We start from the raw sequence: 70,748 nt of genomic DNA, 5'->3' as shown, positions 1-70,748 counted from the left end.
AATTCACTTTACATGTAGGGTGTCATGATTTCAGTTTACATGTAGGGAAAGGACTGTAGAGATGTGACTGAGTAGGCCTACAGGTATGAAGGTTTGTTTGTTGAGGTGACTATAGAGGTCATCTGTCCCTCCCTCATTCCCAGGTGCACCATGGAGACGGGGCAATGTCGTTGCCGTAGCCACATGATTGCCCGCCAGTGTAACCAGGTGGAGCCTGGCTACTTCTTCATGGCTCTGGACTACTACACCTACGAAGCTGAGCTAGCCAGACTGGGACAGGTGAGGCTTTTGGAGATGGGATTGATGGATACAAGGAGGATTTTTCTTTTTCTTTTTTTCTTTTTCTTTTTTGTGTTAAATGCTCTAAATGCCGAGCTGCATTCTGTGTATGAAAGGTGCTATACAGATAGAAATGATTATACAGCTGATGGGACAAATCAATTTAAGTGTACAGGCCTGGCTCGTTTAAGAAATATCTTCTCCCTGATGAAAGGAGACACTCTGATTGGAGTGGGTGATAAGTGTTTGCCAAAATGGCCATTGCTCTTTGCATGGCTCTGATCTCATATACTCAAATACTTTCATGCACTGTAATAAGATCATCCAGGACTGGACCATGGCCTGTCTTATGGTCCTGCAGGAGACTGAAAATCAGTGACTCATCAGCATACTTGATGATATGCCTTCATTGAAATTTACTCTGCCTTAGTGTGTCAGATCAAATTTAGTACTAAGCTTTGAGGGTGACATGACAAATTGATTCCAGGTGAGTTTATCTAGTGAGATGTGATATTTGGCATAGCTATGTAATACTTTGTATAATTACAATCCAGCTCAATGAAATCTTTCATCTCATCTTTATTTCACAATCCAAATGCTTCAGACAGAATGCCCAGTAAATGAGATGTGTTTGTGTATGTGTGTTTCTAGGGGTGCGGTGTGGAGGAGCGAGATATCCAGCAGGGTCGCTCAGCCTCCTGGACCGGTACCGGTTTCGCCCGTGTACCTGAGGGTAGCAACCTGGAGTTCACCATCAATAACATCCCCTACTCAATGGAATACGACCTGCTCATCCGCTACGAGCTCCAGGTGAAATAGCATCCGTAATCAGCTTGTTGCCCGTTCTTTAGGCCTTCAATTTGAAATGGCATGAAACAGCTCTGCTCTGTAGTCCTTAATCTGCGGGGGTCTTGGGGTCATGGGTCATCATTATGTTCTACTTGACTCATTTCTCTCGAGCACTGAGGTAAAACAATGGAGCGAGAGAGGGAGGAAAAAGTGAGTGTGACAGAGGAAGAGAGAGACAAACGGAGAGGAAATGAAAGCTTGAAAGAGAATAGACTTCGTGTGAGGGGGAGAGAGAGAAAGACAAAGATTGAAAGACATAGGGCACTTGAGAGGGAGAGAGTGACAGAAAAGAAAGTTGGTAAGTACTGTACTGTATGTGTGTAACTGTGTTCTTACTCCACCCAGCTGCCCAGGGACTGGGAGGAGGTCCGTGTAACAGTGGTGCGCCCCGGGCCCATCCCCACCAGCAGCCCGTGTGGAAACACCATCCCTGCAGACGACCTGCTCACTGCATCACTGCCTGCTGGATCCAGGTCTGAACACACGCACACACACACACACACACACACACACACACACACATACTCACACATTAACACATACATGTAAAATATGCCCAGTCATTCACAAACATCATTTTCCTTTCCTTCCATGGTATTGGCATGGTAACGTTATGGGATTTTGGATCCCTGCCTGATTTTTGTGTCCCATTTTGGCTTCCTGCCTGTTCCTCAGATATTTGGTCCTGTCCCAGCCCATTTGCCTTGAGAAAGGAGTGACCTACACCCTGCGTCTGGAGTTCAGCCGCTACGCTGACCGCAACAGCATCTCCAGCGTGGTCAGCCCCAGCATACTGGTGGACTCTGTGAGTAGCACCCCATGTCCTGTAGACATCTGCCTTCATAACTGTACCCCATGTCCTGTAGACATCTGCCTTCATAACTGCACCCCATGTCCTGTAGACATCTGCCTTCATAACTGTACCCCATGTCCTGTAGACATCTGCCTTCATAACTGCACCCCATGTCCTGTAGACATCTGCCTTCATAACTGCACCCCATGTCCTGTAGACATCTGCCTTCATAACTGTACCCCATGCCCTGTAGACATCTGCCTTCATAACTGTACCCCATGTCTTGTAGACATCTGCCTTCATATCTGCTCATACAGTAGATCTGCTCTCATAGACATCTGCCTTCATACAGTATCTGCTCATACTGTAGATCGGTCATCTCAACCGTACAGCAGATGAGTTTTTATATTGAAATGAAACATGCCAGTCCAGAGGGAAAAAACCTCCACCTCAGTGTTTATTTTTCTAGTTTGATTGTTAGGGCAGGAAGTCTGGCAATTGAAACAGAAAGTGGAATTCATGAATGCAAACAGGAAGATCACCAGTGACTAATCCTCTCTCCATGAGTCTTTTCCTCATCACTCTCCCTTCTTCTCTGATTTCTTCTCCTCTCCTCCCCAGATCGTGCTGCTCCCTCGCTACTCCTCCTTGGAGATGTTCATCGGAGGCGACCCTGCCTCCATCGCCAGGAAGCAGAGCTATGAGCGCTATCGTTGCCATGACACCGCCAAAGGTGTATCACGACCACAGATCAGTGACGTGTGTGCCAAACTCATCACCAGCATGTCAGCCATCATCAACGACGGAGCTCTATGTAAGTGGAGGAAGGAGACGCTGAGGGAAGAGAGAGGGGGATAGAGAGAGGGCATAGGAGAGAAGGAGAGAGGGGGATATAGAGAGGGCATAGGAGAGGATTAGAGAGGGGGATAGAGAGAGGGCATAGGAGAGAAGGAGAGAGGGGGATAGAGAGAGGGCATAGGAGAGGAGGAGAGAGGAGGATAGAGAGAGGGCATAGGAGAGAAGGAGAGAGGGGGGTAGAGAGAGGGCATAGGAGAGGAGGAGAGAGGGGGGTAGAGAGAGGGCATAGGAGAGGAGGAGAGAGGGGGATAGAGAGAGGGCATAGGAGAGGATTAGAGAGGGGGATAGAGAGAGGGCATAGGAGAGGAGGAGAGAGGGGGATAGAGAGAGGGCATAGGAGAGAAGGAGAGATGGGGATAGAGAGAGGGCATAGGAGAGGAGGAGAGAGGGGGATAGAGAGAGGGCATAGGAGAGAATGAGGGATGGAAAGGATGCATAGGAGAGAAAGAAAGAGGGATAGAAGGAGGGGGTAGGAGAGAAAGAGAGAGAGGGGGATAGAGAGGAGGCATAGGAGAGAAAGAGAGAGAGGAGGATGGGGATATGCTGTGGATGTGAGCGATATGAAGGACAGAGGAGAAAGTTGAGAGAGGCAGTTGAGAGAGACCTGAGGTGCTGGCATAGCTCTGCAAGTAGCTCTGTGCAGGTGAAGCACAGGCAACAGGTCTCAGTCATGATGTACACTTGTTACCTACAAATGTTACTATCTCATACGACATATGATCTAGAAATTATAACATTATATTTATTTGTTTTTTTGTTTTTGTTTTGTCTGTAGCATGCCAGTGTGATCTTCAGGGGTCAGTGAACTTTGAATGTGACTCCCGTGGAGGTCAGTGTCGCTGCAGGCCCAACGTGATTGGCCGCCGCTGTGACCAATGTGCTCCAGGCACCTACGGATTCGGGCCCTCTGGGTGCAAAGGTGTGTATGAAAGACAACTGAAACAGATTGGGCAGAGGTTGTCGGTCGGTCTGGGTTGAATTCCTGAATCCACTTTGGATAGTATTTTATTTCCATACTAAATAAACTTCTAATTTCACTTTACTAATTCACTTTAATAATCGCTTTTTATTTTACTCACCTTTCTCTTGATTATGATTGTGATTAGGATGATCATTTCACTTGTTCCCTGTTCATCTTGTCGTCCCCTCTTTTGCCTGTCTCAATCTGTGTCTTCCCATTCCCTGTTCCTGCTGTCCACACTGTCCAGTGTGTGAGTGCAGTGCCGAGGGCTCTCAGACGCGCTTCTGTGACCGGATCACGGGCAAGTGCTCGTGCCGACCCGGCGCCTTCGGGCCCAGGTGTGACGGCTGCCAGCCCGGGCACTGGGGCTTCCCCAACTGCAAGCAGTGCCAGTGCAACGGGCTGGCCGAGGAGTGCCACCAGAGGACGGGCGCCTGCCTCAACTGCAGGGGCAACGCCGCCGGAAACAACTGTGACAGGTGAGGGGAGGGGTCACTGGGGTCGGACTAGAGCTGTGACAGGTGAGGGGAGGGGTCACCGGGGTCGGACTAGAGCTGTGACAGGTGAGGGGAGGGGTCACCGGGGTCGGACTAGAGCTGTGACAGGTGAGGGGAGGGGTCACCGGGGTCGGACTAGAGCTGTGCCAGGTGAGGGGAGGGGTCACCGGGGTCGGACTAGAGCTGTGACAGGTGAGGGGAGGGGTCACTGGGGTCGGACTAGAGCTGTGCCACTGACCTGCAGCAGCTTCTTCTTTCAGCTGTTTTTTTTGTATTTTCCCTTTTCCCTTGTAGATCTGCAACGGCAATATCTAGTCAGTTATAACCAGACCCAAATTCACTCAGTGAAGAAGAGTTTGGCTTTGTACCTTTGGATTTTTCTAGTCATTGCATCCTGGGTGGGTGTAAACTTTCGGTTAATGTTGAAAGCATTCGACCAGCTTTTAACACATCGTCATTGACTACTATGGGAGTTAATCACTTAGTCACTTCCGATGCAAGCTGGCATATTGGGCTTTTCTAATTTGGCAGTAAGGCAACAATGATTTTTCCTGTTTGTCCTCAGTGAAGAACATTACACAATCTGCATCGCTTCATATTCCGTATTTCTTTCAGATGTGCCAATGGGTTCTACGGCAACCCGGAGCTCGGCTCTGGGACTCAGTGCCGCCCCTGTCCGTGCCCAGAGGGACCCAGCAGCAGGCGCCACTTCGCCGCGTCCTGCCACCAGGACCCCCGCAGCAGACAGGTGGTCTGCAACTGCAATCAAGGCTATACGGGTGAGTCTGTCCAAACGTCCAGTGATCTACTGTGGGTAGAACTGCCAATGACTGATTGGTGAGAAGCTGATGTGTATGTATCATGTACCTGTTTGACACTTGTATGCCATTATCTAGGTTAAGGTGTTGGATGAAATCATGAACACTCGCTGCCTAGTTTTGTATGTCCTCATTCTTCCTACAGCATTCCCCACAGTACATGGTTCTGAAGTTCACCAGTCAACAGCTACATTGGAGCTGAACTTAAATCTCATGACATTAGCAGTCAGCCCCATTTTACTGAATGGTTATGAAGTGATGATTGTTGTTGTCTCCCCCCTCCCTGCGACTGGATATAGGTATTGTTAAGCGCTCTGAAGGCACCAACCTTAAGCGTGAGTAACGGTGAACTACTGTAAACCCCCAACCCTATACCCTATACCCTATACTCCCCTCCCATCCTAGCTCTCGCATGGCTTCGGAACCCCACCACCCTCCTCCTATGGTGCTGCGCCACCCTCCAACTTACTGTCCTGATGTCCACAACACAACACCCAACCACTGGATACAGCCATGTCCAAAATGACACACTTGTCTTTGCTAGGGCACTACACAGACCACTAGCTCAACACATCCAGATCACTTTTGAACCAGACAGTTTGATTGTGAGTCTTTACATAAGGCCACTGTTTGTGTATGCCACTATCCACTCTGAGCACCTGTTGGTCACTTAGCTAAGTAATCATGTGTCACCTGGCCATAGAAATAGAGTGGATATACTGGACATTTGGTGGTATTTTGCTGCAACATCTTGCAATTCTGTGGCAAGCCAAAAATCCTATGTTACGTGCACAGGCGGGTCAGTTGACACCACCTTGAAAAAACTCCTTTTGCGACTCCTGCTGGAATCCAACAGCGATGCCAGTTCTCCTCAAGTCTGATGCTGTTCACTGGAGGCGAGCGGGCATCACACTGCTTCTCTCCAGGAGGCTACTCAGCTTTCCTTTGATGGTCAGCCATCTCAGGATTGCATTTGGTCCACCAGGCTGCCCAGTGCCCACCATTTCAGCCAAGTCCTCAGGTCAGAGGAGCACCCCCCACCTCCTGGAGAGCGGCTGGTCATGACCCTGTGCGGCCAGAGGGTTCACATACTAGATACCGTTAGATGGGAAAAGGACAAATGGGAGTAAGGGCGCTTAATTTTTTCCAGTGACTACATTAAAGCAACATTAGGCAACTATTAGACACTTTTTTGAGGTGCACTTTTATCAGACAACTATTGGTATCATCTTCAAATTCATTTTGATGGTATATGTTCATGTGAGGGACAGATAAATGTGTCATTTCATTTCCACCAGCTATCCAGGATGGACTATGCAGTCCCGCCTAATGCTGGCTAGATTGCCAAAAAGCAGTAGTTTGCATGTCAGCAAGCCTCTCTCAGTGCCAATTATGCTGTAGGTGGCGTGTGCAAGGTTTTGCATGCCTTTTAGGTAGCTGGCTTGCTAGTTTTAGACCAAAATACCATTGTCCTGCTTTAAGACATGAAGTGAAATGGCCAGTCTCAGTTTGATACAAGAACATTAACAGTATTTTACCTCTCTGCAAAAGAGCACTTTACTGTAACAATTTGTGTGATGCATTGTAGGATTGCAGTATACACTGAGAATGTTGGCCTTGCATTGTGGAGATTCACCAGGGAGCAAGTGATTGAGTGATTTATATAAACGAATAAATAAAATACATAAATAAGAATTAAGTAAAATAAATTAATCAAAGAATTAAGAAAATCGTATTGTCACTGAAATTGACATTCCACATAAGAATCACTCAAACACATAACAACAAAATCTGAAGTAAGTGGAATTCTCTCCCCACCCCTGAGCTCAGCGCAGCGGTCCCTCTCCTCTCTGACGTTTCTCTCTGCTCTGCAGCAAGTGAGGAATGCAGTTAAGAAGACCAGAAGCTTTCAAAACAGCAGCTGCAGGGTCTCTTCCAAACCCCGAACCTCAACACCCTTCATCCCTCTTCTACCTCCACTATTACCCTTCTAGTCCCCCCCCCCCTTCCCCCCGCACCCCATCCTATGCCACTACGACCTGCGCTTCAGCAACCCTCAGCAGTGGGAGAGCAGGCCAAGAATGTCCTCCTTGTTTCTCTCTTCCAAAATGTCTCAGGAGTACGTCGCTCATCTGTGAGAAAGCCAAGACTTCACTTTCACTGCCAAGTCCCACGATGAGTCTAATCCGTCCCGGGGAGTGTTCCGCTAATAACCTGGGACTCAGCCTTCGCTTAATCATAATCTGGCCGCATTCCTCTGTTTTTTTAACTCCAGATGTCAGAAGCCAGGATTATGTTTGGTCTGACTGGCGTAATTTGGAATAATGCAATTTGACAGATGCATTCCTACTTTTGCCTTCACCGCATTGTCCATATTTGTGTCTTACCTTTATGGTACAAGATTCATCTCAGGAATGTCGGAATCTTTTTTTTTTCAGACACTGCTAGTGAGCTGCAAGAACAATTCTGATGAGCAACAATCAAAGAAATGCCTGTATGGCAGACATTTTAAATGTATCAACAAGCTTACAGCGAGTTTCTTAGCTGGTTGAGATTTATCACGCTGACCTTTTGCTGGAAATGTCTCACATGGTTTTACCTTCTGTGCAAAACATCCAGCAGACATGTGTTTAGTGAAGTGGAACAGAGTCATCACCTGAGTTATGTTGTCCGTAAAGGCATACATCATATGATGTACTCTCCAGACGCTGCAGAGCTGCCAAGGGATTTGAGCTTTACAGTTAGGGGAGAGGTAGACTACTGCTGTTACTGTCGTTTTTGTCTGGTGTAAACCCAGTGTTCCTAAGATCCCTTCTAATCGCTAATCACTGTCTGTCCCTCTCAATGTACAACTACCCACAATCCTCCACAGTTACGTCCGTTGTGTTCTCACCTGTGCTTGACCTGTTGCTCTCCTCTGCCCGCCAGGTGCGCGCTGTGACGAGTGTGCCCCCGGTTACTATGGCAACCCCTCTCAGCCAGGGGGGCGGTGCCAGGCATGTCGCTGTAACAACAACATTGACCTGTCAGACCCGGCCTCCTGTGACCCACGCACGGGAGACTGCAGGAAGTGCCTCTACAACACGGAGGGGCCCGACTGCGGCGTGTGCAAGAGTGGTTACTATGGTGATGCCTCTCGCCGTAATTGCAGAAGTAAGTTCAAATGATTTCACTTTGATTTGAAGAAGTCTTAAGCAGGGATAGGAAGTATCAATGCACACATCGTGTACTCTGAATGTTTGACTTCATTAAGCTCTTAGCAGGTACTTTGATCCAAACATATTTGTTGGTTAGTACAGTTAAGTCCCGTTTTATTCATCAGAATTACAGGTTGAATAGTTCATTTAAATAATATATTACTTCATCGTCATCTCCACAGAGTGTACTTGTAACTTCCTGGGCACGGCACGTGACCAGTGCATAGCGAAGGAGGACTGTGTGTGCCAACGCTCCTCTGGCCAGTGCCAGTGTCTGCCCAACGTGAGCGGCCTCACCTGTGACCACTGTGCCCCCAACTACTGGAACCTGGCCAGCGGGCGAGGCTGCGACGCATGCGGCTGTGATCCCAACAACGCCTACACCCCAGCTTGCAATGAGGTGTGTGTGTGTGTGTGTGTGTGTGTGTGTGTGTGTTGGCCTCCGTATGAGGGCACAGTACAGTACAGTACACCATTGTTATGCTCTGCAACCCATTGTAACCTGTGTCTCTGTGTGTGTGTGTGTGTGTTTATGAGTATGAGTGTATGAATGTATGTACTATTAAGGGTGTGCAAAAGCATTCACTTGTTTGAGTGTTTTTGACTCCCATCCTCTAGTCTACTGCACCCATTTGATGACTGATACTGTCGCTCCGTGTCTTAGTTCACAGGCCAGTGTCAGTGCCGTCAGGGCTTTGGTGGAAAGACCTGCCGCGACTGCCAGGAGAACTTCTGGGGCGATCCCCGGGTCCAGTGCCGAGGTGAGCCTCTCAATGATGCTGATGCATACTCCTCAGTACACTATGGTCCACTAGCATCTTATACTGTTAAGGCCCATCCACACCATTTATGATAACTGTAAAGGCAACCTTATGTATAACAGCAGGGATATTTTCTTATATTCCTCATAGATAAAACACTCTCCTTGAAAGTTTCATGAAAGTGACATCTAAAATTCAACAGATTCACAGTTGCTGTCGGCGCTTGTAGCGTTCTCAAAATCCCTCTGAAAGTGATGCCCAATCAGTATCACTACTCCAGTGAGGATTTGTAGTTACGCTGCTATTACCATTGACCAGTAATGAGCCCTCTCTCTACCCCTGCAGGTTGTGACTGTGACCCTCGGGGCATTGAGACGTCTCAGTGCAACCGGGTGACGGGCCACTGCGTGTGCCAGCAGGGGGTGTCGGGGGTGCGCTGTGACCAGTGTGCCCGCGGCTTCTCTGGCACCTTCCCCGACTGCCAGCCATGCCACCAGTGCTTCGGCGACTGGGACCGCATTGTTCAGGACCTGGCGACCAGAACTAAATCCCTGACGGACCGGGCCAAAGAAATCCAGACGACTGGCTTGACTGGGCCATACGAGAAGAGATTCAAGGAGCTCGAGGACAAGCTGGCGCAGGCCAGGGGTATTGTCAATGCCCGGAATGCCACCGCAGAGGCCGTCACCACCCTGATGGGCATGATTGAGGACCTGAGGTAGGATGGTCAGAGGATGAGAAGGTGTACTTATTGAAAATACGCATAAAAAGCCCAAACTAATGTAATACACTTCAATGTATTAATTCACTTTAATACACTTAAAATGAAACATTTGCACATTAACTGAAAACTTCTTGGATGCTTCCTACATGTCCACACACAGAAATACACATTAACACAGTCAGAGCCACATACAGCACATACAGTAAACACCTACAAACACAGATACTGACTCGCATCTGAAATCATGCCCATTTTTACCACATTTTTGTGGTACTAATTTTTCCTGGAAAAAATGGAATTAATACAGTAAAAAGAAGTACACTATATTTTACTGTAAAGTACCATAGTTTTATTTGGCCCTGGGCTCAATTTGTCTGGTGATTCACATAGGTCTCGTATCGGAGAGACCACAGACACGCTGAATCGCCTGGAGGGAGACCTCACCAACGTGCAGGACAACAACTATGAAGCCAGTAATGAGCTCAGCAGTCTGGAGAGGGAAGCCAAGGAGCTGAACCTGACCTGCGATGGCCTCAACCGTCAGCTGGATATCCTCAAGAACTCCAACTTCCTCGGTTAGAATGCATAACATTTAACTATAACATAGTAATAGCAATCATTTAGACTTACATAATTAAGAATACTGTAGGCTTATTATGAAATAAGAATATCATAATCCAAATGTATGAAAATGGTGTGTTATATCTTGCAGGTTTTGATAAAAAATAAATGTAGCATTAACGAAGGGTGGTACTGAAGAAATCAACATGTGTTCTTCCTCAGGTGCATATGATAGCATCCGCAGCTCCCACAACAAGTCTCGAGATGCAGAGCGTCGTGCCAACCAGGCGACCACAGACATCCCGAGTACCGTTAGCCAGTCAGCTGCAACTCGCCGCAAGACTGAGCGGCTCATCGCCGACAAGAAAGATGACTTCAACCGCAAGAATGCTGCCAATAAGCGTGCCTTGCAAGATCTCAATGGCAAGGCCCAGAACCTGGACATGAAGAAACTGAATGAGAAGGTCAGTCCATCTCTCCACTGGTTTATTTTGCTAAGATAAAAGTCATGGACGTTTCTCTCTTGTTGACAAACTGCTTCATAATGTCTGCATCGGCCCTCACCTGTCTTCCTCCGTTGACCAGGTCTGTGGTGCCCCTGGTGACGCTCCTTGTGAAGAGAGTCCGTGTGGAGGAGCTGGTTGCCGTGACGACAACGGCAACCGCCTCTGCGGTGGCTTGAACTGCAATGGTGCCGTGGCCAAGGCTGACAGTGCCCTCGACAAATCCAAACATGCTGAGAAAGAGCTGAACCGAGCTATGGCTGAGGTGGAGGAACTCTTCCAGAAGGTGAGCTAGGGGACTAGCCATAGCACTGGGAAGGCCTACTGTACACTTTCACCCTCTTTTGGAACCACTGTGTTAGACACTATTGGCCTTTCACCTTTCCCAAAGTGAACAAGAAAAACAACCTGCAGACTCACACTGTACACTAAAGTGTTATTCCTTAACTTTTCCTTAAGTACAGTAGCTCTCCTCTGACCCTGCAGTCCTCCTCTTTATTTGGTGTGGTTTTCAGGTGGCAGATGCCAAGTCCAAGGCTGAAGAGGCGAAGGACAAAGCCCAGGCAGCACTGGAGAAAGCCAACGACACCAAGAACAAGGTGGAGCGTTCCAACAATGACCTCCGCGACCTCATCAAGCAAATTCGTGACTTCCTTACACGTGAGTCCAAGCCAACTATCCAATGTAGCAGAACTTAAAGAGACCCTATGCAACTTTCTGCAGGAGACGATCGCTCCTTGTTTACATCTGGAAGTCTGAGACGAAGAACCACGCTTGCAATTTATATATTTAAATATAGCCTATACATGTATAAATATACACGCTAAAGCTGTCGGGGAAGCTCTGCAGAGAAAATGCAAGCATAAAACGAGCGAAAACGAAAAACGAAACCGAAACCAGAGATGAAATCGGAACTTGAACGGAAACCAAATGCATTGCCCATCAGTTGATAGAATAAAATAGAATATATACTATACTTTTTTGATCCCGTGATGGGGTCTTTGTGCACAGTGGTAATGGGACCGTGTGTGCCTTTCACAGAGGAGGGTGCTGACCCAGACAGCATTGAGATGGTGGCCAATCGGGTCTTGGAGCTGTCCATCCCAGCCTCCCCTCAGCAGATCCGGCATCTGGCCGAGGAGATCAAGGACCGCGTCAGGAGCCTGGCCAACGTGGACGCCATTCTGGAACAAACGCAGGACGACGTGCGCAAGGCTGAGCAGCTGCTTCACAACGCCAAGAGAGTCAGGTACCTCACGGCTGGCCTCAGGCCCTCCTGTAGGGTGCATCCTCTTGAGTTTTCGATTCCTTTTTGTAGAGTTTTGGGAGTTTTTCTCCTCTCTTTTCGAAATCCTTTGGTAGTCTATTTTGCCCTATGTAGCATCTTTTTTGTAGAGTTGTTGTTTTTCTCCCCTCTTTTCGAAATCCTTTGGTAGTCTATTTTGCCCTATGTAGCAGACTAGCAGCCAATTCTGTTCCACAGATTGTACTCGTCACTCTTCATGTATACTCCCCTGACACTCGTTCATACCTTTACACAACTTAGAAACAGAGCAGAGGGGGCAAAGAACGCTGCCGAGACGGTGCAGAAAGCACTGGACGATACCCGCAAGGCCCAGGCTGCTGCAGAGAAGGCCATTAGAAGAGCCAAGGATGACATTGGACTCACTGAAACCCGGCTGGCTCAGGTAACCCTTCACAGCCACAGATGTTTAAGGTCGTGGGAGGACAGGATAGAAATGTTTGTGAAAAGTGAAAGGACAATTCCAGTATTATTACAGTTATTATGTATGTATTTATGACATTTTGGCCAAAACAAGGAAACATTTGATGGACTTAAGTAGTGATATCCCTGCACATTCCTCCAACTTTGCATCTTTAGATCGAGTCTGAGACGGCTGCCAGTGAGGAGGATTTGAAGGAAGCCATGGACCGGCTGGGTATCTTGGGCCAGGAGATTGACGCCCTGAAGGCCAAACGAGCCACCAACAGCATGGAAGCAGCTCGAGCAGAAGAGACAGCCACTATGGCACGAGACAAAGCCAATGAGGCCAAACAGGTGAATGAGACTGTTACAGGCACACAAGAAATGTTAGCTTTTAAATTAAAAATTAAAAATTATAGCTTTAAAAAGCTATTTGTCAAAAAATTGGTTTGTCATGATAGTGAACTCTGGTGCAACTGCTAAACTCGTCATGACTGGAGTGAAACTAATAAAGATGCTACCATTGTTGGCTTTAAGTATGGAAATTGTAGTTTCTCAATTTCATATAGGATTTGAGTTGAGAAACAGTTTGGTGTTAGCCAGACTAGGGGAATTGCATTCACGCTGCTTCACATCAGCAGAACAGCATATGCAGATGGGAACAACACAAAAACTCTTGAGACATATGGTGGTGCCATACATGCGTCTGCCTATGTAACAGTTAGCTGGCTGGTAGCTGGCTACCATTACGTATACACTGTTGATATTCTCTGATTGTGATAAGCCATTGCCATTCCTGTTGCTAGATGTCCCTAATCTATGTGTTTTGCAGATTCTGGACGGCGAGCTGACTGATAAGTACCGCACAGTGCAGGAGTTGGTGGGCACAAAAGCCAAAAAAGTTCACGACGCCAAGAAGAAGGCCGAGCGCCTGAGAGATGAGGCCAAAGACCTCCTAAAGGATGCTCAGAACAAACTTCAGAGACTAGCAGGTGAGTGGAGGGGTGAAAGGTCATGGTAGGCCCAGATAGCAAGTGGGTTAGAGGGCTAAAGGCTGCATAAATCCATCTGGTGAAGTTCTGAAATTGTTTAGATTAGTGTATTGGAGGGATTTTACTGATTTCCTGTCCGTTCATCAATCAAAAGCAAGACTTACTAACTGACACTAGCCATCTTACATTTTGTCAGGATGCTATTTCCCCCTTGTGGTAGGAAGGTGGTATTACAATGACATGAGCCATGTATTTTTTTGCTCGTAAGCAATACTGATTCTTTGGTTATTTTTGTCAGCAATAACAATGTTTCCACACAGAAATACAGTTAAACATAATTCAATTCAATTCAATACAATGTTTGTCTGTATTTTCAGAGCTTGAGAAAGACTATGAAGAAAATCAGAAAACTTTAGAGGGCAAAGCCCAGCAGCTGGATGGACTGGAGGACAAAATGAAGGCCATTCTTGACGACATCAACAAGCAGATTCAGATCTACAACACCTGCCAATAAACAGCTTGATCTCTGCACAGCCTTGTGTGCAGTTTGAAACACTCCAGAACTACTGAATCATCTCTTAGTAAAGGTGCCTTACTGACCATGTGTTAAGTTCAGATGACCAATGTTAACTGCCTCAAACCAAGCGATCCCACATATACATGGCGTCAGAACTGCTGTCTCTTCTCAAACCAAAGGATGAAAGTGTTCTAATGCAAAATATGATTAATTATACAGTATAATATGCTTTCATGATAGAAGTCAATGTATACATACTTGTACATGTTTGTGAAATTAGTGTAAATATATTATGTGTGATTTTTATTTAATGAATTGGAGATGAGAGAGTTATCAAATACTGTAATTCATATCTGTTTATTAACAGACTTTTTACCTCCATAAACATGCCATTTTGTTCTTTGGAAATAAATACCTTTTGAGAGCAAAATAATTAAAAAATACAGTCTGTTACATTAAGAACATCAGTTATAGACACATGGAATATTTTTGTTTGAATGTGTAGGCTATTCATTAAAAGAGAGACATTGGTGAGTGTACAATGATGTGTAGCCTATTTCTTAGTATTGTAGGTCTCCTTTCCTGACTGTTGTAGTAGTATATACAGTACCCTCCAGAATTACTGGCACCCTTGGTAAAGTTGACTAAAAATAGGTATAACAAATGATCTTTTGGTGATTTATTGTACTCTCACAATGAAAACAATTAGGAAAAATACACCCTGGAAGGGAAGCAAATTTATTCTGAGAAAAAGGAAAATCTTATAAAGAAATAAATATTTTTAACAAAAACACATTGCTCATAATTATTGGCACCCCTGTCACTCAGCGGCTAAATCCTCTAGTTATTTTTCAGCATTGGAGTGACAAGAGAATACACTAAATTGAAATAAAAAGAAAGTGTTTTCACATTTGTGAGTAAGAGAATGTCTATGGAAACTACGTATTTTGTTAAAAATGTCTATATTTCCAGTTAAAATGATGATTAAAAGGTTCTAATCAGGGTTAAATTGGGATTGGTTATGTGGGGGGGCTCTGCCTCGTACCCGCCTCCGGCCTGCCCAAATATACTTTGTAAAAGTAGGCTACTTAAATGGGCGAATGTTTAGTGTCTCAGCTCATGTAGACATGTAGGCCTACATTTTGACATTTGACATTTTTAAACTGTTAATGATCAAGCAGTTTTGTGTATATGACAATCAAGTTCAAGTTCAAGTTTATTGTCCTGTACTCATAAAAATATTTTTTATAAGTAATGAAATTCCTTGGGCTCAAGTGTCCCTTCAACTACAGAAATACATTTATAAATAAACAAATACATCAATAAATAAATACATACACACACACACACATACATACATACACACATACAGAGGTGGGCACAAATACATCAAAAACTATTTTGTTACAAAATACAAATACTGGCGTAGAAAATGTAACAAAATAAAATACAAAATACGGATGTGAAAAATGTATTTAATTAAAATACAAGTAATTAGTAATTAGAAAATACAAAAATACCCCCGCAATAAACATGGTATACCAACTTTAAAGAGACCCTATGCAACTTTTTCATAGTCATAAAATCGCTCAGAAATCGTTGCTTTGCTTGACTGACCAGTTTTATCGAACACTAATATTTCCTCCCGCCCCCAGTGTCCCTATCCGCTATTGCAACCTTGCAGTTTCTGCAGGAGACGATCGTTCCTTGTTTACATCTGGAAGTCAGGGACAAGAAGAACCACGCTTGCAATTTATATATTTATATATAGCCTATATATGTATAAATATACACGCTAAAGCTGTCGGGGAAGCTCTGCAGAGAAATATGCAAGCATAAAACGAGCGAAAAAGAAAAACGAAACCGAAACTAGAGATGAAATCGCCAATCCTGCATAGTTCCTCTTTAAAAATAAACTACAAGAAATACTAGTTTTTTATTGGCGGACAGAGGCCTAAATTCTTTACTTTGGGCTGAAGTAGCCTGGTCCTACCATACTCTCGTACATTCATAATGTACAGAGAGTCTGGACACTTTCCATTGCCAAGCATGAATTTCCTTGAATGCGGATACTCTGCCCAGAGCCTCTCAGATCTGCCATAACCAATCGATAAACGTTTGATCGTGAGGTGACATGCTCAAACTAGCGACCTCAACGTCATCGTTCTCAGCTACTCCCTCTGTTTGCTGATTGGACCTGCACATTTTTGTCTTGAGAAAACCTGTGAATATACCGCAGACCCAGACTACGTAGTGGAGTGAAATGAAAACTGAACGGAAGTACGTAGGAAGGCGGAGCCAGGCTACCCATGAAGTAGATCTAGTAAAAAAATGTAATCAGCATCCTACTGTATATCAATATACACGATGATTGAACTGACAACAAGCAGGCTTTTCAACAGTGGAATCAACTCTGACGAAGCAAACTACCCACCATCATTTTCCGTATTCAATGAAAGTAGTACGACAGATTGAACAGGTTAGCCTTTTTAAATTGAAATGCATTTCCTTTTTGTGCTATAAATGCATGCCTTTGGCCTTCATACAATACATGACTGGCAACACGGGGGACAAATAAAGTGACATCCTGTAAGGTGTCTCAATATACAGAATTAATTAACTGGGAGATGAAAACTCGAGACTGTTTCGCATTGGGGAGGTTTTTGCCTCAGTCTCCTCCATTATTTCTGCAGATCAGGACACCTTGGTTGATACCTTACATAAATCCTCATGTCATGGGGTTCATGTCCCAAAGATTCTGACCTTTGGCTCCCAGACTATGATAAGCATAGCATATTGTCATGGTTATACTAGGTAAGAGGCTATATTTAACTGTGTGATGAATTTTTGGCTAATTTGAGGGGGGAAATTATGAGATTTTTGTTAAGTATTTAAGTATTTTAAATACTCTAAATACAACACCTCAAAGTATTTTGTTACAAAGTACATTTGATTTTTTCCAATCCTGCAAAATACAAACTACAAAATACACTAAAGTAATTAAATACGTATTTAAAATACATATAATTGAAATACTGCCCATGTCTGCACACATACACACACACATACACACATACTACACACATATATACACACATACATACTATACAGGGGTTGGGGAGCACTAAGGGACACCCAGGAGCAACAGGGGTAGGCTACAGTGTACAGGGGTGTTGTATTCTGATGATGATCAGCCAACTGATTTGGCTACATGCCCTAGTACAAGTTCCTGTGACTTTTACAAAACAGTCAGCTTTTGATTTATGTGGGTCTGCTGTGGCTCAGTTACAGACCAGACCAGGCAGGTGTGGGTCAATGTGTTGTAAATTCATTTATCAATATAATGGACGAAGCTGTCCATGAAATTCAAGCGCAAGTAATGGAGGTTGCTTTTAAATGTCTTTAAATGTCTTTCTTCTTCACTAGCTCAGGCCACAGCAACCACCACCTGCTAATTCTCACATTGTCACTCAAACTGAGTGTTTCAATAGAGCAAGGAAATTAACGTCAATTAATATCTGTCAGAGGCCAATTTAAGGTGCCTAATCAGGATATTTGAGTTGTCAAAAGTAGAGCCACAAACATAGCACAACATCTTTTTTGTATTGTTCCTCAGTTGAGTAACCTTGCCCTTAGTTCTGCTACCCTAGGTGTTTCCTTTACTTGGCCGACATCTATTTCGCAGATTGTTGTTTGGGTAAAGGTGTACATATTGTGAAGTACTTTGTTGTAGGACGTACCGAACACAAAATGACTCTTGAGCAGTTCATCAAAGGCGCCAACTGCACTGGCTGACATGCATGGGATGGCATACTTGTCGAGAACAATGTACCCGTAATTTCCGGACTATAAGACGCAGCTTTTTCCCCATGCTTTGAACCCTGCGGCTTATACAACAGTGCAGCTAATCTGTGCGTTTTTACAGCTAACGACCACTAGGGGGGCTTCTCAACCTATGGATATTACAGGTTATGGTCCAACACCTGCGGCTTATAGCCCAGTGCGGCTTGAATATGTACATATTTGTTTTTTTCCCTAAATTTAGCTGGTGCGGCTTATATTCACCTTATAGTCCGGAAATTACGGTAGTATGCATGGATAGTGTTCTTCTTGGGTCCAGCTGCAAGGAGGTATGGCTGCTTGCTCTCAGCCTGTACGGCATCCAGATGTTCTTGAACACTGTTTCCAGTCTGTGAATGATTTGTTTCACATTAATGATTTCTGAATGTTAAAAGTTGCATTTTGTGCATAAACTCTATTAGGAGGTGTATATTTCTATTTCTGAAATTTGAGAAGCGTTTACTTAAATGACAAATAATGCGTCGGCATTACTTTGAGAACATCTCAAGCACCATACACTGGTAGGCAAGTGGAGAAAATATTTTGACCAACACCGATTTTGTTCAATTACATTGTTTGAATGCTAGAAAGAAACAACTCAGCAGAGGGCAACACTCTGACGTGGGCCTAATCTAAAAGGCGGCACATATGCATAACTGATGCCGACAAGAATCATTCACCAACCTTTAATAAGTACATGACAACATGATTCTCTGCCATGGATGCAGACATCTTCCCGGGTCTTTTGCGGCCTTGTGCAACCGGTGGAATCAGGTGGAGTAAGAGAAGTATCCCTGCAGGTTCATGATCCCGTGCTCTATGAAAAAGAGGCACAAGGATGTGATTAGCAGCTTAGTCAAACTTCATAAATTTTCCAACTGAGAGAAAATCTTTCAATTGTTTTAAAATATCTCACCTGTGTCATTTTCTTTATCATCGTTCCCCATACTCTCTGCTGCATCAATCAGCTCCTGGACATAGCCCTGGACATCGCCCTGGACCTCACCACGCCCAACTCTGGACAAGCACCCTTAACCACGGGTCACCGTGCTCACCTCGAGCTAACCTGTGTTCACCAGCTTTCACAGTCCGTATCCATACTGAAATTCAAGATCAAGCGAGCTTTTGCCCTTCTGCTCCATGGGAGGTTTCTGCCCTCACGAGCTTGCCTTAGGACACCTGCGTTACAGTTTGACAGGTATACTGCACCAGTCAAACTTCCCACCTGCCACTGTCCCCGAAGCGGGGCGCGGCGGCTCGCGCACCGCGTGACACCAGAAGCGAGAGCCCGTCGGGTGCTCGCCTTCCCACCTCACTGAATAAGAGTAGTGATATTTCACCGACTATCCACAAGAGCCTCACACTCATTCTACAGCCCTCCTTAATGTTTTTTTTTTGGATCTGATAAATGCACGCATCCGCAGGCCCCCTCAGTTTCCTTCCATAGGCCATGCGCGTTGAGACGCTGCGGGTGTGTACGCTCCATGCTAGCGACACTGGCAGGGGACTCACTGTGGAACAAACAGGTTTATTCGGGGCTTTCCACAATTTGGCCCTTAAACACCGTCTACAGGTGCTAGATGGTGGTGGACACCATTTTTCTCCACTTTGCTCAGACCGATATTGAGGCTTATATTTGAAGGGCTAGCACCTCTGGGCACACCTACCAAGCCCTGTTTCTTGGGCCACTCAGGCATACGAGGCAAAACCGTTACAGGGACCCATTCCTCATTCTGGTGCTGTAGTATAAGCAATCACCGCACCGAACCTTCACACTAGACACCTCACACGTTAGACTTCGCATCGCGGGCAGAGGAATTGCTTTTAACTGCAGCAACTTTAATATACGCTAATGGAGCTGGAATTACCACGGCTGCTGGCTCCAGACTTGCCCTGCAATGGGTCCTCACCCATGGGTTTAGGATACGCTCATTCCAATTACAGGGGCTCGAAAGAGACCTGTATTGTTATTTTTCGTCACTACCTCACTGTGTCGGAAATGGGTAATTTGCGCGCCTGCTGCCTTCCTTGGATGTGATAGCCATTTCTCAGGCTCCCTCTCCGGAATCGAACCCTGATACCTCGTTACCCGTGGTCACCATGGTAGGCGCCGAAAGTACCATTGAAAGTTGATAGGGCAGATATTCGAAAGACAAATCGTCACCACCGAGGGCGCGCGAGCGGCCCGGGGTTATCTAGAGTCACCAAAGCACGAGGCCCCCGGATGGGTTTTTGGATCTGATAAATGCACGCATCCGCAGGCCCCCGTGAAGGGGCCCAGTCAGCGCTCGTTTGCATGTATTAGCTCTGGAATTGCCACAGTTATCCAAGTACGGTTGGGAGCGATCAAAGGAACCATATCTGATTTAATGAGCCATTCGCAGTTTCACTGTACCGGCCTTGTGCACTTAGACCGGCATGTCTTAATCTTTGAGACAAGCATATGTTACTGGCAGGATCAACCAGGCAGCTGCTGGATAGCTGGCCCGTCCCCAGCGCGCGCTGGGGCCTTCGTTGCCTTTCGTTGCCTTTGGGTTGGCTCGCAGCGTGGGTAGCTGGCGTCACACGTCAGTGTGTGTGGACCTTGTGGACCGGGGGATGCGTTTCTAGGCTGCCGCTGGGGGTTGAGTCCGGCCGCCCGCCAGCCGACGGCCTCCTGTATCGGGCCGCTGAGTCAGACGGGTCGGCTGTGTCTCGCAACAGAACGTTTCGGCGCTGGGGGCGGAGGCTCCGTACACTGTGTAGTGACTTACTATAGTAATTTTCCAAACATTGTAGTGACTATGGTAAATACTATAGTATTTACAACAGTACACTACAATGCCTGGAAAATTACTATAGTAAATCCCACACTATATTGTAGTATATTATAGTATCCCACACTATATTGTAGTATATCATAGTAATGTATAGTATACTACACTGTGTAGTGACTTACTATAGTAATTTTCCAAACATTGTCGTGTACTATGGCCTAGTATTTACTACAGTACACTACAATGTCTGGAAAATTACTATAGTAAATCCCACACTATATTGTAGTATATTATAGTATCCCACACTATATTGTAGTATATTATAGTAATGTATAGTATACTACACTGTGTAGTGACTTACTATAGTAATTTTCCAAACATTGTAGTGTACTATGGTAAATACTATAGTATTTACTACAGTACACTACAATGTCTGGAAAATTACTATAGTAAATCCCACACTATATTGTAGTATATTATAGTATCCCACACTATATTGTAGTATGTTATAGTAATGTATAGTATACTACACTGTGTAGTGACTTACTATAGTAATTTCCCAAAAGTGTACTAGCCTGATTGCCATCGACTTAAAAGGCTCTGCAAGACTTTAGTCTGACCAAGAGTCTGTGCTAACACGGTTTCTCCAAGCGCTGGTTGACCCGCCTCCTTTAAGTGCCTCGATTTGCTACTGGTCGATGTCAGAAAGCGGTTTGCCGAGTTTAAACCAATAACAACACTCTTTCCTCTGCCTTGAACACGCCTCTACCCAGAGCCATTGGAGCTGCTCAAAGTTGATTGGTTCTCGACCAAAAGGGGCAGTTCTGCAGATTTGGGGAATTCAGAAATCCTTCCCGATTAGCAGTTGACCAGACCAGCGACAGCAACGCCGAAGGTGTTACGTCACTGGGAGGGCGTGCCAGGCTAGTAGTGTACTATGGTAAATACTATAGTAAATCCCACACTATATTGTAGTATATTATAGTAATGTATAGTATACTACACTGTGTAGTGACTTACTATAGTAATTTTCCAAACATTGTAGTGACTATGGTAAATACTATAGTATTTACTACAGTACACTACAATGTCTGGAAAATTACTATAGTAAATCCCACACTATATTGTAGTATATTATAGTATCCCACACTATATTGTAGTATATTATAGTAATGTATAGTATACTACACTGTGTAGTGACTTACTATAGTAATTTTCCAAACATTGTAGTGACTATGGTAAATACTATAGTATTTACTACAGTACACTACAATGTCTGGAAAATTACTATAGTAAATCCCACACTATATTGTAGTATATTATAGTATCCCACACTATATTGTAGTATATTATAGTAATGTATAGTATACTACACTGTGTAGTGACTTACTATAGTAATTTTCCAAACATTGTAGTGTACTAGCCTGATTGCCATCGACTTAAAAGGCTCTGCGAGACTTTAGTCTGACCAAGAGTCTGTGCTAACACGGTTTCTCCAAGCGCTGGTTGACCTGCCTCCTTTAAGTGCCTCGATTTGCTACTGGTTGATGTCAGAAAGCGGTTTGCCGAGTTTAAACCAATAACAACACTCTTTCCTCTGCCTTGAACACGCCTCTACCCAGAGCCATTGGAGCTGCTCAAAGTTGATTGGTTCTCGACCAAAAGGGGAAGTTCCGCAGATTTGGGGAATTCAGAAATCCTTCCCGATTAGCAGTTGACCAGACCAGCGACAGCAACGCCGAAGGTGTTACGTCACTGGGAGGGCGTGCCAGGCTAGTAGTGTACTATGGTAAATACTATAGTAAATCCCACACTATATTGTAGTATATTATAGTAATGTATAGTATACTACACTGTGTAGTGACTTACTATAGTAATTTTCCAAACATTGTAGTGTACTATGGTAAATACTATAGTATTTACTACAGTACACTACAATGTCTGGAAAATTACTATAGTAAATCCCACACTATATTGTAGTATATTATAGTATCCCGACCCACACTATATTGTAGTATATTATAGTAATGTATAGTATACTACACTGTGTAGTGACTTACTATAGTAATTTTCCAAACATTGTAGTGTACTAGCCTGATTGCCATCGACTTAAAAGGCTCTGCGAGACTTTAGTCTGACCAAGAGTCTGTGCTAACACGGTTTCTCCAAGCGCTGGTTGACCCGCCTCCTTTAAGTGCCTCGATTTGCTACTGGTCGATGTCAGAAAGCGGTTTGCCGAGTTTAAACCAATAACAACACTCTTTCCTCTGCCTTGAACACGCCTCTACCCAGAGCCATTGGAGCTGCTCAAAGTTGATTGGTTCTCGACCAAAAGGGGCAGTTCCGCAGATTTGGGGAATTCAGAAATCCTTCCCGATTAGCAGTTGACCAGACCAGCGACAGCAACGCCGAAGGTGTTACGTCACTGGGAGGGCGTGCCAGGCTAGTAGTGTACTATGGTAAATACTATAGTAAATCCCACACTATATTGTAGTATATTATAGTAATGTATAGTATACTAGTAGGTTCACTGTTTTGATTCCCAAAGGCCTTGGGAACCTAATTAAGGTGCATGGTATCATGAACACCAAGAAAAACCTGAACATTTTCAAAGGAAATCAAACAATCTCTGCCAAGGCCCTAAAAGTTGGTCATGATTGGATCATTCATCAGGTCAATGAACCAAAACAAATGTCCAGATCAAAACAAATATGGTTTACTGAACACAAAATCAAGCTTTAGACATTACCATTGCAGTCCCCTGATCTAAACTCTGAGAAAAACAGTGGGATGAGTCAAAGAGGAGAATGCACAAGTGTAGACCCAGCAATCTGGACGATCTGGGGAGATTTCGTATGAATGGTCTTAAATCCCTTACTTTGTATTCTCAACTTTTATGGGGTGTCAGAGAAGAATATTACAAGCTGTTTTATTGACAAAGGGAGGTTTAAGAAGGTATTACAAGTAGGGGTGCCAATTGTGAGTGACGTGTTTTTGTTAGAAAAATTCATTTATTTTATGAGATTTTCTTTTTTCTCAAAATAATTTGCTTCCTTTCAATGTTGGCTTTTTCCTCATTTTGTTTCGTTGAAAAATTACAATAAATCACCAGCAGCAGATTATTTTTTATGCCTGTTTTAGTCAACTTTACTCAAGGGTGCCAATAATTCTGGAGGGTATATGGCTACAATCATGAAATAGTAAAATGTAAATGGATGGTTAAATTATGGTCCAGTGTATAGGGCGGCCTATGAGCAACTAGTAAGATCCACAGACTTGCAATGAATTGACTGATCCAAGGGAGGACGCTCTAAATCTGCAAATTGTGACAATCTCTCTGTAATCTTATATTTGGATAAAGAAAGAGCCCGCATTAGCCCACTTTTTCTGGTAGGCCTATCTGTGCAGCTCTTTGATAATTCTGGTACAACATTTTACATTAACTACACATAGCCTAACAGTGGCGCAACTGATAACGAGATGAGATAGCCTATGCGCCTGCTGTGGAGAGCTTGGTTGAAGACCTATGTCATATGATTGGGAAGTCATGCGGCGCTGTCTTCAGGAAGTAGCCTGCGCGGTGTGGATTTCGATCTTGTCTGTTTTTGTTCCCAAACAAAGTGCGAGTCATCGCCGGTGAATCCATAGGAGGACGTGGAGGAGCACCAAGCCAACGTCTATGGGAATTATTCGCTTGAAGTCATAAGACCTCTTCTACATTGACACAAAATGGGACCAGGTTAGAATTTTCTAGAAAATCCGTATAGCGACGATTATATGGTTTCCGCGCAGGACATTCAGCGGCCCGTTGCCGTATCAAGAAGCCTCGGGCTGAATTGATTCGGACTCGCTGGCCATTGTTGGCAAACGAGTAACGAAGAAAACGGACACCATCCAGCTAACCGCTAACGAAATGTGAGTGTCAGTTTCTGAACGCATGTCTTTGTGTGATAGCAGTAACTTATGTTGTTTATAAACGTTGTTGTCTTATGCGACTGCAAACCCTCGTGTTTCAAAATAACGAAAGCAAACACACACCGGCTGAGTTCCATGATAACATACCAAGTGAGCTAGGAAGGAAGCTAACATTGTAGCTAGCTTCTTTATGTTGCTGCTGTATGTTGCTAGCTAACATTAGCTTAGTTGACGCTAGCTAGCGTGTGTCGACCTTCGCATTAACGTAACTGTTTGACAAGCTCATGTTGATGTTAATCGTTGTGATTTGATATCATTTTTAACGTTTAATAACAGTTTATTTAACTTTATTAATTAGAAAGAGCTGTCTATCTCTGAAATTGTGATCTCTCCAGCAAGGTGTCTACGACATGTTCTCTCGAAGCCGGTCTATGAGCTATTAATGTTATCGTCCATTCTGGTGTCTTTTTAAAGCCTTGCTAGGTCGCCTGTGTGAGTGTAAATAGCCCTGGCATCGGTGCTAATATTAATATCTTATCGGTAACAGCTGACTATAATAGTTGTGTCGACGATGAGGGTCAGTTGTCCAGGTATGAAGAGCATGTTTTTGCAGCAACGTTGTGGTAGCACTCAACGTTAAGAACACATTTTTTAGCGGTGCAAGTAAATTACGCATCAGGCCAACATATTTTTTATATTACTTTACTGTCTGTTGCTCTAATTAAGTTGTATTTTGGTTGTCACTGATGTCTCAAGCATGAATGGTGGTGGTTAGTTGATGTTGCTCTTACGTCATTTGCCAACGATATGGGCTCTCTTAAATCCTAGTAATTTTACTGTACAATAATAGCGCACATCTGTATATATGTCTATGGCGCACATAATTTGTACGTAATTTGGATGCGGTAATGTATGACACTCATCAACATTGTGAATATATTTCAGACTGTAGTAGTAACGCTAGCTTTAATGACCTTTTTCTCACCACTGTCATCGCGCTACAGCCCCTCCTGATTCTGTTCTGGGAGTGTTCTGACCCAAAACGTCGCCAAGATAGCTGGACCGAGCAGGAAGCGACACAGCTCAGAACCAGACCCCAGCGGCAGCGGCGGGAGCGGGAGTGAGGCGGGCGACGGACGGCCAGTCAGCGGAAAGTGGCTGAAAATGGCCAGCAGCAACAGCGGCACTAGCACAGGAGAGACGGGTCGCAGGAGGGCCCAGCGCGGTTCCGACGACGCTGGCAGCACCAGCAAAAAGAAGCAGAAGGACCGGGCCAACCAGGAGAGCAGGGAGGCCAAGCGCGCTGCAGCTGGCTCCATCAATATAGAGGCCAAGAAAGGTGAGCAGCAGAGTCAGGTCTCAGTGACTTGAACAGTTGTTAGTCTCCATTAAGCAATGTGTTTTCCCCATTAATCGGTGAATATAAGAATGCACAGAGAGTTGATTTTACAGTTTTGCAATCGGTGTGGATGCAGACCCCAGACAACCTGGATATTGTGGTTGCCTTTGCTGGGAGATATTTTATTCTTCAAGTTGAGTTGCAAGTTGTGCACCTGCAGAGAGCTGATTACAAACGAGAATTGGCTTGTTTTCTAACCGAAGTGTACTGTCCTGTTAATCCACTTTGACTGTTGGATTGCACTCCAATTTCTAAAACAACTCTTTTTTTCAGTCCCATCTCTAGCACTTTTAAATACTCAGTAGTGTTCTTTCTTTTTTGTGAAGCCTGGAGTCTATCGATTGGCTACTCTCTGCAGCAGCACCCAGGGATCAATAGTCTTTAGAGACCAAACTCTGAGAAGGCACAGGTCCATCAATTCCCTCAGTGTGTTGTGGCAGCTGGCCATGCAGTTAAATGCCTTTCGCTGAGAGCAGGTCATGCAGTCTTTTGATGTTGTGGTCTATTCTGCAATTTAGCCTCAGCCGTGAAGTCAGTGGACAGCAGCAAAGAGCTCTGTTTTAAGATTAGAACTGATTTGAGCCTCGTCTGAAATGAGGCGTAAAATGTTAGGCTCTGTGCAGGTCAGCTGTCTGTAGTTTCCACTGCTTTAATACAAACTAAATGAGCCGAAAACATTCTAGAAGTTCTTTGCTCTCTCTCTGCTCTGTTGTTTATCTTTAACTTGAACGGAGGCTCCGTTTGATCATTTATTAATACGTGCATGCTGCGAGCACAGTATTTTACATGTGCAGCGGAACGCTCCCTCCCACTGAAATGTAGAGTTGTGTAGACTTGCTGTAATATCCTGTGTGGATCCCCTCCAGTCCAGAGTCCTGAGGGTAGGAGTGAGTGGCGTTGTTTGTTCAGAAACAACGTAACACAGCACAGCATAGCAAGCATACCTACTCGGCTGCAAAGGTGTTCAGTTTGGAAGAGGAGAAGCAGGAAATTGTCTATGCACTATAGCCTACATAGAGCCGTGTGTATGTGAGTGTGTGTGAGTGTGTGTAGCCTGAAGGACTGTAGATTTTGCCGGAGGAAGGGAGAGCGACTTCCTCATGATATTAGTGATTCCCTGCTGAATATACTGTATGCTCACTGCAGTTTTGTTTCAATAGATGTGTAGGCATGACCAAACTGACCAGAATCGCTTACATGGACAGAAAGGCGAATACTGTACATTTTACAGAAATTTGACTATTGATGATGGGTGCCATCGTGCGATGCTGCATTTTGTTTTCGATTTTGTTGCCGCTGCTGTGGCTATCACGGTTGCAGCGGTCACCTCTGCAATTTCCACTGAGATATGGGAAAGTGAAAATGAAAGTTAAGGTCTGATGTCATTGACTTTGAAACAGCTCCCTGATTGTTTTGCAAGAACAACAACGAGACTCATGCGAAGGAGATGGCGCTGTGAGTCTCTGCTCGTTGTGTTGTCCTCTGTTTTCGCCTTGCTTCTTAATCTTGTACATCGTTATTGAATTTCATTTCACATTATGAACAGTACCAAACAAGCTAACACAATTCCTTAACCAATACAAGCTGTATCTAGAAAGGCTTTTGATACCGTTTACCCAGACACATTGTAAGTTAGTAATTTACCTTTCCAGCTGTCATGTGACTTAACCATTCCAAAATAGCTATTAAAATGTCAGTATGTCATGCAAGTTTTGTTGTCATGGAAATGAATGGACTAATACACAAGCACAATTTCACTCACCATTTTTCGCTGATATGGAAGAACTGATACATAACATTGAGTTGCAAATCACCAGGAGAGTGGAGAGAAAATTAATGGTCCCATAGTGGAAATAATGGCGAGGGAAGGAATCATCCTGTCTTTTTGCATATTAAATATTAAATATTAGTTTACTACCATGCCAATTTAATAGCATCATAACAGCCATTCATAAAAGTCTGAATAATTTACTCCAAAATCAACTGAGATATGTGGAATTGCAATCCAACTTTTCCATTGTTGTCAATGAAATGATGCACTTACTTGATGTTAAAAATGCAAACAAATTCTTAAGAGAATGAAAAGGTTCTAACTTTAAAGCAAGTAGGTACACCCACACATCCTGCACAGTTTGGGAAACACTGCCATCGAGCACTTCTCAGAGCTTTTAGAAATGATGAGGTTTCATTTTAGCCTGATGTCCCTTTGTGGTTTGGCAGCATAGCATAATCTTCTTCACCTTCAGGCTTTGCTCGCACAGCACATCACTACCTTTCAACAGAAACACCCACAGAATATTCTGATTGGCTCATTTTGTGTGTGGTAAAAATGCATGAGATGGGGAAATATCATCCAATTGAATGTCCTTGAGCTGCTGTGTCTGCAGGGCTTGCTGGATGGGCGACTGCATCCACCTGACCTGTTTAGCCAGCCTTGAGGCTCACAGTTAGCAGCACCTAGAGCAGTCGGCAGGAGTGAGTGACTGAATCTCAGTGTCGTCCCCCCAAGGTCTAAGGTGCCCTGAATCCTCACACACTGAACTGACATCCCTAAGTGATCAAGTTTGCAAGGATGTAAGAGTTCAAAATGCTAATAACAGGAATGGGACAGCACCTGTAATTTATCATTAAATTGAGCACACACAAAAAAGACTCACAGAAAGGGTGCACGCAAGCCTTCAAGCGTTTCACAATTTCGAAGATGCCGGGAGAGCACATCAGAGAGTGTGTGTGTGTGTGTGTGTGTGTGTGTGAGGGAAGACCTTGAGATTCAGCCAGTGAGTCATATAAGGAAAGTGGTACTGAGTAACCTACATTTTTAAAATTGGTTTGTTTGGAAGTTTGCCTGTCACCCTGGCAAAATCCAGGTCATGCCCTCTCTTCAAAGGATGTTTGTATGAAGGAGTATGAGTTATTTGTTCCTTGTTTAGCCATGTTTCACGGCCCGTGATCTTGCAGTTGTCTCTCTGGCTGCTGCAGTATGATGTAGCTCAGTGAGGTGTTACATGAGCCGATGTAGATCTGGGTTGGCCCAGCAGACCAGGCCCTTGTGAAGGTCAGTGGATCCATGATCGCTGTTGTGCTGCTGTGTCTGGCTGGACTGGGTTTATTGCAGAGTTCCAGTTCCGCTAAGCATTTTAGCCTTAGAGTTCAGCGTCAGCTACCCCTCTCGTTAGGCTATGTCCTTGGCCATGTCCCCAAAGCTTACGTACTGTATGCCCCATATGTCCCACAATTAAATTGTCCTTCACCCACCTAACTGGAAGGAAGGTCATTACATGCCCTCATTGTACCCGTTTTAATGCAGTGTTATAAGATTGAATTGACTTAGTCTCTGGAGATAGCAGAGCTAACGGTGCACATAGCTCTTCGCTGGACCTGCTGCAACCTTCAGCCATCCTATGTTAGCTGGTCCATCACCATTTCACTTATGGGTGGTGGTAACATAGTGGTTAAGGAGCTGGGCTAGAATGCAGTAGCCTGAAAAGTTGGGGGTTCAATTCCTGGCGTCCACCCTTTTACCCTTGAGCAAGACACTTAACCCCAAGTGGCTCTGGGGACAATGTAATCCCTTGTGCCAGTAATATAATTGACATACAAGTCAAGTCTGCTGAATGAATAAACTCCTTGGCAGAGTTTTGTACAAACTATTGGATTAGCTCTGACTAGCACTGCTAATATCAAACCCAAGCTGGAGGAGCTGAGACTTGGTTCTCCCAGCTGGGGAAGAGGGGTGCAGCACGTGTGCAGTTCTCTGTGGACGGACTCCAGCCTGAGTTTGGAGTACTCGTGCACCTTGGCTGCATTGTCTGCTGTTTTTGTTTTCTAAGCCCCTGTCCCAGTTTCTCCTTGGCTGGCACACTGCACTGAGCCATTCTCTCTGAGGGTCAATGGATGAATGCAGACTCTGGAGAGCTTTTTCACTGTAACACACACACACACACACACACACACGAACATCATACAGGCGTGCACAACACACTCACTCATGCACTCCAAGACACACGTGGTAGTGCTCTAAATGTGTGACATGGGTGTGTGTGTGTGTATGGAGAATATTGGGTCATGTCATGTGTGTGTGTGTGTGTGTGTGTGTGTGTGTGTGTGTGTGTGTGCTATTGCAGGCCATAACTGCAACACCCAGCTGTGGGGTGTGGTGAGGAGACTATTCCCCTGTGACCTTTCCATAAAGCCTTGGAAGAGGGTGTGTGTGGCCAATGTTTGTGTGTGTGACGAAGAAGCAGGAGGGTGTGTGTGTGTGTGTTTAGAGTTAAGGAGCAGGGAAGGAGTGAGGGAGGGAGAGAGAGAGAGAGTGTGTGTGTTTGTGTGTGAGAGAGAGCTAAGAAGGGAGAGAGAGAGGGTGACAACTGCTGAAGGGAAAGTGATCATAGGTTTAATGGGACTCTGAAGCCTGATCTCAGTCACACACACACGCCACACACACACACTCTCTGTCTCTCAAAACTAAGCTTACTGGATGAGCTGTTTGGTGTTTACTGAGCCAGTGCCGAACATGGTGGTGGTGTGGTTGTGCTCAGATGAACAAGCTCTCTTTAATAGACATGAGAAGGAAAGGTAAAGTTGTCTTGTCTTTGTTAGCCCAGTCAGTGCTTTTTGTGATGTCTCAAGGACAGTGTTCAACTCTTTATAGCTCTTATGTAATTCTTCTTATCTTCCTGTCTGTTTTGATTTTGATTTGTGTGATTAGGTGGTTAGCTATGGCTATCATGTACTCTGACCCTGTTTTTAGGTGTGTCATTTTCTTTTAGTGATGGTAAAAAGTGTTGTTTTGGTGTTTCAATGTTTATGGTAAGAAAGAAATAAGCTTGATTTGTATAATGCTGTTTGTTGGTCACTCAGAGAAACTTACTGTTCTTACAAATTACAGACAGTAAATGGAAACTGCCCCAATCCTGTCTCTCATCTATGCAGTGTAGGCTACCACTGACCACCACTAGACTCAATGAATGGTCAGTGAGTTCTGCTGTAGCTTTTTGTTTCTGGGGCATTTTTGCCGACTGCACAAGTCAGTTGCTGAAACCGGTACATGACCTGTTTTCTCACTCAAACTACTGGGAAGTTGAGTGCTAATGTGATTTGGTGATGTGTGTTTGTGACAGTTAGTTAGTTAGTGTATTCATCCCCAATGGGAAATTCAAGACGTGGAGTCTTTGTATCGGAATATTTTAGCCCACATGTAGCGAGTGGGCTTGGTAAAGGATATGCCCACGACTGTGATATGTCCATAAGCACGAGTTTAGAGGCCACATGCATGAGTGTCATATTTCTCATATTTACACGTCCATATGTATTCCCCCCCCCCCCCCCCCAGTTGTTCCCTCTCCTCAATTGACTGTAACTGTAACGTAATAAGAGCTACCTCCCATTTTCCCCTCTCTCACTCTCTGAGAATGAAATGTAGATGTTTTAGAATTTCAGGCTTAAAAAGCATCAAACACTATTATGGTCACTAACAGTGAAGAGTCGGTGTAGGGTTGTGCCTGGATATTCCCACTCATAGAACGACTCTTGCCCAATTACAAATGGTTGTATAATTTCATGTGTTTAACAGCTGTGTGTGTGTTTGCAGATGTGTTCATGGACTGGAAGCAGAACGCAGATGCGGTGATCGTGAGGCTACGCTGCGCGGGTGGGGTTCTGAAGGCGGAGGATGTAAACACCGCATTCTCTGACACCGCCTGCAGGGTGTGCTTCCCAGGTGAGGACCGACCCAAATGAATGTGCAGTAGTGCAGTAATATCAAATTGCAGTGCAATCATTTATTGTTATTCATGGTAATAAATTATCAGCAGCAACATTTTTGAAATGGAGGTTTCATTTTTTTTTAGAAAGTCTTGCCTTTTAAGTTATTTCAGGACGCTTGACCAGTGATACTGGTGAGAGGTTGTTGGGTTTGATGGGGAAACCACTATTTTTGTGTGTCGGTATTGTTGTAGTTGTCAAGCTATTTTAGCTGAACAGAAAAGTGTGTGTATGTATGCCTGTGTGTCTCTGTCTGACTGTCGGTCTGTCTGTCTGTCTGTCTTTCCAAACATTTTTCTAGCTGCCCAGCTATTTTAGCTGAAGAGAAAAGTGTGTGTGTACAGCAGGAATAGTCATGTGTGTGTAATGGTGTTGATTACATGAGCCCTGTGCTCCTGTCCCCAGATGGCACGGAGTGGAGCTGTCACCTGCACTCTGAGATCGAGGGCTCGTGCAGTAAGGTGCTCTTCAAGGAGAAGGGCAGCATCCTGCAGCTGGTCATGAGCAAGAAGATCCCTTTTAACATATGGCCCACTCTCATGGTCAGCCACTGCACCGTCATCTCCACATATCTAGTACATTACATAGCGTCATAGGGCTTTTGATTAATTGATGTACGACATGAAGTTATGTTTTGTACGTTTTTTCCACTGTATAGCGTAATAACATGGAGAGCGAGCCGGTGAACATCAAGATGGAGAGCGGCAAAGAGCAGGTGATCAGCACCGCGGAGACGCCCAAGCCTGCTGCCCAGCACGCCACACCACCGGGGGGCGCCGAGCAGAAGCGTGGGAAAACCGACCGCGGTGTGAAACGCGGGATGAAGAACAAAGCAGCGGCAGAGAGGCCGGAAGGTGGTGCGCCGAAGCCCACCGATGGCGCCAAGCCGGGCCAGCCAAAGGCCGACGCCACCCCAGAGCCCAGTGCCAAACGCACCGTACGCACAAACAAGTCCTCCAAGACCCCCTCCTCCTCCACCTCCACCCCCACCACCCCCACCCCCACCACCACATCCACAGCAGGGGCCGCCTCAGTTAAAGACCCCCAGCCTAAGCCTGCTGTCAATGGGAAACTGTGCAACCTCACTCCCCTTGCTGACACCCCTGTCACAGCCACCACCACCACCACCACCAGTACCACCACCACAACCAGTAGTACCACTACCAGGGACAACAGGGTAGCCACACCAGTCAGAGACCGCGAGCGGACACCTGTACCAGCAGCAGGGCCGGCCAGCAAGAAGCCGGATTCCAAACTTCAGGTGAGGCTCGCCAAAAGCAGGGAGACGACGCTTCAATTTAGGCAAATCAGTTAATGATCTTTATAGCCGAATTTCCATTCAGTGACTGGCAGACAGACCAACAGAACTGCTATACTTGGAGCACAATAAGAAGTATTGCTCTGCATGCTAGCTTGACGCATAAAAGTTACGGGCACAGTTCTGATGGCTGACCAAACTGTGTTAGTAGTGCTAAACTCTACAGCGTGTCTCCCAAATCTGTCATGTTTGCTGGCACTGCCTAGTGGTTCCTCCTTATGCTGTAATAACCTAGATTTGTTGCCACCAACACGGGTCTGTGAAGGTTACGCAGGTTACTGAAGGTTTTGACTTGTGTTTGACTTAGGTCACTATATAGTTATAATAATAATTATAAACTGTGTTGTTGGCCCTTCAGGTTGAGAGGGAAGAGCAGAAGCCAGAGCAGCTGGCTGTTTCAGTAGCCGGGTTAGACGCGCACCCCTCCCCAGCTCCTGCACGGACACCCAGCCCAGCCAGCGGCCACAGGCCCGAGACGGCCACCAACGGCCTGGCCAGCCACGCAGGCCAGGGGGACAGGAACACCAGCCCTGTCCCAGAGAAAGACACTGACGAGCGCGTCGACGCCTCCAAGAGCCCGCAATCCCCGCCTCTGGGGTCGGGCAGCCCAACACCAGCCACGGTCCTGAAGGACGACGACGGCGACTCAACGTGCAAAGCTGGAGTGGAGGAGGAGAAGAGGGACAAGTCAAAGGAGGAGCCTCCGGAGAAGAGCCAGGAGGAGGAGGAGGAGGAGAAAGGTGAGCAACCTGCGTCACATCAGGCATAAAAGAGGAAGTTGTGGAGTTTATGTGTGTGTGTGTGTGTGTGTGTGTATGCACGCACACATGTGCGGTGTAAGACTGCTGACCTGATTTTCATGGTATGATGGAAACTTGTAGCATGGGCCCAGGAAGATCAAATACATTTTTGGAGTGACTTTGACTTGACACATTCAGTTTCACTTTCATTAATTATTATTATTAATGTTTATTTGGTATGGACATAGCAATTACATTGGACAAACCAGATGCATTGATTTGAGTGTTTTAGCACAGGTGCTAATTCGCAACACTTGTCCATACTGTTGTGAGACATGCCATTTTGCTTTGATGGAGGTTTGCAAGCTTGAAGTGCCCCCTCTACCATAATTGGGTCTCAGTGCCCATGGGGATTCAGGTTCGATTCCAGCCTGCTGTCATGTCCCATCTCTCTCCCACTCACTTCCTGTCTCGCTCCACTGTCCTGTCCATATAAAGGCAAAAAGAATGTATATAAAAAAACATGAAAGTCATGTCTGTATCTTCCTTTGAAACTGCAGATATCATAAGCTCAGCAGTGAAAATGTGTATTCTCTCTGTAGCCCCTGAACCCATGGTGAACCTGAAGTTAGTGAAGAACGACTCGTATGAGAAAGGGACAGACCTGATGGTGGTGAATGTGTACATGAAGGGCATCTGCAGGGAGACGTCCAGGGTCCTCTTCAGGGAACAGGACTTCACGCTCCTTTTTCGAACCAGGTGAGTGTGGTCTACTTTTGCACAGAATCTCAGACCACAGCAGCTGTGCTCTTCTCACACAAATCAGTGCAATTGTGTTTGTATTTCTGGTCGATAATCTCAGACTAAAGTGTCTCTTTAAAATCTGATAGGAATCACTCAAATATATAAAGACATTTTGGACTAAAAACTAAGACTCTGTTCTGTGTTTTCTGCCCTAGTGACCCTAATTTCCTGCGCCTTCATTCTGACTGTGGACCAAACACTGTCTTTAAGTGGCAGGTCAAACTCAGGTGAGATACACACCCTGGACACCCTCTCCCACTTTTGGTTATGCTTCTCTGTGTTTATCAAGGTCAGCTTGGTGTTTGCAACACTTGGCTTTTGAGCTTGTCCACTCTGAGGCAAAAACTACATTTTGTACGTGTGTGTGTTGGCAGGAATCTGATCCAGCCCGAGCAGTCGAGCTATGCCTTCACCCCGTCCCGAATCGACATCATGCTGAAGAAGAGACACAGCCAGCGCTGGGGGGGCCTGGAGGCCCCCGCCACACAAGGTCTGCTGCCAAGCTTCTACTTGGAACCGCGCACGCACTGTCTCCATAGACAGACACAAACAATAACTCGCACACGTGCGCACGTTCATGCACACCCCAGAAAGATTAACAACAGTGTCCTGAGTCTATTTTATGCCCTTGATAATGCACCCTCAAAATAACTGTGTCGGTAAGGCACATGACCAAGTAATCGTCAGTTAACACTGTCGGTTGTTTGAATATGCTGAATTATTCGTATGCACACCCTTAATGACGCATATGAGTATATTTTAGGGACATTCACATCTTTCGTGGATGGCTGACAACTTATTGCCTCCAAGATGTCTAAGGTCATTAACTGTTCACAAGAGAGGTATTATTAGGACGTGCTTTGTGTATTTGTCGTGTTTTTTTCCCAGTCCAGTATGTACATGGAAAAAAGTCAATACAGAAAGATGATATTCTTTCACTTCACCTGTTCTTCCATCTCCCACTTGAATTTAGTGTGTGTGTGTGTGTACGACGTGTGTGTATTTGTGAGTTGGGCAGGTTGCTTGTGTTTACATGCACAATGTAGGCCACTGCTTGGTACTGGAATGTGATGGCAGGGTGAGCCAGTAACTTAATATGGATTCCAGTCCCCTGGTGCCCCAGCGTGGGAGTGTGTGTGTGTGTGTGTGTGTGTGTGTGTGTGTGTAAGTGTGTCATGACCTGCCCAGAACTGAGTGGTGTCCCTGACTGCACCATTGCCTTGCTTCAGGACAAACCTAAAACACACGCACACACACGCACGCACACACACACACACACACACACACACACACACACACACACACACACACACACACACACACACACACACACACTCACACCCCAGTGTGCAAATGTGAAAATTCATTGTCCCACATACTATTCTTACACTTGCAGTATGACTGCCAGAGGTCACATAGTAAACATTTTGCTGTGATGTCCATGCAGTATGAATTGGGTTTTATCCGCTCCTTCCAGCAGCTCTTTTAGTTCTGACCCTTGGCTTCTAACCACAAGCTCCATCCTCCTCTGTTTAAGGTGCAGTGGGGGGCGCCAAGGTCGCTGTGCCCTCCGGCCCGTCTTCCTTAGATAAGAGCCAGCCAGGTAGCAGCCAACACGCTTTGCCCACGAAGGAGGAGCCACGGGTGGGAGAGGAGAAGCCCAAGCCCCCCCGGACTCCAGAGGATGCCGGTCTGGACACCGTTAGTCCGCGCTCCGAACACGTCGCCATCAAACAAGAGTCCAGTGTCACTACGGTAAGAGGGAGTCTGCGGAATAGACGCAATATAGGGTACATATAGGATCTAGAATAGTTCATGCCAATTTGCCCAACATCTGTGTGTGTCATTTTCAAGAAATGGGAATGAAGGATGTATCAGGGTCAGTGGATTAGTGCCATATCCCTCCCTTATCAGTGTGCACAGATTTACAGTGGCATGTATTTCAGTTCAAACACAGTTCAGAACAAGAAAAAGTAACCCATGAATGTCAAATGCTTACACTTTAATTGAGCTCCTTGTTCAAAGGCTCAGTACTCAGGAAATACACTTGGCTAAGTCTGTCGGTGTGCTGTCCTATATCAGTAGTTCTAGAAGCTTCTGCTAAATGAATTACGGCCATTTGCACGTTATTATAAGATTAGCACAAGCGTATTGGGTGCCTAGGGATGGATCCACCTTGTACAACCTACGCAAGACCTTGTATCTGTTTGTTAAAGTCAATTCATTACCCTGACTGTTAGAGGATGCGCCAGATCCTACGTGTAGCCAGTGGATCTGCTTATCAGTGTGTGTAATATGTGTGTGTGTGTGTGTGTAGAGATAAGGGAGAGGAGGCAGAGAGCCTGCACTTCGTCTGGCACAGACTGGTACAGACACGGCCAAAGGTCGCTACTCGCTACTTCCCAGCGAGCTCATCAAGTAGTTTAATATCTGCTGCTGGGAATTACAGTACGCTGCCTGCCACCAAGAATGCACACAGGTAGTCTGTCAGCTAGCTAGCCTACTGGCAGAGTGTGTGCTGGGCCCTCCTCACTTAATTAAAACCAGACTCCAGAGACCAGACATCAGCCCAGAAACCAATATGAAATGGGTTATCATGCCTTCCTTTCTCTAATGCATGCCATCTGCTAGCGAGATGGCATATTATCAGAGCTTGCAAAAGACTCGGTGAACATAAACTGGGTTTTTGCGGCATGTTAAATGCTGGTCGTTGCTCCTTGTTGACGTAGCGTGTTGGCTTTGGCGATCTCTTTCAGCCCAAGCCCACCTGTATGGTGCAGCCCATGACTCACGCTCCCCCCTCGGCCAGCGAGCGCTCGGAGGAAGAGGAGGAGAAGAAGGTCTGTCTGCCAGGCTTCACGGGCCTGGTCAACCTGGGCAACACCTGCTTCATGAACAGCGTCATCCAGTCCCTGTCCAACACGCGAGAGCTCCGAGACTACTTCCACGGTGAGCGTGCGCCTCCCAACCTCATCAGAACACTCATGTCTTTCTATTTTCTAGGTGTTGAATGGGCTGATGTTTTATGTACCAAAATGCCCTTTGAAATGTTATACCCATCACTTACTCCACGTCCTGTTTCCACCCTTCTCATCCTCCTAAACCCTCTTGTCTGTTTTTATGCCTCTCAGCAATTGAATGTGTGTTCCAGTCAGTGGTTAGGAAATAAGTGTGATTGATTTAGGCATCAGCTTGTAGTATAGTCACCTTTTGCAGTTTCATATCAGCTTAATGTAGAAGACTGCAGCGTTGTAATTAGAGTTGTAATGAAGGATGATCATGAGTCGGGGCCTGTGAGTATGACTGTGAACTCTGTGCTCGTGTGGCCCTGTCAGATCGGGCGTTTGAGATGGAGATCAACTGCAGCAACCCACTGGGCACGGGGGGCCGGCTGGCCATTGGCTTCGCTGTGCTGCTCCGGGCGCTGTGGAAAGGCACACACCACGCCTTCCAGCCCTCTAAACTCAAGGTACACACACACACACACACACACACACACACACACACACACACACACACACACACAGTTAGCAACTATGTATTCTATACTAACCTATCCTAAGTGGTTCAAACGAGATGCTTACATTGTCTCATTGTTTTCTACAATGTCAGTAAACATACTTGACTTGGCTAGTTGAGTCACTCACTGACACAGACCTTTATACTCAGACAGAAATGCTGGACAACCTTGATTTGTTGAATTCCCAAACAAAATGAACGAAAATGTCATTGAAAGAAAGTTCGTCCATACCTGTATCTCTCTTCCCTCTCCCCCCTCCCCCTCTCTCCTTCTCTCCCTCTACTCCTCCCCCTCTCTCCCTTTACCTCTCTTCTCTCCCTCTCTCCTCTCCCTCTCTCCATCTCTCCATCTCTCCATCTCTAGGCCATAGTGGCAAGTAAAGCGAGTCAGTTCACAGGCTATGCGCAGCACGATGCTCAGGAGTTCATGGCCTTCTTGCTGGACGGCCTTCACGAGGACCTGAACCGCATCCAGAACAAGCCCTACACAGAGACCGTGGACTCTGACGGACGGCTGGACGAGGTAACGGACGAGGACCGCACGTAGTTTCCTCTCCAGAAAAATAGTATATGAAATAAAAAATTAAAATGGAGCGGGTGAAACCTGGATAAATCATGAGCACTGCCCTCACAGATGCTGTTTCATGTGCTGAGTACAAACAGGCAGGAGAGGCTTGATGTTTTGATCCTTGTATCTTGGCTATAAATCCCCCTGCAGTACCATCAGTGCAAATCCTCTTTTATCAAGCTGCTTCTTTCCCTTGAACCTGAGAGAAGTGTGTGTGTGCGTCCATAGGTGGTGGCTGAGGAGGCTTGGCAGAGGCATAAGATGAGAAACGACTCGTTCATTGTGGACCTGTTTCAGGGCCAGTACAAGTCCAAACTGGTCTGCCCCATGTGCTCTAAGGTGAGGCATGATACACATCACTTATTGCACCATTTCGTGAGAATCTGAACTTGCTTTGAAGTTTGTTTTTGTTTTGAAACATGTTTTTGTGAAAAAGTCCCCCTAGTGGTAGAGATGAGAGCTGGAGTGTGTCCACTGTCCACGGTTAAATAAGTGCTATGAACTAGATGTCTCTCCCAAACAGGTTCATAGTCCACACCTTTTGAGTAACCCATATCTGTCTGTGCCTGTGTGTGGAGTGTGTAATTAAGCCTAACCCAGGTCTAAACTGACTTAGACATAGATTCTGTATTTGAGATGCTGTGTAATCCCGGACGTTGCTTAATGTGAGTTTGAGGGAAGCCATCCCACTGTGTTGAAATGCTTGCAGTGGGAGTGCTGCGTAAGAGCCGTGCGGCCGGGCGCTGACGTAATCCCTGAGGCGGCACAGGGCCCGTCTATGTGGAGGGGGATGAGCTCAGCGGGCCGTGCCGACTCTGAGCCGTTGGGGGCAGCGGGGGTGACGGGGAGGGAGGCTTCGTGTGACGGCAGCCATTAGAGACGCTGCTGCAGAGTGCACTGGCTGACTAAGGAATCACTGTTCAATCAGAGCGCCTGGCAAATGGGACCCTCCCTACTGGGACTTTAAGTGTAGTGTGTGTGAGTGTGTGAGAGAGAGAGAGGGAGGGAGTACAGAACGGAAGGAGAGAGAGAGAGTGTGTGTGTGTTTGTGTGTGTGTGACCGCTTTCACCCTTTCTCCTTGTCACACTGTGTGTGCGTTAAGTGTCTGGTGCAGGGTGTCTTAAATCTCCATCCTGCCCTAATGTGATTAAATGGAATTCAGGAATCGAGTTACCCGGGAAACGTTGGCCAGTGTTCCAGGGCTGGCACTGAGAAGGCTTTTAGAGGGAAGTGGAGTGGAGTGAGGTGTGATCAATGCTGCGCTCTCTCTCTGTTGCAGGTGTCCATCACCTTTGACCCCTTCCTCTACCTGCCAGTGCCCTTGCCTCAGAAACAGAAGGTGCTGACCGTTTTCTTTTTCGCTAAAGAGCCACACAAGAAGCCCATCAAGGTAAACCCAAGTGACGTTACATCAAAGCTCTTTTACAGCGTCAAGTTCTTATTTAGTACAGGAAATCATTGACATTGATTTGCTTTAATCCGGCTGTTTTTTTTTTGTCTTTTTTGTTTTTGGTTGCTGGTGTAGTTTCTTGTTAGTGTCAGTAAGGAGAACTCCAGCACAGCAGAGGTCCTGGAGTCGGTCTCCCGGAGTGTCAGGATTAAACCAGAAAACTTGAGGTTGACCGAGGTAACACACACACACACACACACACACACACACACACACACACACATAAATACACATACAGACCATAGACTGTAAAAAATATACAGACACACACATTTCTAACTTTCATTCAACAAATACAACAAATAACAGAGAGTATTTGTTATTAATTGTGATCAAACAGCTCAAAATGAATTTATCTCTCTGTCTGTTCCTCTCTTTCCATTTTCCCTGTCAGGTGGTGAAGAGTCGTTTCCAGCGGATCTTCCTGCCGTCCCACTCTCTGGACGCAGTGTCCCCCTCCGACATGCTCTTCTGCTTTGAGGTTCTGTCCAAAGAGCTGGCCAAGGAGAGAGTGGTGCTGCTCAGGGTTCACCAGGTGAGAGCCACGCTACACCTGTCCTCCCCGCTGCGCTACACCTGTCCCCGCTACGCTACACCTGTCCCCGCAGCCAACCAGAGCCGACTGCCCGACTCCGACTCTCTTTTTCAGTTGTGCATCTGCGCAGCATGCAACCTCAAACCCAGCTTGGATATGAATGAGTTGGTGTAGTGGTAACTTGCTGGTAGATACTGTGTAGTAGGCCTATCTATGTATGTTAGGCTTGTAAATTCTTGATGCTTCGTTTTATGTGTAGGGTCCCTAATTCATACTACTGCAGAACTGTGTTGCTATTTTGAGCATAAAATGAGTGGTAAAAAAATAGCGGTTTGGATACATTTGGCACGCTGCCCTTTGTATTTGCACTGTTTTAGCCTTTTGGGCTGTGAGCTCTAAAGCCGGTCAAGCTCGGTACTCTCGATGGGGTGTTGGACTCATTGACATGGTGAAAAAGACCCTGGGTTCAAATTACTTGAATTACACTTTAAGTGGACAGTGTTTGAGAGCAACAGCTTTTCTCTATCTACTGTACGAGACCTACCATAACCTGCAAACAGTCAACAGATCGACTATACTGACCCACCTGTTACATCTCATAGCTTAAATAAATACTGTATCAGATGCACTCAAAAAGTCACAACTGAACTTGTCAAGCAGTACAAAGTGGAGACATCTCTGACATTGTTAATGCATGCCCAGATTGAGCAATATTACAGGGCAATCACATAACCGGTTCCATGTCTTCCAGTTAGATGATTAAAGTTCTGAAGAATGATCATTAAAGGGGCGTTCTGTAACTCCAGTCATTTCTTCACCGATTTCTTACTGTTGTCGTTGCATTTTTTCTACGGAGCTCCCCCTACAGCTTTGAGGTGCATATTTCTCTATGATCTTTTTGGTCTTTTTGCTGGCTCTGCCATTACAATGATTTCTAAACTGTTTTATTCATTTGAAAATGTTGCATAGGGGGCCTTTAAAGTTGTCAAGAAACTTGAGGTTGATATGAGAGGGAGTGTATCGTATGTGTGACCGTGTGAGCAGTCAGCTTCCTGAATCTCAATATTATGATCACAACAAGTCTGGGCAAAAGACTAAGTCAGTACCAGTCAGAGGCTACAATCATTGTTTTGCACTTTTATGATGCCATCGCATCACCATATGTAGCATATTGGTTTTACAAAAAATATTTGGCAGTATTTTTAAACTACAAAAATACACACCTATAAAGTATTTTTTTTATACAAAATATGAAGCAATTTTTGTATACAATAAAATGAAATACAGATGGAAAAAATGCAATTTTAAATTCATGTATCAGAAATATTGCCCGTCCCTCACTGTTGGCTATAGCAACTGGAGCTAGGTAGTACTGATTTTTTTGTGTTTGTGTTTGTCAATTTTGATATTATTTGACTTTTGCTATAATTGCTTTGCTATATCACTCACCCAATTTCTACCAGCCAGCCCAAATGTAGTAGGCTGCGAACAATGACTATAAACACTACAAACGGTTACTTTAACATTAATATTACAATTTTACGTCCACATTTATCAATGGTAAGGAAAGCCTGTCCGGAGTATTCTTCATATTCCTTTATTTGCTCTGCTCTAGGAATTTGGTTTCTCTGTGTTTATCTGGATGCTCAATATCCCATCCCCCACCCAGTCTATTCATTCATTTTGTGTGTGTGTGTTTGTGTGTACAGAAGCCGCAGGTGCCCAGCATCCCCATATCCAAGTGTGCAGCGTGCCAGAAGCCTCCGCTCCCTGAGGAGGACAAGCTGAAGAGGTGCACACGCTGCTACCGCGTGGGCTACTGCAACCAGTAAGTGAACTCCTCATCTCCGCACACCACCACAGTCATAGCAGTCATATGGAGGATGTACACAGGGCTCCCTGGTGTGTGTGTGTGTTAGTTTGTATGGAGATGGACGGCTGCATGGAATGGTTCAGGCACTATTTTATCTGACCAGCCATCTGTGGGTCTCAGATTCATGGGATTTGGATTACGTTTACGGTTGAATGGTTTTAATTGGTCGTTTCCTTCTCTCTATGAATATTTCTCATGGTCTATGCTCTTGTTTTTCCTAGGGCATGCCAGAAGAATCACTGGCCCACTCACAAAAACCAGTGTCGGCCCAACTTTGAGAACGTGGGTCTGCCTTTCCTGGTCAGCGTGCCCGAGTCCCGGCTCACGTACGCACGGCTCTCCCAGCTGCTGGAGGGATACTCCAGGTACGAGCTCACACCAGCGGGGGCCGGGCCACGGCTTACTGTGACCCAGGGACCACAAATCTGACTTAGGAATCAGCCTCAGGACTACCACCGAATATGTGCCACATGAAATAGTGCATACCACTCAAAACTAGATCATGAAATGCATGGTCATGGACCATCAGTGGGCCGCAGACCACTGGTTGAGAAACCCTTGGGGGATAGAAGTCTCTGGGATGGGCAGTTTTTCGAGTTTTAATCAGTTTAGAGACACTTTCTCTGAGGGGTATAAAAGGCACTCTTAAAAAAGCACATAGTCATAGGGAAATGTGTTTACACACTGCTAAGAAATTGCTTATGCTGGCAACACTTGGATGGCACTGTAATTCCAGCCCGTCTGTGCTGTCCCCAGGTACTCTGTGAATGTGTTCCAGCCGCCCTTCCAGTCGGGCCGGACCTCTCCGGAGGTCAGCCAGTGTCGCGGAGACCTGGCCCCCATGCCGGACGGCGTCGCCGAGGACTCGGCTCCAGACGAGCACCCGACTCACGCCAGCGGAGCCGGGGACGCTGCCGACCTGGACAGCCTCAACGGCAACAGCCCGGCAGACGTGGCGCAGGCAGCTGCCCGTGCGGCGGCGGGCGCAGAGCCCGACTCCCTCTCCACGCGCACCACGGACTCGGGCTTCTCTGAGCTCCCCTCCAGCACCCATGATCCCCCAGAAGAGAAGGAGACCTCCTGTGAGAAGAGCCTGAAGCCTGAAGGTACAGCGTCATGATGTGGTGGTGGGAGTGGGTGTAGCCTCAGATCAACACATGTCACCATATACAGTATATGGAATACATTGTGCAGATGTCTTACAGGCACACAAAAGAGTACAGATAAATATGCAGATAGACTTAAAGGCCTGTACATGAGAGACTAGTCTTAATGTAAAAGAGGACGTCATTGAAAATCTCTGACCAAACCTTTTAGTCCAGGGCTAGGCTTAATCCGTGTTTGGGAAACTGTAAAAAAAAATAAAAAAAGAAAGTCATGATTTGGTTAACTTTAGGCCATCCGTTTCCAGTATCATATCTCCTTCCCAGAATACCTCTATTTTTAGCCCAGAAGCTGATCTGGCCAGATGAGGTGATGATATGTGATCGTGTCTTGTCTGGTGTGTGTTCCCTCCCCAGCGGTGGTGGCAGGGTTCCAGCAGGCCTCGGAGAGCGGCTCTGGCCACGCCCCCCAGTTCTACATCTCCCTCCTGGACGCCAGCAACAAGGAGGAGCGGCTGGAGGACAGAGGTACAGTACGGGCACACGCCACTGACCTTGATGGGAGCCGGCTCCCTGGAGCTATTGCAGTGACCTGCCACACGGGGCACTATGTGGAATGGGGATAGGAGAGCAGCTGCTGTCCTGCTGCACACACTGTGCTGTATTCAGTATGCATGTGGTTTGGTAGTGAAGACATGAAGTGTTTGTGAACTGATGGATTCAGGCACAATGATGCAATCATCTCTAATGTTGTGCTCTGTGTGGTGCCTCTCCTCTCTCTCTTCTTCCTCTCCCTCTCTCTCTCTTTTTTTCTTTCTTTCTTTCTTTCCTTCTCTCTTTCTTTCTTTCATTCCTTCCTTCTTTCTGTCTTTCTTTTTTCTGTCTTTCTTTCTTTCCTCTCTCTCTCTCCCCCTCTCCCTCTCCATCTTCCCTGCAGAGGGTCCTCTGGAGATCCCTGAGGACTGCACGGTGGAGCTGGTGTGGAAGAACAACGAGCGGCTGAAGGAGTACGTGCTGGTGCGCTCCAAGGAGCTGGAGTTCGAGGAGGACCCCGGCTCCGCCAGCGAGACGGCCCGCGCCGGACACTTCACCCTGGAGCAGTGCCTCAACCTCTTCACCAAGCCAGAGGTGCTGGCCCCGGAGGAGGCCTGGTACGACATGCGACACCTGCGCACACACACACACACACACACACACACACACACGTGCACCTGCACATACAGCACACGAACAGAGGTGCACACTTGCACATGCTTACATCCATACATACATATATAAGTCAAGTCAATCTATTTATTTGTGAACACCACAGTGACACCTTATCTTTGTTTGTAGTCTTGAGTGTTAAGAGCAGCAGATTGAAATGGTCTCTTATAAAAGCAGAAGGGTCAGGCTGAATAGTACAGTTCATGTGAAATGTGGCAGTATCTGTAAAGACTAGGATAATGTCTCCTATTTAGGACAGGTTTAGAAGGATGTAGATTGGTCTTTAATACTGCTGTGAAAATCAGGCCAATCGTAGAAGAGGATTGTGATGTCTGTCCGTGTCCATTTCTTGACCGCAGGTACTGCCCTAAGTGCCAGCAGCACCGGGAGGCGTCTAAGCAACTGCTGCTATGGCGACTGCCCAATGTGCTCATCATCCAGCTGAAGCGCTTCTCCTTCCGCAGCTTCATCTGGAGGGACAAGATCAACGACATGGTGGACTTTCCCGTCAGGTACACACACACACACACACACACACACACACACACACACACATATTTAATGATATGGTGAACTGTCTTGGTAGGTACACAAATACACACAGTCGAGCATCATTTTTGATCAATTTTGACCCTTCATGTCAATTCACACATTCACCTGTAATGATGGCCTTTTCACAGACCTGCATTGTAGTTGGCACACAACCTACCAGCCCACATCCTACGGAAAATGTGACCTTTTTCTTTTCTCTGTCCCGTAGGAACTTGGATCTCAGCAAGTTCTGTATTGGCCATAAGGATGACATGCAACCTCCCGTCTACGACCTGTATGGGGTAATAAACCACTACGGTGGCATGATAGGTGGCCACTACACTGCCTATGCCCGGCTGCCCAACGACAAGAACAGCCAGCGCAGCGATGTCGGTATGTCCCTTCTGCCAGCACTCACTTTGCTCTATGTAGACTTTCCAACTCCATTGTCTTTTGCTTGGTAGCCATGATGGCATATATCTATACCTATAACTAGAGATTGTGTTTGTGAAAATGTGTAAATTCACAAACACAAACAAAAGAGTATAGTTAATTCCTTTGTTACTTCTGTAACCTGGTCCTTGCCTGCCATCTCTGTGCCCTCGGTCAGGTTGGCGTCTGTTCGACGACAGCACGGTGACGACGGTAGAGGAGAGTCAGGTGGTGACGCGCTACGCCTACGTGCTCTTCTACCGCCGGCGCAACTCCCCCGTCGAGCGACCGCCGCGCTTCCTCGGGCCCCTGGGGGCTGAAGCAGCAACGGGAGCCGGAGCCGCCACCAGCCAGGTGAGGACCACACACACACACACACATACACACACACACACACACACACACACACACACACACACACACACACACACACACACACACACACACACACACACACACACACACACACACACACACACACACACACACACACACACACACACACACACACGTCCCCTTTAACCTGTCATACAGTTTGGAGTTTTCTGTGATATTTCCAGAGCTGGAAAAAAAGCTTCATTAGGACAGATGTTTTATGCTTATTCTTGGTTCGGAACCCTCATGCTATACATGTATTTGTATTATGTTTTGTCATTTTGGAACTGCTAGAGCACATTATAACAATCCCAGCTTTCAAAATCATTTCACACAGCAGTAAAAGGCCCCTAAAACGTTATGGTTCAGCACTCCACTGTCCAAGACCTACTGTACTCTTGAAGAGTTATGGTGTTTATATGAGGTCGTTGAATTGGTTGTAGTTAAGGGGGCTCTGCATGACACATGAGGGTAATGATCTGAATGATCTCTCATATGTGGGGGGAAAGGGCAGTGGTGACCTTGGAATAGTTTATGCAAATGATGATTATTATCATTTATATAATGGGCAGAGATCTGACTGGATGCAAAAATCGAAAGGTCACAGACACGCACAGGCTCGAAAGAAACAGTCAAAGACTGTGCTCCTTGTGTCTCTTTATTCAGCTTCCTGCTATTTGGTGTGGAGCACCGATGTTGTCTGTGTGGGAGTCCTTTCAGTGTTCATCAGAGGAAGGGAGTTAGTTTTCTCTCAAATTGGCTCTGGGCCAACCACAGCATTGTTAAGCTCCTTCTGTTCGATATTAACCCAAGTAAACTACAGTCAGATCTTTTCCACTGAAGGTTTGTGATGCTTCTCATCAACTCCGAGCTGTTGGCCTTCTTAGTGCCGTCCTCAGGAGCCAGGGCAGGGTGTGTTCTGTGCGGGCTGTGTTATTGTCACAGTGGTTAAAAATATGTCAAGTGTTCAAGTAATCTGTTTTTCTCTCGTCTATGTGGGTCTGAGCATCTAACCATAATCAGAAATAGCTTATTAAACCCAATGCCCATGTTGGCAGAGCTTTAAAAAAGTGCTTTGGGGTTTTGGTCTTACGCTGCCGAATCTTAAATGTTGTATGTGGCAAAAATATGAAGTTTTCAGCTCAATGCTGTTGTGTTATTTAAGTGTGTGTGTGTGTGTGTGTGTGTGTGTGTGTGTGTGTGTGTGTGTGTGTGTGTGTGTGTGTACACGTGCAAAGTTTGGCCTGAACAATCATGTCCCACCCAGTCTATGGTCTCACCACAAGTCTGGCTCACGTCAGGCTGCTGTAGCATCCTTTAGCTGTGCGTCAGGTTTTCTAACCACAGGTGACTATTGCAGGTGTTTTGAAATGATCTGAAATGCAGGTGTTTTTAAGCCCAGCTGACTGGCAAGTGTTGTTATTGCTTAACCCGGGGTCTTAAGCTCTAAGTGCTTGTGAAGGCCCCGCCCGAGCGCCGCCTTTCTCTAGAAGCTGACACAGGTTTCCGCCAATCGCAGGCCTCTCTGATCTGGCAGGAGCTGGAGGAAGAGGCGGAGAGACAGGAAGTGCGGCACCGGGGCCCATTCGTCCGGCCACGGCGATGCACGGCGCGCGGGCAGGACGCGGAGGACGAGGATGACGGCGAAGAGGGCCGGCCGCGGGGACCGCAGGCCCAGCGACGACGACAACAGCAGCAGCGTCGCCAGCGCCATGGCAACAGCATCTCTGATTACTCTGACGATGACTATGTCAAATATTTTGTCCTGGGCACACTTGCTGCCCTGCTAGCACTGGCCCTCAATCTCTTCTACCCCCTGCTCTACCGCCGTTAGCTAGCCACTCCTAGCCACCCAAAGTACACACTTGAACTCAGTACACCTGTATGTATGTATTTATGGAGCTCTGTATGTAAGCATATATTTATTTATTACTATCTATTTGAAGTCACGCACATGATAGAAAGCACACGATATAAATGGCAATCAGGAGAAGTGTAAAGCAAAAAAAAAAAAAAAAAAAGGAAAGAAATTGCACTTTGAAAACACTGCAGATGCGCACACTATCAGAGGTTGATTATTCAGGCGACAGAACTGGGCTACCACCTCCATCTTCCATGATGCTGCTATATACTGTAGTGTAGTGCCACCCTGTAGATCTCTGGGAAACGTTCATCACCTTGGGCTCCTGGATTCATCATTATCCACCAATCAGTTAATTAACACTTCCGGTTGAAGCCTCTATTTTGGCTTCCCCAGGTAATACACTCGGGCTGTAAAACAGATGCAGGGCTTTGGACCCCCCCTTCGTGCGAAGTAGGGAAGTTTGTGATTTGTAGGGACATTCAGGACACAGTTTTGCACTACACGCTACCTTATGGGATCTGATAGTGTTGTTAGTATGTGAGTATGCTGCAGAGTTTTGAGTATGCGAGAGCAGCAGCGGGATGTAGTATGGGTGATCCTGTAGGTTTTAGGAAAAAACATTCAGATGCCGAATACTTGACATGCACTTGACCTAAAATTGTTACTTGAGTGTGACCATGATTAGGCAAGGTTGACAACATGAATGTCATTGGTGCATTGGTTTTAGCTTTTGTGGTTTTAATGTGAGTTAGTGGTCAGCATTGGCTGTATTTAGTCATGCACTAGGACAGATGCCATATACAAATAATAATATTTGCAAGTGGTTATATTACATTTATAATTAATTCACCAATCGTCTTAATTCTTTTAAAATACATAAGGTGTCCTCTGGTGACAGACACTATCAAAAAGTTAGTTTTGTTTTGAGTTGTATTTAAACCATATATGCCATTCCTGTCTTATCCTTGTATGTGATTCATTTCAGTAGAGCTTGGCAGCTAAAACTTAAATAAGAGACTTGATTGTAAAGTGAAATTATATCTGTGTGTTTGTAGTAGCACAGAGTAGACAGTAGGAAATCTGCCCACCAGCAACATGGTTTCCATAAAACACAGGTTTACACCATGATGGTGCTCTCTCTCTCTCTCTCTCTCTCTCTCTCTCTCTCTCTCTCTCTCTCTCTCTCTTGTTCTCTTGCTCTCTCTCTCTCTCTCTCTCTCTCTCTCTCTCTCTCTCTCTCGCTCACACATACATACACACACACACACACACACACACACACACACACACACCTTTATGAGCTTCCAAATGGTTTGGAAACACACATGGCAGATCAATATTTTGTTTCCCTCTTTATTTGGACCCCTACCGGTCTGTGGTAATTGCAGATTTTGTGCTGGTTTCTTATTTTCTGCCTTTTAAAGTATCAACATCACCTGCCTTGATTCTGCAGTGTTGCATGTCTTTTTTGCTGATTCTAATGGCCGATTTGTTGATTTATTTTAATATCTAAGTCTTTGTTATTGTTTGTGTGTGATTCTGTTTGTTTGAGATTTAAAGCTAAGTTTAAAAAGCCAAATCTATGTCCAGCTCGCTCCCAACATCTTAGACCTTACATTTCTCCCGTTACTTGAGTAATGTGGCTTTGGGTTTTCTTGAGGTCAGAAGCATAACTGTATATGTGTTGGACTGTAGAAGTACCCATGTGTAAGGGAATTCTAGGACCTGTGAAACTGCTTTGGGTGAGTGGTTGACTGTGTGTGAGGGCACAGCATTGGTTCCATTTGTTTCTGTCCAACCCTGTAGAAGGAGACGATGACTCAGGGACATTAGTGTTATGTCTTGGAGCCCCCCCTCCCTGTCCCTTGATTTTAAGCCATGTCACAGACCAGGAAAAGCCTCTGGACATTTTTATTTCATTTTCTTCCTTTTATGGCTCAGTGCAATGAAATACAATAAACCATCCATCCGCTATGCCAACACGAGGATCTACCTAAAGTCGTCTGAAAGTAGTCATAAATACTAGGACTAAATACTGTAACTGAAGTATGCAACTAGAGCTGCTAGAATGATCTATCTTTTGTCATAATGTATGTGAAGATATTTTTGTATATTAGGTAATTTATAGGAATTGCATTTGAAGAGTGATGGCCCTTTGTATTTGTCTTTCATCAGTTTAAACCAGAGCATTCAAGGTTAGATTGTCCTTATTGTGTCCTGGTGAAGAGTAGAGCTTGCAGTCTAGCGGTTCACAACCTTGCCTGAATGCTGTATTGAAACGACTAATGATATTTTAACGGAGGTGCAATGTTAATGTGATAATATTTAAATGAACAATGCTGTATAGGCTACAATTGCCACTGTTATTTAAGACCCAAGAGAAGACGTTTGTTAAAATATCCCAGCAATAACCTGTAATGGTACTCTGAAAAATCTGATGCTGCTCTGTAGTACAATTTACTTGTACTGGCTTTTAAAATAAAATGTCAATCTGATCACATCGGTCTGGGTGATGTTAATGTCGGTACAGTGGCAAATATTGAATGACCTTGTCCACATTGTTGGTGTGAAGTTGATCTGTGGAAGAAATTCTGTCCACTATTTGAAGTAATGAATGGATGCATCATGTTTCTCCTGCAGTGCTGCTCTTCACTGGGCTGGGTTGAGTGGATATGGTGATTGCCCAGGTCTTCCCCTTGTGCTTCAAAAAAGGTCCTATAGAAAGCCTGTCTAGTAACGCTGATTTATTTTACAGGCATCTAGTCAAGCGCTCTTTGGGACCGACCTGGACCCCGAAGGCCCCCCTCAGCTGACACCGGAGGTGGCCTCTGACCTCTTTGCGTCCTCGGGAGAGTGCTCCGCCCCATCCTACAGCAACCTGGAGGAAGTGGACTAAAGGGATCCTGAGGCGCTCTCGCCAGCGACCGCCAGCCCTGACTACCAGCCTTCTGGGAGAGGAGTTCCCCCACAAGGAACAGTTGGGGTCGGAAGAAACAACAACAACAACAACAATAACTATAATAACAACAACAAGACCGGGACTTTGGTGCTCTAAATTCTTGAAGGCGCTGTGAAGGTGCTACTGTTGCACTGGTGCAACGACCGAGCCGGGAAACAGATGGACAAAGGAGGAGGCGTATGCATGCACATTTTCTCCCTGTTGCGCTGTCTACACACACACACACACACACATGCACACACCTTCACTCCCTGTATACTCTCACCTCTGCTCTCGTTAAACACATGGCATATACGACATGTAGCCTCATACACAGGTACTATCACTGTGTGTATGAACACACACACACACACACACACACACACACATTCCACCAAATTAGATACATACACAAGCTTTAGATGTGCTGATAAAGGTTCACCTGTGTCTGCTCCCTATCTCTCTGGTCAGCCCTGGGTTCTGTAGACTTCTGGGGTTCTCCTCCTCTCCTTCACCTGCGGTCCTGCATACACACAAGCACCCACTGGGGATGAGGTTCTGTCCTCTGAGAACAGTGACGCGACTAACATTAAGCAGCTGCAAAACGGCCCTGCCCCCCCTTCAGCCATACTGGTCGATATTGTGTATCTGTGTGTTTGTGAAGTGGGCGGAAAACTGTGTGTGTGCGCGCGCGCGCTGGGTTCTGTTGTTTCTTTACTTTGTCCCTTCCTCCTTGTTTCTATTTTTTTGTCTTTTTTGTTGGGGTTTTTTGGAACCTGGGTAGATTTCTTTCCTTTTTTTTCTAACTATACTGAACTTGCTCAGTCATGTGTAATGTGTTAAGTGCACTGAAAGAAAATATATTAAAAGGTAATGCCAGTTTGTCATCCCATACCTGAAAATGTTCTTTTTCTTTCTTTTTTTAATAATCTGATCATTTTGAGTCCTTCAAAGCACAATGGTGCAAATGGCTGTAGTGTTGAGAAACTGCTTTGCCTTCCCTCATTGTGGTGTAATTGGTAGTAATTGTAATTTAAGGATTTTGAAGTTTCTCTTTGGACATTTTCAGTTCAATAACCTCACGGTTTTGTTGAAATGATTAAAGTTACTTTGGGGACTTAAATGAAATAAATGAAAATGAAAACTATAAGGCTTTGGACTTGTCAAAACTGCAGCTATTGTGTCAAGTGTGCTATAGATTGGCTAGATGATCAGATGTAACCATCTTCATAAGATATGGATTGAGAAACGCTGGACTCCTCCCTTAAAGTTAGTCTTTCCTTATTGTCTATTATTTGATTGTTAACTGAGTTCCACCTTTTCTAAGTTTGAACAAACCTGTGGAAATATTGTGTATTTCAGAGATTAAAAGGCTTGACATTGAAAAGAAAACCTGCATGTTGACCACCACTGTAGACCTAAAATGTCATTACCAATCATGTAAGCCCTTAGCCCACCTTGATGCCCTTTCTGTGTGGATTGTCTAGTGCCCCCTGTTTTGTTTGGTATTGGACTGCATATATTAAGTGGGTATATGGGTGTATGGTTTTCCAAATGCTGCTGTGAATATAATATAAATGGTTAATATAAGTAAATAAATAAGCTTTTGGGAAACTAAAAAAATGACAGGTAATGTTTGTATATGCAAACTCGGAATCATAAGTAACTTTCAATAAAGATTCCAAGAGGTGTTGACTTGTCATGTCCTTTCCTGAGCAAATGCAGCTGCTAGGCAGGGTAGAATACCTCAAAGGGCCCTGAAAAATGCTCTCCTTATTTTAGGCTACACTATGTAGTGACTGTTTGTGCAGCTTGTCTGTGATTTACAACCTATTTAAAGACCCCTTAAATGTTTGCACAAGGTATGCACTTTCATTGTCACCCAAGGACCTCAAACCATAGGCTACTCAAATACATTTGTCTTAGCTAATGCCAATTGTCGGCCTGATCCTGAGCTGATAACAGAATGGGTAGACGACTAGCAAGTGGCCAGAGATTCATTACCCCGACATATAGCCTATGGTAGTACAAATAGGCGAAGCATTTTTCCTGATGTTTCCTTGACTTGTCAGCCAATTCACTCACACACACACACACACACACACACACACACACACACACACACACACACACACACACACACACACATCAAAGGGATGGAAAGCTTTCTGACCCCAACGTGCGCAGACTTGTTCTGTGATGTGAACCGTAGAGGGGTCCATTTTTGTTTTAGTAATTCTACATGTAGGCTACAATAAACATGGCTCATAAAAAATCCATGCACAATATATCAGGTGCAAGGAGTCCATACATTCAGGTTGTTTCCTGACTGGTCCTCCATAATAAATATGTCCTCTAGGGTGCGCTAGTCAAAAAACCTCCCACACAAATCCCATTGCTACCTGCAAAACAAGGAAATGTGCAGTTTCAGCTGTTCAAAGCCGGTCTGTTTTCTCCATTACTTTCTCTCCCGTGCTGCCGTCTCATTCAACAAACCATGGTGTTGGTGTCATCAGTAGCTACACCTATGGGAGTGGAAATGCTATGTGGTAGGCCTATTTCAAAACCCGCATTTGGCGACAGAACGATAGCTAATGCCGTGCTCGTTAGCTAAATGTTTCATTTTAAAAATAACCTTAGCGATTATGAGTCTCAGCCAGCCAACATTACCATGGTAAGGTAGCAAGACAGCTAGTATCCGGTGGTGGTGTTTCAGATCCCTAAAATTGGTAGCCTATGTCAATATTGTATTTTATTCAGATATGTCGGAAGCGCTCATCCACACAGCAAAAAGTTACAGCAAAGCCAGGATTGTAAATGTCACCATGGTCATTCTTTGTCATTACCTACTAACGTCTCTAAGGACAAACATGTTAATGTAGCAAGTGTCATACTTTGGGTTTCATTCATTAACAGCAATTTGCTTCGATCGTTCAGTAGTCTGTAAACGTTCCGCTCAGGACTCCTGGATACTTAGTAGCCTACTCCGTTCCACAAATCTAGCCTTCCAGTGGAGGGACTTAATTGTAAGTAATGTCAGACACCGTGGTCAGAAACTGTGGTATAAATGAGACGAATGACGAGGACGAAGGAGAACTTCGATCGGGCGCACCTGGCAGTGGACATCCTACAGGGAATTCTGTCAGACCGAAGAAGCTCATTCTCCACATTGACTTGAACAATACCATCCTGGTATCAGATGCCGTGACTAAGCAAGGGACTGTCGCCGCTTTGGATTACTTTCTTTCCACGGTCACTTGGGGACATATGTCAAAAGGTAAGATGGTGTTATGCTGGTAAAAGTTGAATTGCATTGAATAAATGTCTTGTTTTATTTATTTGTCATAGCTTTATTCTTATGCAGATATTTTGGTTTGAGAAATTATTGTCTAGTTGTGGAACATCATTACACTTGGCTATGATTCAAGTATGTGACATTACCTTGTAACCCAATAGGCATGCATTGGGAATGTTGTAAAGCTAGATTTTCTGTTCTGTCAAGTCAACACATCCCCTCACTCTGCCTGCAGGTAAGTGGGAGTGGATATCTGAGGCCCCCTCCCTCTCGCCACCCAGCCAAGATGCCGTCAGTTACTACTCCAAGTTTGGCCGAGTGGCTGGCTTCACCTCAGCTGGACCGGGCCGGAAGTTCCGCGGGGTCCTGGAGGAGCACCTGGCTCTGCTGCGCTGGCCCGCAGACCTGCCTGAGGACAAGGAGTTCTCTGTGAAAGGGGAGGATGGCAACCTGTACCACTGGATCCTGCCTTCTTTCTTCCAGCTCCTCCAGGACCTGGCCTCCCAAGGCCGGGAGTTTGCCATCTTGTTCCGCACTTTTGGCACTGACCTGCCCCGAGTCTTGACCGTGGTCCGCAGAGCCTTGACCCAGGGGGACCATCCACTGTTCCCCGACCTCCCTGCCCTAAAGGTAGGTCTCAGATGGCAAACAGTTTGTTTGTCTTTAGTTTTTTAAGTCCATCGCAATGATTGTGTTGGTGCCTTGCTTAGCATCGGTGAAGGTGAAGGTGAGGTGAGGTGTGAAATTGTCCAGAATTTGCCCTGAGACTATAAATTGTCTGCCCTTTGGATGCACCCAACCCACGCCTCTTCCCCACACCCCCTCACAACAACATACACACAGCATTCCTTTCCCTCTACCTGACCGCACTCACAATGAACCATCCCTCCCCACAAACACATTCCCACTCCCTACCCATTCTCATAAACACTCACTGCACACACACACACACACACACACACACACACACACACACACACACACACACAAACACAAACACACACACAAACACAAACACACACTTCTTCACAGCAGGCTGCTCCTGTCGTTAGCCAAGTGGAGCTGAACACATTGATTTCTGTGGCGGAGGTGGGCAGAAGGATGTCAGGGGGGGTCTCTCACCACATGGCCAAGCCTCCCGGGCATGCTGCGCCCACTGTGTCCAGGGCAGAGATGGGGGTGGTGACGACTTATTCAGGCTGTCTGCTGTCAGCCGCTGTCTGCTCACGCACGTCCGCATAATCGCAGGGACTGTCTGCTTGCATCTCCCCTCCCATCTGTGGAATGCAAAGAGCAGCCATTGTCATAGAGGGCTAAGGAAGAAGTGTTTAGCTGTCATCCCATGACTGAGGTCTAACTCGGGAGTAACGGAACTCTCGTGATGGCCGTGGAAATGCCACAATGGGTTGTGGAGCTTTTAAACAAATGCAATTTGAGGAGGCGTTTGGAATCCTGGTGTCTAGAGCACATCTGGCTCTTGTCTGTTGTTGGTCCACGAGGGCTAAAGCATTTTAGTATTCTACATGTATTTTTAGTGCTCTGCTTGTAGTTCCTATAGTGTCATTTTCCTTGAATTGCATGCAGGTTACCCTAAGCAATACATGAGTTCTCCTTCTTACTCTTCCCTCTTCCTCTTCCTACTTCCCCCTTTCTCTCTCCCTTCCCCTCTCTCTCTTCCATTCTCTCTCTCTCTGTCATCCACTCTCTCTCTTTCTCTCCCTCCCTCCCTCTCTCTGCTCCTAGCTCTCTGTGAGCGAACTCCCCGGGCGGATCCGCTGCAGTGCTAAGGGCACGGTTCTGACCCGCGGGGAGGAGAAGCTGTCGTCTCGTGACGGGGACCGCGCCATCTACCAGTACCTCAGCGCAGTGGAGGGCCTCGGCGGCTTCCAGGACCACTTTGACTGGTGAGGGAGAGAGCCGTTACATTACAGGGTCACCCGGGGACAGCACCAGAGGGAGTGGCTTGTCATATGGCGCACATACTGTAGTAATAACGCTGTTGGGCAGGATTAGGTGCTGTGACAGGCATTGCAGGTAGTCACGCTGCTTTTTAAACAGCTTGTGAACAAGTAATGAAACGAGACAGCGTCTGGTCTTGCTCTGTTTTGACCCGCTGATGAACACGTGCTGCTTTATATGTTGTCTATGTCTTTTACATCATCATTGTGGTCCATCTCTATTACAGTGTTGAATAAATAAAGGCTTGTTTAACCTACACAAGTATACTGTTGGACTTATGTGGCTGTAGGTGCATGCAATATAAAGAATCTTGACATTTTTCCTCATAGGTGGGCCCGCAACACCTACTCCATCTTGGGTGGTAAGCCTCTCTGGGTTGACCCTTTTGACTCCAGTGTGCAGCACATCTTCATTGATGATAACATTCGGCAGACGGATGAGGACACGATTGTCCACCCCAAGGTTAGGATATGACTCTCTGAAAACGGGATTGTTGCAGAAATAGTTGTGAAATGAACAGCCTTCTCATACACTCTCAAAATGAATGTGTTGTTTTTAACACATTGCTTTTGTTATTTGTTACACAATATGTGTTGAAAATAACACAACTTGTGTTGTTTTTTAACACATCTCTATGTCCAGATAGGGACAACACAGTTTGTGCTGTTTCCAACATGTTTGTTTTGAGAGTGTAATAGCTTTTTTTTACAGTAAAGTTATGCAGAGCATAATACCATCTCTGTGACTAGTTGTCTTTTTATATAAATTATTACACGCTGGAGTAGTTGTCCTTGAAGTCCATCTTCATTCCGCTCCTCCAGGTGTTTGTGGACCCTGAGGGCTCCCAGACTCGCACCGCGTCCACGTCGGAGCTGTATGACCTCTGCCTGGTGCAGAACGATCTGCTGCAGGCCATCGCCGACACCAGCTACTTCACCAAGCGCATCCACATCTGCCAGGAGAACTACGAGAGCAACCTCCAGCAGGGCACCAGCTAGAGGCCTGTGCCCATTCATCTGGCACACGGGCACGCCAGGGCGGGAGAGAGGGAGGAAACCAGGGAGGAACGCAAGACAATTTTGAGAATAAATTTGAAGGATGAAGGTTTGTTTGGTGTTTGAAGGCAGGGGGCTGTAATTGTTTGATGCATTATAGTCCTGTCTTGAGTGAAGTTTGATGGATGGCTTTGAAGTAGCTTTGGGCCAAAAACGTATAATGTAAAGGTCAGATTAGTTTTCACTTCTTATCCCTTTCCGCCTCCTCCACCTGGCAGTTTTTTGGGTCCTAGCACTCAGCATCATCTTCTTTAAAATAAATGTGATGTTTTTTTCTTAATTCCATTTGAAAGTCTGTACTCCACTTTAGATAAGATGTCCCATTTGCCAGCCTGAAAAATTGCCAAGAGTGTCATGACCAAAGGGCCTGTGTGTGCTGTAGCACTGATGCCGATAAGCGTGTTCCACTGACGACTTTTTAGTTCACTCATGAATGTGTCCTCAATCCTCATTTTTTTCCCTCAGGGTGATTGATGCCTAGCGTTACAAAATGCAAAATATTTTTATAGGATTGTTTTTGTTTGCTGCTGTTTTCAAATGGCCTAAGTCAAAATAGATTTATACATAGTAAGATTTGGTGTGGGTAGGTCGTAAATAGAGAGGTGATGAAACTTGTTGAAAAGAGACCATTTCTCCATTATGCTCAGTGTGCTTTTAGCTTTTAGTCCATTTGTAATTTGGTACATTTTATCCTCAACTGACTACCGAGTTCTATTTAGACTTCACAACAAGTTGGTCAATAACATTTATTAACTCGGAAGGATGTTAATTGTAAATGAAGGACTAATTGTATTGCTGCATGCTCACAGTGGTACAAGTACTTTAGTCTTCTCCGTCATGCACAAACAGGTCTGTGTTTTATGCAGGGTACATGCACAACCGTGATAAACATGGAAAGCATACAAAGCAAACCGTTTACTTCAGTGGAATATTTGCATACATCTTCGAGATGTCCATGTTGCTGAGGTCAGGTGAATTCTCTGATGTTTTGCACTGATCAGTGGTGAGCTGTTAAATTTTGCCTTTACAACTAAATCAAGAATGCAATGTCTTCCCTCAACAACACATTTACAACACATTTGGATTTTTGCATCCCAGAGAGGATGCTTATATGCACTGGATATTAATAACCTGTGGGAGATTTAGTAGCATTGGTTATTTATCTCTTATTTATTTGAATCTGTCAGCATATCATTTTTTGTTTGTTTTCTATTGATTTATTGCACTTGAGCTGACTACTTGAAGTCTTCAGAGACCATGTGCATATTTTAGGAGTGTGGCCTGGCTTGAGGTAGAGTTATGTCTTGGGCAAAGTCTACACCTATAGATTTTGTCAAGTAGCACGCGGAAGAACCCATCCTCTCATTGCACTCAGCAGAGGGAGAGATGCTTTTATTTTCTAGTTTCATAGGAGAGTGATTTTAGAAAACAGATGTGTGTCTCCTGTGCTCACGTCACCAAAGCGATCTACCACCAATCCAATGTCTCATCTAACCCTGACAAGACAAACAGACATGATGGACCCACTGGGCCTTTGTGCACTGAGAAGGTCTCTCACCATATCTTGAAATAAAAGTCGTGAATGAATCTTTGCTGTGGTCATTGAGTTTTTCTCGGCTTGAGCTTTGAGGGGCTGCCATGGCGGAGAGCCTCCAACTGATTTCTTCAGGCTGCATTGATCAAGCTCACACAGAGGCTGTGTCAAAGGTATTGATCGCGCATCATGTCCTGGAGATCTTTACCAGAATGGGCTTGTGGGATGTATTGACCAGCAGGGGGGGGGGGGTTGAAGAGTAGTTACGGAGATATTCACGGAGGCGAAGTTTCGGCTTATTGGAGGCGGCGGGCTCTGGCTGGACACTGGGGCTGTGAATGATTTCACACTCCTGCTTTCATTTTCCATGTTTATGGACTGCTGATGTTATCCTGTGCTGATATAAAATCACAAAAGTTCCTTATTCAAACATCAATTAAGCCAGAATTAGAGAGCATAAATACTGTTTGCTTAGTATGACTGTCTGTTGTCATAATCAAGAAAATGACCATTAGAGGGTGAAGAATCCAAGAATTACTCACTTTAACTATTCACTTGGAATGCTGAGTGAACATACCAACCTTCAGTATGAATGCTCTGCTATGACGCAATGTCAAAGCTTTTCTTTGCAGAGTCACAGAGTGTGTTGTTTTCCTCGGTAATGGTCTGTGTGTAATGTGGTTGCCTGCTCCCTTTCCGTTAATCTGCTAAAAGTGTGATGAATGAGACCTGTCAAGTGAATATAATAACAGGCCTATAAAGATGCCATTCTGAGCTAAACAGTACATCCGATGCATCTTGATTTGTTCTCAGCTGTTTTAACACAATTTGTATTTAAAGCCAGGGAGATTTGTATTTAAGGGAGATATATATATAAAAAAAAAAATACAAAGGCCTAGATGAGTCAACACCAATCATTTTAGAATTCATGGTATTTGTGCTCTGGAAAACTTTTCATGCCCTGAAAAATAACTGAGATGATTGTTTTTTAAGTGGAAGCTCTGAATTCATCTCCTCACTGTCTCCGTAAATTTGTTAACAGATAATGACACTTAACAGATAACAAAAAAAAAAGAATATCTGGAGACTATGGATTCAGAAACACTGATCCCTGTCTGTGATCCCAGTGTTCAGGCGTTCATGTAGAGCCAGTCACTTTACTTTATTGCAAGCCATTAGTACGCCGCAGGGGGGCAGTGTGACCATAGATGTTCTGTATACAGTAGATCGGCCAAGAAAGCGTTTGATGTCAGGTGGAGCGCACCTCTGACTGGTGTAATTTGTCATAGAAGTCGGAGCAGATGCCGCGCAGGAGGAGTCCCGGCAGGGCAGCGACAGACAGACACGATTGCATTGTTTCGGCTGAGGAAATAGAGCTCTGCATAATGCATTTCTATTACACGCCCGCCGTTTGAAGCCAGGCAAACAGCACAGAGATAAAAGTATGGATTTATGTGACTGCCTGTTAATATATCCCGGACTAGCTTCCACTTTCCGGAATGCCTCGTCGTGACTTTCACTGCACCGATAAATCAAAAGGCTATTCCTGGTTCAATTAGACTGTGGGGGATTAATTAAAGAACAGTGCATTCCCAGAAGTATAAGTGGTTGTGTTGAACACCAACTTATTCTCCTGTATAGATGACTATTAAACCTCAGCTTTTTGCTGGATTGTATAGCCTACATTAAATTTGAACTTGGGGAGGTTTGGAGAGCTAGGGCACATCATATTATGCTAATGCAAGGTAAACTGATGTTTGTCTTGTAGCCTATTCTGTTCAAGAATAGGGCCATATCTTACAAAAATAGCAATAATGCTTATCAGAGTAGCATCTCTTTGCGATAAGTTGGCGACAAAAATAAGTGTGTTCCTTGACGTCACAGAAAATGTTTTAGAAGAACAACCGGTAAGGTGGAGTGCGCATTTACGCGCTGGTGCGGGGAGGGAGAGCAGAGTGTGCGGTGATTTGCCAGTGGTGGAGTCCAACAGCTGATTGTTTGCGCGAGACACTAAACAGTGAACGACGGATCTGCAAGCTCTCTACGCATATACGAGGTTGGAAAGAGTGTTAGCGTACTTGCCTGGCGAAACGTGACTTCCAATCTGTCCGTGGGGAGGAGACGCTTTTTAAGGTATTGTGGTTTCCCACGCTGGTAAAAGTTTTGTTTGGTCTTCGTCCGTTACACAATCCTCGAAACCTCTCTCTGGACCTTAATGAGGTGTGTCTTGGGGTTCTTCACTTTTGCGGTTCAGAAAGAATTTGAATTTGGGTTGCTGAGCCAGTCAACCGTCTCAAGAAAGATGTTTAAGAACTGAAAATATTTGTTTCAGTATTAGCCTCAATGCTCCATCTTTCCTTTTTGCCTTTATCGATATGGACACTAGCACGGTCATGAGTCAGATAGCATAAGCCAGTTTAAGACTTCGGACTGTTTCCTTCTGTGATGTACCTAGGTTAAAACTCGTCCCATGTATATTACTAAATTGACCATCAAATTGGTATACCTCACCAACGAACTGCAGAGCAGCATCACATAGCTAGTCTATCTAGGTTTGATGCGCGCCAGGCGTATTTGCTCTGCAGTCTCGACATTACCAGCAGCTTTTATGTTGCAGTGTTTAGGATGTGATCTAATACCGCTGCACAACATTTTAGGTTGGTCCGTCAATAGGGAATGATTAAGCTCTGGATCATCATTGGGAAATTCATAAATTTTTCACACATTATTTCGCTGGCAGCCTACTATTATTTGCGCAAAACTGGAGGGAAGTTGTAGCTTCAATCCAAAACTGAAACACTATTTTTCTGGCTGCCTCTGCGCATTTTCTCGGGTTGTGTTAATATCACCTGTTCCATTGACATCCTAAATGAATAAACTTAGTGAGAATCCCTTTTCATCCTCATAATTTTCAACTTGACATGGTTCCATGCTAAATATATATCTTTTAATTTGTAGTAATTTATTTGTTCTATCGTTTTCGTATGGCTTCGCCTATGCTGTGTTCCTGGTCCTGCTGTTGTGCATCCTGGTCTATTTTTTTGTCAATATCCTCCTCGTCACACAAATTGAAAGGCTGCCCTTTTTTCATTCAGTGTATGATCCGCAAATAGTCCCTTTTTTCTATAGGGAGTACGCTTCCGCACTTTGAGCTCACCTAGCCTACTTAGCTCTGCCCACGTAAGTGTAAGCAATCTTCCATCTCCTTCCATCTGTAATTTTCTCATAATCGAATGTACTTCTTAATCATGGCGTTTCATAGACTCTTTTCTTGTCTGCACCCTTGAGGTGGTAATTACCTCCGTGTGTATGGAGTTGATCCTATTCTGTGATCATTTGCATAATCATATGAAAGGTTAGAGCACGCCTTGCTGTATACACAGAGTGCAGACAGGTGGGGTTTCTCATTTTCGTGTCAACTAGTCGTGCGAGTATTATCTACTGGCAGTTGTTGCTAACCTCACGCGTCATTGCCATAAGTAGAAGTGGCAAGCATATATATTACACAAGAGTGACCTCCAAATTATCAAATATTAATAAACTGGCAAATTGTTTAAGAAAATTTGGTTTGAGACTGTTGAATAGTAGCCTACAGGGTATGCTCATTCTACATTTCCTACCTTGTTTTGGGCATCTATCTCGAATGTGTTCCATATGCTATGGTAGGCTACAGGTTGCAAGTGAAGTAGACTGCAATTATGCATAATTGTGAGTGGAAATAATGTGTAGGCTAATGTTACTTAAAACACAGCGTACAGTATGACTTCAGCTTTAATAGCAAGTTGGGTCAGGCTGTAAAAGGTAAGTGATAGGAGCACTATCACTTTCAAAAGACTAACCCTCAGGAAGTCACTGAAGTGTGTGCTACAATGAAGATGGCAGAGAAGACTATTAGAAATCAGGAAAGACTACTAGCAAACTGTTAAATCCATACAGCTGTCTCCTTGAATTTGTTATTGTAAAAGTGAGTTTCAGACTAAGCCTTCATAGAGGGAGAGAGAGACCGTGCAAACATTTTTCTTACAAATTCTGGACCTGTTTGGAGGGACCATTTGCCTTGACATCTGTTGAGGCCGATAAAGATACAAAACGAAAGGATTTAATGAATGTGAGAACACTCTCTCAGACTTGTGCTCTGTTCAGAAGCTTTGCCATTCAGTTAAACATCACTCTGTGTCCCAGCACTTGGTAATTAATTTCTTTATCCAGTTGCTTGATTTAATTAATGTTCACTGAGTGGCTCGAGGATGTGTGTGTGTGTGTGTGTGTGTGTGTGTGTGTGTGTGTGTGTGTGTGTGTGTGTGTGTGTGTGTGTGTGTGTGTGTGTGTGTGTGTGTGTGTGTGTGTGTGTGTGTGTGTGTGTGTGCTTCCTATTCTGGCTATCTTTCAAACAAAGCTTTCATTGCCTGAGGCATTCAGAATGGTCAAACGAACTTTAAAAGAAATAGCTGGTCTTTTGAAGAGCACCTCTTCATCAAAAATATTGATATACTCAATGAGCTAATTTCGACAGAAAAGACCACAATAATGATTCCATATATGGAAAAAGGACATTAAAGTCAGTTATAAAACCACAGTCATGTTGACTTATGTTTTTGTTATGCATTCTCGTAATTGTGTAGGTGAGAAGTTTTTTTCATTTCAATAGCACCAGTGCTGTGAAAACTAATATTATTAATAACTATCATTATTATTTTTTATCATTGATGTAATGATGTTAGCAGTAGATAGTAGTAGTAGTAGTAGTAGTAGTAGTAGTAGTATAAAGCCTGATCTAGTATGATCCGTTGAGCCTGTGCAAGTTTCCCGTGTGCTCTCTTCAGAGTTTACTGAGGGGGAGCAGCAGAGCAGATGATGGGGGGCCTTGTGACCGAGCCCACTTGACCTTATCGTCCTGACCCATCTTATCCACTCTGCCATGGTGCTGTGGCACCCCAAGTGTGGAGATTTAATTAAAGAGATGCCAGGGGACCCACGCTGCCGCTTTGATGTCAGTTAAAGTGAGGTGGCTGAGTGGCTGCACTTATATATTCAGCAATTAAGACAGGAATAATGATAAATGCACGAATAAATCTATACTTTAAAATACTCATTTATCAAAATAAAAAATGCCACATATGTCAGCAAACTTGCTTAGCCTCACTAGGCTGGGTGAACCCAGCCTGACCGGCCGGCAAATTTGGATTTCGCCCCGGCAGCTCAAGCTGGAAACCTGCACATCTCTCTCCCTTGCTTTCTGTCCACAACCTTTGGCTCCAATCACAGACTAGCTTATCCAAAAGGTGCACCGGCTCATTGGTCTGATTGGTTGAAGGACTATCCAAGCGTACAGAGTCATTTGAACGATGCCTATTGATCACGCCTCTTGTGCAGTAGAAATAAAGCGCAGACTCCCCATACTAATGTTCAATCTTAAAAGATTGAGCTTAGTATGGTGATAGCCAGGCTATAGCCTCACATGAACCATTGATGATCCATAACTTGAAAGATGGTGTGCTACAGGTTCTTCGCTGGAGACTCAAAGATCAAGTTTGACTCGAGTGTGAAGAAAACAGTGTTGTCTCACGGCCTCTCTGCGCACGTCTTGATTGATGAAGAGCAGAGGAGAGGTTTGATGAGTGTTGCTGCTCAGTGCAGGGCAAGGGGCGAGCCTAATTTCATGGCAAACATTTATCTTTTGAATTTCCTCGTTTGATCGACATTCGAGCTGGCGGCCGTGGGAATAGGAGAGGAGGACGATGTGAAGTGTTTTTCAAATAAAAAGCCCAATTAAATCCACTGTCACGAGTTCTGATCATCACTTCCACTGTGCTGAGGATAATTAGGATTAGAATCTTCGCCTCATTATGCCTCCTCTTCTCAAAAAAGACAACACTACAGAAAACAAAAAAGGACATAAAGAGAGTACAAGTTAAATAACACATCACCGAAATTGCACACGCACACACACACACACACACTCACACACTCACACACAGACACATAGGCATACATTTGCATACACATAAATACATTACTCAAGCACATTACACACATGTTTTCCCGTAGGCATCATGAATGAGCTGAAGCGCCCCTCTTACCATGTCTGAGCTAATCAATTGCTTTCAGGAACGCGAGCCCAATTTCAGCTTTTTGGTGGAGTGCAGTATGACAGCTAATTGATATGCTGTGAAGAGGCACACTGGAGAGGAAGTCAGCAGGGAAATAATGTTCTCCCACAAATATTTTACTTTGAATGAAGTTTGTCAGAGCATGAACTCTTAAATATTCCCCCTGCTTGCATATTAATGCACCCTGGAAAGTGCTTGCTTCATCACATTTTCCACCCTGATCCGCATTTCCGCATTCAACTCTGATGTTACCTCATTAGGAGGTCTCGGAAGGACAGAGGACTGTGGCTCTTCTGGTAGGAAAGAGTTGCTGCTGTTCAATGCCTCCATAAGCAGCTTATCTTCTGCTGTAAGAGAAAGTTGGCTTCAGCTGGAAATGTGTGAAAGCGAAAGCGTCAAGCTTTTGAGTGTTAAAGTCAAGATGTTGCAGTGCTTTTCCTGGATCTAAACATGGAACTGGAACTTTTGTCAGCCTCTTGTTTTTCTACCTCCTCCTCTTCCATTTTGGTTTTAGTGTGTGTACGTGTTTGTACTCTGTGTGTGTGTGTGTGTGTGTGTGTGTGTGTGTGTGTGTGTGTGTGTGTGTGTGTCTCTCTCTCTCTCTCTTTCTGTGGGTTCAGAGAGGTTGGTGAGGCTCAGGGGAGGGCATCTCTCTCTGCCACGATTGATAGATAGAAGCGCTTGCAGGAGGGAGCTCAGGTGAGGGGAGAGTGATCCCACCCTGGGTGAGAACAGACGAGTGTAGAACAGGATGCCAGTGCGGCGATGGCGGTGCTGGTGGAGCTCGATGCGCAGACAGACCGTGCTCTCTGAGTGGTCTTGCACAAGCCGCACAAGATTGAGCGCTTTTAAGAAGAGGACCACAGGGAACTGACAAATTTCATTTCCACTCGCTTGCTCTCGCACTTGTTATCTCTCTTCCCATCCGTTTTTCCGCCCGTCGCTCTCTTTCAACCCTGTGCATCTGTCTTTTCCTCCTCTCTCCTCCATCATCTCTCTCTTGCTCTCCCCTTCTCTCTCTCTCTCTCTTTCTCTCCCTATCTTTCTCTCTCTCTCTCTGTCCTTCTCTTTGTCCCCCTACCACTGAAGCCTTGAGCAGTGACCCGTCTTTTTTCATCCCGAGGCAACAGAAGTCCAAAGCCATGCGAATAAAAAAGCCCCCAACCCGCTCTTGCTCCTGGAGGAGGGTGGTCAGTGGGGCAAAATATTCTGACCAGAGATCAGTAGTCATCTGATGTGTCTGTAGGAGACAGCTTCTCATGATAGATATAGCAGATGGATGGGTTATTTCTCCTACTCCTGGCCGGCACAGTTGATTTATTGGCCTCATGTACTGTATATGGGTGTGTGGTAGCTTGCTATTTAATCTCAAATGTTATCGCCGCATGGGTTTGTCAGTTGTGTTGTGTTGTGTTGTACACAGTGTGGTGTGTTGTTTTTCTCTGTTGTGTTGTTGTGGTTGTGTTGACGTTGTGTTGTGTTGTTTTGCCCCATGTGTACACTGCACATCCTCTTCCCTCATTGGCCCCGTGCTCTCTCTATCTATCACCTGCGCTACTCTGCAGCTACTTCCCTAGATTACAGCTGATGATAGATCGCTGTTGTGCTCTGGGTTTGCTCGGGTGCACGTTCGATCCGCTTTAGTTCTTGCAATCGCTCCATCTTCCCTTTCTCTCTCTCTCTCTCTCTCTCTCTTGCTCTCTGTCGCTCTCTCCATCTCCCATTTCCCCAGTCTCCTTAAATTGCTATGGCCTAGTTTTCCCTTTGCTCCATGGATGGCTCCGTTTGGCAATTCCTCTTGTGGCGCTGGATTGGGGGATGGACCCCCGCTGCTGCAGTGTGTGTGTGTGTGTGTGTGTGTGTGTGTGTGTGTGTGTGTGTGTGTGTGTGTGTGTGTGTGTGTGTGTGTGTGTGTGTGTGTGTGTGTGTGTGTGTGTGTGTGTGTGTGTGTGTGTGTGTGTGTGTATATGTGTGTGTGTGTATCTAGTTACTCCCTAGTGTGTGTGTGTGTGTGTGTGTGTGTGTGTGTGTGTGAGATAGTGTTTGTGTTTATCTGTCACCCAGCTGGGGCTCCCAGTCCCTGGCTGACAGAAATGCGGGTTCTCATGGCAAATTGAGCACCACAAGTTGTGTTTGTTCATTAACATTTTATAGTTGATTGATTCTCTTTTGGTCTGAGGACAGCAGGAATGAGCCGTACAGAGAAAAGAGGTAGAGAGAGAGAGAGAGAGGGAGAAAGGAAGAGAGAGAACTTTTGATTGTTCATTTTCCTTGGCAGTTGGCTTCCCAAGAATAAATGTCATGGCTGTGTCTGTCTGCACATAGCACCATTTCAGGTCATGGCTTCAGGTCTTGTGTTCACTGGTTCAGACTCGAGACTGAACAGAAACTTAAATGCCATGAATAATGTGTGTGTGTGTGTGTGTGTGTGTGTGTGTGTGTGTGTGTGTGTGTTATAACTGTCAACATTAATACAGGGAAGAGGTTGGCATGGCTGACTTATAATGTGCCTTGTACTGTGTAGTTACCATAAAGACTATGTTTAAAGACTGTGTTTATGTGTATGTGAGCCATGTAAACTTCCTGCCTCGCCATTGAGCCTCGCCAAAGTATTTTTTATCTTTTTGGTTTTGTTTATGGATCCATATAAAATGTGTGTGTGTGTGTGGGGGGGGGGGTGTCTTGGTTGCTTTTCTGTCTTGATTATGTGTGCACTCCTGGTTGTGCGACGCAGTGAAGCATCTGATTGGACGGTTGACCTGAGGGCATTTCCTGATGCTCCCACATGCTGTTTATCACCTCAGAGACGCCTCAGACCAGCATAGATTACACAACACGCAGGCATCTCTCTCTCTCTCTCTCTCTCTCCTTCTCTCTTTCTTTCTCTCTCCCTCTCTCAACTATCTGTATCTCAGACTGTCTGTTTCTCTCTCTGTCCCTTTCTTTTTCCATCATTGCTCTCTTTCTCTTATCCTTCTCTCTTCCTCTCCCTCTTTCTTTCTCCCCATCTCTTCTTTCTCTTCTCCACTCATTCTCTCTCTCTCTCCATCATCTCCCTCCCTTCTGTTTGTGTCTCTGTGTGATTGTGTGGGTTTGTCTTTCTAATTTCTCTAATCTCCAAGTCTCACTTTGTATTCTCTCTGATCACTCGTCTCCCTCAGCGTTTTGATCAAATCGGCATTCAGCACAACTCTCCAGGCGCACCACTTCTTAGTTTTGACTTTTTCTCGACAACGCTACCCGGCAGACAATCGGAAGTAAACCATCGAGCCATTCCCCCCTCTACCTCTGCGCTCACTGAAACACTCAATTCTACTCCTTCAGCCATCTCAGAGATTCCTGCTAATGTTCTGAGGGCCTGTGTGTGTGTGTGTGTGTGTGTGTGTGAGACGTCTGACGAAGCCTGACACTTAACACGCTTCTGTTCTGCGTTTCATCTGATTTATCCGAGCCATTTATAGCCCTATTCCTCACAGCATGGATCAGAAGAACAAAGTCCCCCCCACGCCCGTCCCCACACCACCCCTCGTCCCCCCGACTGCTAGGCTTTTATACCTGCACAAAGCAGCGCCACCACAAATAAGCCCGCGTGCTAATGGATTTTACACTATCGTCACATCTGCCACTGCCTTATCAATGATCTTATACAAAGTTTTAATGACTGCTTTGATGTATGTATGTATGTGTGTGTGATGTATGTGTGTGTGTGTGTGTGTGTGTGTGTGTGTGTGTGTGTGTGTGTGTGTGTGTGTGTGTGTGTGTGTGTGTGTGTGTGTGTCTCTCTCTCTGTGTGTCTCTGTCTGTGTGTGTATGAATGTGTTTTTGTGGTTGCAGGATTTATATCTTCATCCTGACTTTATCCATGTCTTTCAGTTATCGTGTGTGTGTGTGTGTGTGTGTGTGTGTGTTTATTTAAACACTTCTATGTGTTCCATTATATTTACATTTATATTTATTTATATCTACGTCCATATATTTAGATACCTGTGTTCCATATGTTCATATGTATATACCTGTGCTCCATATGTTCATATGTATATACCTGTGCTCCATATGTTCATATTTACATACCTGTGTTCCATATGTTCATATGTATATACCTGTGCTTCATATGTTCATATTTATACCTGTGTTTGTGTAGCACACCTCAGGTCCACACGCCTCCCTCTCCGTCTGAAGGAATGTTGTGGCCGGAGGCTAAACGCTGCAGAGATGTGTGATGCGGGGGCCTGTGTGAGCCGTGTCTGTCAGCGGAGGAGGCAGGAAGGATGGGAGGGGATGGGAAGTAGACGAAGGAGCGGACACTGGAGAGATGAGGAGTGGGGGGGGGGGGGGGGCAGGTGGTAGAGGGTTGGTAGAGAGATGAATTATATATGACAGCCCAACATCGACATTTCAGATTGAATTTGCACCAAAAATGGGACAGGCAGGCAAAATATAGATATAAAAAAAAAAAGAAACAAGTGAGCAAGGTCTGATATTTTTTATTTGTTTTTGAACCCCCCTCTTTTGAAGTTCTGGAACAAAACCATTTGCTTCAGCCCACAGGATTAACATTCTAAAAAGGGAGCATTAGCCAGAGCAATGCTGTAACAGATACACTTGTGATGAAAATGCTTCCAAATGTGTCTCGCCAGATGAAATCATTGTCTTTTCCATCCCCCAATGACACAGCAAGAGATAAAGACTGATCCCTGTGAAATAGTAAAGTACACAGTCCACTCCAGCCAAACAACACAAGCCGTTTCTCAGCATTCATCATTTTAAGCACTCCTAGGTCTACTTCACAGCCCCATATTTTTTGCTAGAACTTGAGCGTCAGCCGAAATGTTTGCCTGGTCCCTCTGTGACCATCATGACAGAGTAAGCTGTGTCAAATCACAGATATTATAGGACTTGGTATCAATGCCAGGGCAGCAGACTCGCTCGGAGAACCCTGGGGGATGTTGTTGGAAGCCGTCCTGGACTCAAAGCAACGATTAGTTCTACCGGATAAAGAAATCTGTTCCTGTGCAGCTCGAGAGCAGTATTTCTTTTTTGTAGCTGCAGTTTGTTCTAGTAGTAAAACAACCAGTGTTTAGATAGATTGTGTGTGTGTGTGTGTGTGTGTGTGTGTATGTGTGTGTGTGTGCGTGTGCGTGCACGTGCATGCACGTGTGTGTGTGTACGTACACTGCGACACGGAGAGGGCAGCCTTTGATGGCCCTGACTGAAGGCTCCCTCATTGTGGATCTGATCTCGGTGTCGCATCCATATGTAATCGCTCCATGATCACACGGCGCTCTGCAATTCTAATCAGCACATTAATTATCCATCCTCCTGAATTCACTCACTTCTGTTTGGCTCCCTCAGGTAGACACACACACACACACACACACACACACACACACACACACACACACACACTAACACACACACAGACACACACACACACACACACACACACACACACACAGCCAGATAGTCTCAGTCATTTGAAAGTTTAATCAGTCTGAACAGTTGCAAGAATGGCGATCTCACTCTCCGAACTCTCCGAATTGCTAACACTTTATGCTCCACCACCACTGTTACATTGTAACTACACCGTTAAATAGTGTTACGCTGCAACAACTATTGTGTAATAGAACTATGATAACCTAAACAGTCACTTTTGTACTTGTGCTTAATACTTCATAAAGATAACATAATATTAAAGGAAACGTAATGTAATTGAAAGTGACCACTGCTTTTCAAGTACAGTACAGTATTTCTTCATGTTCACCAATGCTCTACCAGACTGCAAAGTACTTCAAAAGTAGTTGCTAATGGTTTTAAATTGTATCTACTTTCATCTACAAAGCACTTTAGAGC

General features: G+C 45.2%; 3 protein-coding genes across 7 annotated transcripts in view; all 3 read left to right on the top strand.

Moving 5' to 3' along the window:
* The window catches only part of lamb2 (laminin, beta 2 (laminin S)), a 40,439-nt gene extending 25,702 nt beyond the window's left edge, over positions 1-14,737 (top strand). The window contains exons 14-35 of one of the 2 annotated variants that reach the window (XM_062540614.1): positions 144-279; positions 931-1,089; positions 1,474-1,601; positions 1,804-1,933; positions 2,543-2,735; positions 3,555-3,698; positions 3,988-4,219; positions 4,853-5,016; positions 5,355-5,390; positions 7,984-8,208; positions 8,435-8,652; positions 8,917-9,013; positions 9,359-9,731; positions 10,128-10,312; positions 10,521-10,762; positions 10,884-11,087; positions 11,317-11,461; positions 11,843-12,050; positions 12,348-12,489; positions 12,684-12,860; positions 13,339-13,498; positions 13,876-14,737. In XM_062540614.1, coding sequence (XP_062396598.1) covers positions 144-279; positions 931-1,089; positions 1,474-1,601; positions 1,804-1,933; positions 2,543-2,735; positions 3,555-3,698; positions 3,988-4,219; positions 4,853-5,016; positions 5,355-5,390; positions 7,984-8,208; positions 8,435-8,652; positions 8,917-9,013; positions 9,359-9,731; positions 10,128-10,312; positions 10,521-10,762; positions 10,884-11,087; positions 11,317-11,461; positions 11,843-12,050; positions 12,348-12,489; positions 12,684-12,860; positions 13,339-13,498; positions 13,876-14,012 — 3,835 coding nt within the window. In that variant the 3' untranslated portion in view covers positions 14,013-14,737. The remainder of the gene's footprint in view (positions 1-143; positions 280-930; positions 1,090-1,473; positions 1,602-1,803; positions 1,934-2,542; positions 2,736-3,554; positions 3,699-3,987; positions 4,220-4,852; positions 5,017-5,354; positions 5,391-7,983; positions 8,209-8,434; positions 8,653-8,916; positions 9,014-9,358; positions 9,732-10,127; positions 10,313-10,520; positions 10,763-10,883; positions 11,088-11,316; positions 11,462-11,842; positions 12,051-12,347; positions 12,490-12,683; positions 12,861-13,338; positions 13,499-13,875) is intronic. The other variant, XM_062540615.1, reaches the window with a different exon arrangement.
* Positions 14,738-24,137: 9,400 nt separating this feature from the next.
* Positions 24,138-52,635, top strand: usp19 (ubiquitin specific peptidase 19). Of its 4 annotated transcripts, none has more exons than XM_062540609.1 (26): positions 24,138-24,526; positions 25,531-25,865; positions 31,516-31,644; positions 32,094-32,230; positions 32,347-32,949; positions 33,365-33,746; positions 34,349-34,505; positions 34,706-34,777; positions 34,925-35,040; positions 36,094-36,305; positions 37,307-37,499; positions 37,886-38,019; positions 38,434-38,592; positions 38,866-38,976; positions 39,918-40,028; positions 40,164-40,265; positions 40,483-40,623; positions 42,333-42,451; positions 42,718-42,861; positions 43,253-43,602; positions 44,017-44,127; positions 44,537-44,750; positions 45,165-45,317; positions 45,566-45,729; positions 45,947-46,122; positions 47,663-50,756. In XM_062540609.1, the coding sequence occupies exons 2-26, from the start codon at positions 25,691-25,693 to the stop codon at positions 47,975-47,977; spliced, it is 4,680 nt and encodes a 1,559-aa protein (XP_062396593.1). In that variant the 5' UTR covers positions 24,138-24,526; positions 25,531-25,690; the 3' UTR covers positions 47,978-50,756. The 4 variants fall into 4 exon arrangements, with proteins under 4 accessions (XP_062396593.1, XP_062396592.1, XP_062396595.1 ...); XM_062540608.1 differs by having other exon boundaries at positions 36,088-36,305; XM_062540611.1 differs by lacking the exon at positions 47,663-50,756 and adding an exon at positions 50,763-52,635 and having other exon boundaries at positions 24,140-24,526.
* A 735-nt stretch (positions 52,636-53,370) lies between these two features.
* On the top strand, positions 53,371-58,841 carry si:dkey-32e6.3 (uncharacterized). The gene is made up of 5 exons (XM_062540607.1): positions 53,371-54,222; positions 54,476-54,870; positions 55,984-56,144; positions 56,529-56,661; positions 57,021-58,841. Exons 1-5 carry the CDS (start codon positions 53,979-53,981, stop codon positions 57,195-57,197), a joined length of 1,110 nt encoding a protein of 369 aa, XP_062396591.1. The 5' UTR covers positions 53,371-53,978; the 3' UTR covers positions 57,198-58,841.
* Positions 58,842-70,748: the final 11,907 nt, after the last annotated feature.

This window comes from Sardina pilchardus, chromosome 7, assembly GCF_963854185.1.
Source record: "Sardina pilchardus chromosome 7, fSarPil1.1, whole genome shotgun sequence".
NCBI classification, from domain to species: domain Eukaryota; kingdom Metazoa; phylum Chordata; class Actinopteri; order Clupeiformes; family Clupeidae; genus Sardina; species Sardina pilchardus.
Note: the sequence above shows the minus strand (reverse complement) of the source record. Positions and strands in the feature narration are given on the sequence as shown.

Bases quoted from the DNA above. Each gene is read 5' to 3' on its own strand.
- usp19 (XM_062540608.1), top strand. From the start codon at position 25,691: ATGGCCAGCAGCAACAGCGGCACTAGCACAGGAGAGACGGGTCGCAGG. The intron at 32,950-33,364 runs GTGAGGCTCGCC...TTGGCCCTTCAG, and splicing joins AGCCGGATTCCAAACTTCAG to GTTGAGAGGGAAGAGCAGAA. The intron at 38,020-38,433 runs GTACACACACAC...CTCCATCTCTAG, and splicing joins TCCAGCCCTCTAAACTCAAG to GCCATAGTGGCAAGTAAAGC.
- si:dkey-32e6.3 (XM_062540607.1), top strand. From the start codon at position 53,979: ATGTCAGACACCGTGGTCAGAAACTGTGGTATAAATGAGACGAATGAC. The intron at 56,145-56,528 runs GTGAGGGAGAGA...TTTTCCTCATAG, and splicing joins TTCCAGGACCACTTTGACTG to GTGGGCCCGCAACACCTACT. The intron at 56,662-57,020 runs GTTAGGATATGA...CCGCTCCTCCAG, and splicing joins ACACGATTGTCCACCCCAAG to GTGTTTGTGGACCCTGAGGG.